The sequence below is a fragment of the Cibotium barometz genome, chromosome 9, assembly GCF_041138505.1.
Source record: "Cibotium barometz isolate CiBa-2024 chromosome 9, ASM4113850v1, whole genome shotgun sequence".
NCBI lineage: Eukaryota > Viridiplantae > Streptophyta > Polypodiopsida > Cyatheales > Cibotiaceae > Cibotium > Cibotium barometz.
This window is the reverse complement of record NC_141054.1, coordinates 53502693-53574781: the sequence shown is the minus strand read 5'-3', so window position 1 is coordinate 53574781 and position 72089 is coordinate 53502693. Positions and strand designations below refer to the sequence as shown.

Sequence of the window (72089 nt, the reverse complement as noted above, 5' to 3'; positions counted from 1 at the left end):
GCTTGGATAGTTGGCTTTGTTGGTGTTCTGGGTTATGGTGTGGTGCACCCACGTGTTGTGGAGTCATGGTGATATTTTTGAGCCCTCGGGTTGCTCAACGGGTTCCATGGGAAGTGTGCCACCTTCTAGACAATCACGGTGGCAACCAATAAGGCCTCCATGTGGCTATTCCAAAGCTGGCCATTGTATATATTTTATATATTTTTTCCAAAGCCTCACTAATGGCCATCATCCCAACCTTCATACCTTGCATCATCACAACCTTAATGCTTTGCTTCACTTTGATATACGGCGCCTACGACTTTCCAATACAAGAGCTGCCTACGGCCATAATCATCAACATCATGACTACCAAACACGACCATTCCAAACCTGAAAGACTCTCCAAACTCAAGCATAAGAGCAATTCATATTTTGCTGGCGTCCCTTGTAGATTTCAATATTTACAGTCTAAATTGGGCTCTCTCCACATAAACCAGCATATGTACATCCATTTCCACCAGAGGTTCATCAAAACCCCATCATTGACATCCTCATGCTCTTCCACCTCTTATTTACACACATCCTAGACACCCTCTTGACAAATAAAAAGCTCATACAATAAAAACTTCAAGTCTCCAGCAGCTGCTCCAAAGAAAAATGCATGCACTAACTCACTCCAAAGCCATTCAGTCTGTACATTTGCCAAGGCATTCAGGGCAAAGTTTTATTGCACACCATGCATCCCATATGTACACGGACTCAAAACACCTTTACAGAATTTTGCCTGACATACTTTGCCCAACCCCCAGCCTGCTGAATCATTCATGATCAGTAGTAAAAAGCATTTCAAGACCTAAATCCATATCCAAAAACTGCCCTTCATCTGAAATCATATCTTCAGACACTGCATCCTGCACAGTCACTATCAAACGCGCATAATACTTCTTCAGCCTGTATCCATTTACCCTGGAAGCATGTAAAGTCCCATCTAAATCTGCCAATTGATAGGTACCATTTGCAAATCCTTGCATCACCAAGAAAGGTCCTTCCCACTTAATTTGGAACTTCTTATGAAAGGAATTATCCAGCCTGCTATTATAACGTAATACCAAGTCATCCTTCATAATTCCTTTGCTTTTAATCTTCTTGTTGAACTTCTCCAACGTCCTTGCCTGCATATCTTCATAATGCTTCAAAGCATTATCCCTGTTCAGCTGTGCTTCTTGTAAATATAACAGCCGCTCTTTAAGGGCATCTTTAGGTTCTTCCAAAAGCTTTTCCAACATTTTAACAGCCGGTATCTCCACCTCAACAGGCAATAAGGCTTCCTTCCCATAAACAAGATGAAATGGAGTGAAACTCGTACCAGTATTAATTGCTGTCCTGTATGCCCAGGCAACTCCAGATCCCAATTCTTGACTTGTTGCTCTGTCACCTTAGATAAAATCTTGATCAATTCACCATTGAAACGCTCATTCAGGCCATTACACTGTGGATAGTAAGGTGTGGTAAAACTGCGAAGACTGATCTTCATCTTTGTACACAAATAGTCCATAAGCTCTGCTCTAAAACCTGGACCCTGATCAGAAAGCAATTCCAATGGCACACCAAATTTACAACAAATATCCTGATATACAAACTTTGCCACTTCCTTAGCAGTAATTTGTTTCACTGCCTTTGCTTCTGCCCATCTAGAAAGGTAATCAACTGCAGTCAAGATGTAGCACTTCCCTCGGCTAGTAATAGGCAATGGTCCCACAGCATCAATTCCCCATTTTTCAAAAACATCATAAGCAAGAATTGTCTTCCTCATTTTAGGCCTTAATATCCGTCTACTGTGAGCTTGGCATTGTTTGCATGACCTGCACCAATGATTAACATCCTTATGTACACTTGGCCATACATAACCTTCCTGCAATACCTTATGCAATGTAATCTTTGAGGCAAAATGTCCACCGCATGCTCCTTCATGGTTTTCCTTAAGAATTTTGTAGATTTCTTCTTTCCAAGATACCCGTCGCATTATCAAATCAATTCCCTTCAAATACAAAGCATCACCAACCATCACATACCTTGCAGCTTTCCTGATGAAACCATATTTTTTTGATCTTTCAATACCATTAGGAATCATCCCTGTTAACAAAAGCTCCTCAACATCCTGTAAATTCTCCGTGCCACAATAAAATGATGCATGAGCTTTAAGAACAAAAACTTCACCAATCATTCCCTGGGCTGCTTCATGAGCCTCCTCATTATGGCCTCGATCCACATGCTTTAAGACTCCAAGCTTTAAATTCCTTTAACAAGCCTTTAATCTTGAAACACATCTCTTTGAGTAACATATTCTTTGACTTCCAGACTCCCAATACCTGTTTTACCACAAGCAATGCATCTCCTCGAATGCGAATCCTGTGTACACCATGCTTCAAACATATTTGCAATCCAACTTCCAAAGTCAGATACTCCGCTTCATTGTTGCTATGTGCATCCACCTTAACACCCTTTTTAAAAACAAGGCAACCCTGTGGATCATAAATCACCAAACCTCCTGAGGCTGCATCATGGCTTTTCCTGCAAGAACCATCAAAATATAATAAGTGTGCATTCACCAATTCAGCCGCATCCTCAACTGGATTCTTGATGGTTTCCTCCTTTATAAGATGAGGACTTTCCTTATATGTCAGTAGATCAGCTAAGGTAGCCCTGGTACTCTCTTCCACCAAGAATGAGAAGGTAAACTCCTACAACTCAATCACCCACTTCATCATAGCCTTAGATAAATTTGTGCCATTTATCAACTAAGGCAAAAAAGTGTAGCTTGTCAAAAATGTTGAAATATACAAGTGAATAGGGTGTGTGTGGGAACAAGCTCTTGGATAGAGGCTGTAAAAGAGGAGATGTAATTGTGAAAGAACCTGTGAAAAGGTTAGGAGAATCTACTGGGAGAGAATAATGGGTAGCATGAGGGAATTTAGGAGTGTGGAGTTATTCTGGGAGATAATCAGGGAAAAGAGAAGAGGTGGAGAGAATCAGGCAAAAGGTGGAGATATTCAGGGAGTGAATCATGGAGAAATCAAGGGGATTTGATGCTTGATGTAAACTCTATAAATTGAGGCATAGCCCTAATGAGAATTTGCTGGTTTTTGAGTATCCATGCCTACATTAATCTATCTGCTAATTATTCACTAATTACGTGCTAATTATTTGCTAATCACTTTCTTAATCATGTTGATTCTAGTGTTTGATCCACCATAGCTCATCATTTTGCTCAAATTTCAACATGGTATCAGAGCCATGCCTAGAATCAACCAGATTTATGAGCCCATTAGTGAATTAATCAGGATTAGTAAAATAATTAGCAAAAAAATCAGTTTTTAGTAAGCTTTCACTCTTCCCCTTCACCCCCAGCCAGTGGAGGGTCTCTAGCATCTAGCACACATCAAATTAGGGCAAAAGCTTCTAGCCATAGCTAGCTAAGCTCCTTAGCTTCAAGCCTATCTACTCCACGCAGCAAACCGCCGGCGGAAGCACCAGATTTTCGCAGATTTCTAGGCGCCGTTTTTCTGAAGTAGAATAAAGATTGCTCTTTGCTCAGTTCAAATGTCTTCAATTCCTCTTAGCACAAAGGGTAATCAAGCATGCTCTACAAGCTGGTGAAGACAGAAATCAATTTCATGAAGTCTACAGAGAGATCAAAGCTCTTCATCAAATCTGCAGGTGACTTTGGTAAAACAGAGATTAAGCTTTCATTATTTGGTCAAATCTTGTGTTTCTTGGCTTAATCCTCTACTAGACTCATTGCTATTGATGCCTTTGAAAGCATTTGAGCTCATTTGAAGTGGAAGGCATCAGATCTGGGCTCCCCGCATACTCTGTTTTCTGCACACAAACCAGAGCATTAATTTGCTAATCAGTGATTAATCAGTGCTAATCACTGTACTTTGGTGCAATTGAGGGTTCAAATTAACCATTAGGTATCTGATACAGATCCCTATAACTTCAGATTGCAAATCGGAGTTGGTTTGATACTCCAACCATCCCGTACAAATTGGTTACTCTCAATTTAGTGTAATTTCTGGTAAAATTGTGCTGATAAAATTGTGAAAATCATCATTTTGCATTCAACCATTGGTTAATGCCTGTAAATCTCACTCAAATACAAGATTATTCACAGCCAGAGTTGCATTTGGAATGTGCATGAGAATGAATGCTATACGCATTATGTATTGGGCACATTTTATCAGTGTAAAAATGGGAACAGACACTGCCCTTGTCCAGATTAAGGCAAGAGGTAAGACCTCCCGCATAAATTTGGGTTTGCATTGCATAATGATACAAAATAAATATAAAAAGCCCAAAGGAACTGTCAGCAAAACATTGAAACATGTTGCTCACATGGAGCAAAAAGACCTGACGGACGAGCTCATGGCCCCAGCCATGAAAGAAGAAGAATATCTCTTCCCAAGAAGAGGATCCACACCGAGAAGAAGATCTGAAGGAAGACATGGACACGAGAAGAGAAGCTGCCACAAGAAGAGAAGCTGCCCCGAGAAGACTGAAAGAAGAGACGGACGCGTGGACAGATGCTGCCACGAGAAGAAGACTGAAGACAAGAGAAGATGTGAGGCTCCAAAGAGTGAGGAGCCATGTGAAAATCTCTGAGAGAGAGAGAGAGAGAGAACCCACAACCCAATGTAACCTGCCCCAATAAAGTAAAACCACCTCTGAGCCACCGATGATGTAGGCCACGTGGTAGATGTATGTGTGAGCACTTTAGTCAAGGTCGCGGGCAACTATAGTAAGCCTTGGACACATAGAGAGAGAGAGTGTCAAGGACTATGGGTTTAGGGACTTGAGGCACTGGTCGCGGACTGTCAAGTAAGAGAGAAACTTGATACAGGGTCCAGGTGTGCTGAGATAACTTGAGGGGAGGAGTAGACACTGGTCGCGGACTTCCAAGTAAAGGGAGGCAAACTTGGTATAGGGTCTAGGTGTACTAGGAGTATTCACTTGAGGGGAGGTGTTGAAATATACAAGTGAATAGGGTGTGTGTGGGAACAAGCTCTTGGATAGAGGCTGTAAAAGAGGAGATGTAATTGTGAAAGAACCTGTGAAAAGGTTAGAGAAATCTACTGGGAGAGAATAATGGGTAGCATGAGGGAATTTAGGAGTGTGGAGTTATTCTGGGAGATAATCAGGGAAAAGAGAAGAGGTGGAGAGAATCAGGCAAAAGGTGGAGATATTCAGGGAGTGAATCATGGAGAAATCAAGGGGATTTGATGCTTGATGTAAACTCTATAAATTGAGGCATAGCCCTAATGAGAATTTGCTGGTTTTTGAGTATCCATGCCTACATTAATCTATCTGCTAATTATTCACTAATTACGTGTTAATTATTTGCTAATCACTTTCTTAATCATGTTGATTCTAGTGTTTGATCCACCATAGCTCATTTCAACAAAAAACACAAAGGGGCGAGACAACAAGTAATGGCGGAACCGCCTACATGCATACATCACACTAACCATAACAAGTTCCACTTCTGATAACAACCTTTCTCTAGCAAGTTTTACTCTGCTAGCATAGTAGACTGGTTGCATATAATGTGATTCTTTTCCTTTCTGTAACAACATAGCTCCAATAGCATCTTCACCCACTGAAGGGTTGACATAAAATGCCTGTTCCCAGTTAGGCGCGTGCATTGTAGGAATAGCTCCCAACACCTCTTTCACTTTTTGGAAAACTACTTCACACTCCTCCGTCCAATGCAAAGGATCATGCCTTGCTGCTTGCTGCAAAGGATATAACAACTGTGAAGATAGAGAGATGAATCGAGCCATATACTTCACCTTTTGCACAAAAGTAGCCAGTTGCCTTGTATTCTTTGGTGTAGGAAGAAGAAGAAGAGACTTGACTTTATCAGGATCTGGATCAATACCATTCTCTGAAACAACATGGCCCAAGAGCTTCACACTCGATTGAGCCAAAAAAACACTTTTTTGGATTTAATTGACCACCACCACACTCATCATAACGCTGAAAAACTGTAGCCAGCTTATCACAATGCTCTTGCCTGGAGCTATATATACAAAAATCATCAATAAGATCCTAGACAAACTTGTTCAAAAAAGGAGATAATACCCAATTTGCCCTTTTCTGATAGTAGGCTGGTCCATTCATCAATCCAAAAGGAAGAACTTTGTAGCAGAAACACCCCCACGGTGTAATGAAAGTCGTCTTGCGCTGATCTTCTTCTGCAATCTTTAACTGGAAATAACCTGAAAACCCATCACAAACACTATACCTTTCATATCCAGCTACAGTATCCAAGATCTCATCCAAAAAAGGTAGGGGGTAAGAATCCTTCTTTGTAGCAGCATTCAAAGGCTTGAAATCCACACATATACGCCACCTGCCATCTTTTTTTGGACTCACCACTGTAGGACTTACCCACTCAGGTGTGTCCACTTGTGTAATAAAACCTGCACTCAACAGCTTATCAACTTCCTCTCTCACGGCCTGCATTTGTTCTCGTCCCATCCTGCGAAGCTTCTGCCTAACTGTTTTTACACCTTCTTTCAATTCAATCCTCAAATCTCGCCCTTTAAATCCTCGAATCTCCTTATAAGAGGTGATAAACAATTCTGGAAAATGAGACAACATATTAACATATCTAACCTTTTCTCCACTCGAGAGATCCGGACTCACCATTCCTTCAATCAGCTCCTGCTTCTTCTTCACTTCTATCTTTGGCTGCAGTAATTCCTCGATCACTTCATACGACCCCAAAGTGTCTTCTCCCTCAGCACCCACTTCATGCACTTCTTTATCTCCATTACCTTGTTGCTCTGATATTAGGAAAGCCACATCTGCCTCTTCTTCACTAGAAGCAGTGGTCGATGAATCCATCTCCGATTCAAAAGTACTGGTGGTAGTTTCCTCTTCACTCGAATCCTGTGGCCTCTCCCACACATCATTTAAAGATCTCCTACTATGCATCTCAAAAGATTTTTTATTACCCCGCTTATTATGCAAAGAAATGGTCCCATACCTCCAGTCTTGTACTGCACCCACCACTTGCAACCAGGGTCGTCCAAGAATAATTGGAAAAGCACCAAGACCCGCAGGCATCACATGAAAATCTACAGTAGCTTTGCCATTAAAAGCTTAAATTTCCAATTCCTTTACCATACCAAGACATTTTACCTAGCCATCCTGATTCGAAAACTAGAAACCCCAGACACCCTCAAGCCTGACTGCTCCACACATGATTGGGTACACACAGATTTGAGCTCCTCCATCTATATAGGCCTGACCAAGGTTCCTACCTTTACTCCACACCTCCACAATAGGGCAAATATGGAAGCTCTTCTAAAGAAAGTACTTTGACTGACCTCTTCTCTGACTCCTTTTCCATTGGATTCACAAGTCCCTTCCATTGCCTTCTCAATTTTGGCACCATCTCCACCAACTGCCCAAAGGTGATGTTGGCCTTCCTGTTCACCAAATCAGATTTCAAGTCATAGCTAGTTTGCCATCCCCCACCAGTGGGAAGTCTGACACCTAGAACCTTCTACGAGGCTTCCGTTTCCTTTTAGCTTTCACATCTTCTCCTTCCTGCTGCTTCCCCTTCTTACGGCTGGGTCCAGCCACCCCTTTTCCTTCTCTTTCATCCGTTGTGCGCTTCGGGCATCACATCCCCTTCTTCTCTCACCTGAACATTCTCCAGAGTAACAACATTCACGACCTTTGCCTTCCCCTTCTCCTCAACTGTGATTCCACCGAGGCCTGCTTGATCCCTGATATCAATACCATAGTCATTTGACCTGTCTGGTAACTTGAAGGCAGTGTGGGTACATATCACCACCCATTCGCTGAGGCTTATCACAATCTGTACTTAGATGACCAAGCTCACCACAATTCCAGCATGTAGGGATGAAACGACGGCCCCTACCGCGACCACGTCCATACCTTGCTTGTCCATCTCCCCCTTCATGATTATTGCCTCTACCTCTCCTCTACCTCTACCACGTCCACCACCTGTACTTCCCATTAAATTTAAGCTCAAATTCTTCATAAGATCAACCATCTGTTTCATATCCTATCGCAATCCCTCATCAGAACCTGCAGGAACCATGGGTACTCCTTGACTAGCTTGTGGCACCATCTGCATAGCTTGGGCTTCAGTGGGCTTCATCCTCTCAATCACTGCATTCATGGGTGTAGCCTCCACTCTACGAATCTCCGACTGTGCTACAACTGGAATCATCCCCAGCTGATTCATCCGTTGCAACTTCCAATCCTTTGATTTGGCAATTTCCACCGCATCCTCATAAGACTGGGCTTCTTCAATTCCACTTTCCAGCGAATACTCCTCTTAAGCCCGGCTACAAACTTGTTTTTCTTCATCATGTCAGGAGGTACCTAGTCTTCCCCTAAAGCCCTGCATAAAGTTCCCCACAGCAAAGAGAATTTCTTGACATAATCATCAATTGATTCCAACTCACCTTGTGTTAGAGCTTGCACCTCATGCCAAACCTTGTCGGGGTCTTCTACCTTTTTGAACCTGTTGCTAACTGCTGTCTTTAATCCATTCTCACTCATATCAATACGTGAAACAGCAACCCTCAATGAATCCTCATAAGCTCTGTACCAGGTCCTTGCATCCCCTTTCAAATAGATGCTCAGTAGCCGCAACACTTGTACCGACTCATTGATGTGGTTGCTTATGCATGCAACCTCCATCCTTTCCAGGAAATCTGCCACATCCTCATTAGGACCACCATAAAACTCTGGATAAGACATCATTTTAATCCCCAAACTTCACCTCAAAACCCGAGAAAAACACCTTCCCTGAAACTCTCAACTCCTAGGGCATACACCCTGGTAAACTGAAGAAAATAGCAGAGCTATCCTCAGTGGGGGCACCAGAAAACTGTCGAGAGGCTGAGAAAAGAAGAAATGCCTCTACAGCTACCTACCCAGCAGCCTTGGAAGACACAATAAACACAGGGGGCACCACCTTTCCAGCACGATGCTGGAAACAAAAAACTCTCAAAACACCACACAGAGATACCCAAAGAAAGGCAGTTTCAACAGCTCACATATCTCATTATCAAGCCTTTTATCTGTCAGCAGGGCTAAGCCACTCACATATCATCATCAACACAAACCCTATTGTCCATTTACAAGGGGTGATCCATCACACATAAATTTTATCAATTGACAAGCTTCAACCCACTCTTCCTCGCACTCTCCTTTTATCACACACTCACAGCAAACAACTCACACACACTGCCCAAAGCTTTCTCTTGGTTTCACACCAGAGGCCTCGAAACAAGGCAACTACCACACCTCTTCCTCTGCAGCTGTGCTATCCGCCAGTCACCACAAGGCTCTCCTCTGTCTGCTCTATACAGCCACCCAGATGAGAGTTCTCCACGCTCACCACCACTTCAAGAGCCGCCAGGCAGCTCTCTCTTGCTATCGGCACCAACCCACACGTTGGCCCTCCACTCAAAAGCCTTCACACACGCCAGTCCTTCCTCTGCAAACCTTCTCTGTCGCCAGCCAATCCCTCTGGTCTCTCATCACGCCTCTGCAAGGCGGCTTTTCTCAGCAGCCCGCCACACTACCATCAAGGGCTTCACCTCGCTGACATCGCTACACCAGCCCGGCTTCTCATCGCTATCGGCTCCAGCCTTCTCTCCTTTGCTCTAGTCACTACTACACACACTTCAAAGGTGGCTTTTACCCTCAACCTATCTCTGTCAGCAGCTGCGCCGGTGACTCTCACTTGCCATCCTTCGCACCGAGATGCCGTCACAAGTCACCAAAGCAGCTTCTCTCCTGAATGACCAGGGCACTCCCGGCTACGCTTAGCCACTCTGTGCAAGGCGGCCACCCAGCCACTCACCTCTACGCGGCTCCTTTACCTGCCACCCAGGCCCTCATACACCTTCACCTCGCTATTAGCTCTCTCTCTCTCTCTCTCTCTCTCTGTCTCCTCTCACCAGTGGCCACCTTCTCTGCTTTTTCCACACTGTCCTCTTCAGTATCCCCCTGGCGAGGCTCTTGTCTGCTGCAGCACCTACGCAAGGTGATCTTTTTTCCTCTGCACACGGCTCCCCAGCAAGGCGGTCAAAACTTTAAGGCGGCCATCTTCTCAATTTTTCACGCCTTCGCCACCTTCTAGAGAATCACAGTGGCAGCCAATAAGGCCTCCATGTGGCTATTCCAAAGCTGGCCACTATTTAATGTATATATTTTATATATTTTTTCCAAAGCCTCACTAATGGCCATCATCCCAACCTTCATACCTTGCATCATCACAACCTTAATGCTTTGCTTCACTTTGATATATGGCGCCTACGACTTTCCAATACAAGAGCTGCCTACGGCCATAATCATCAGCATCATGACTACCAAACACGACCATTCCAAACCTGAAAGACTCTCTAAACTCAAGCATAAGAGCAATTCATATTTTGCTGGCGTCCCTTGTAGATTTCAATATTTACAGTCTAAATTGGGCTCTCTCCACATAAACCAGCATATGTACATCATCAAAACCCCATCATTGACATCCTCATGCTCTTCCACCTCTTATTTACACACATCCCAGACACCCTCTTGACAAATAAAAAGCTCATACAATAAAAACTTCAAGTCTCCAGCAGCTGCTCCAAAGAAAAATGCATGCACTAACTCACTCCAAAGCCATTCAATCTGTATATTTGCCAGGGCATTCAGGGCAAAGTTTTATTGCACACCATGCATCCCATATATACACGGACTCAAAACACCTTTACAGAATTTTGCCTGACACCACCGTTCTTGACAAAGAATCGTGCATTTAGGTCTTCTTCTTCTAGACCTCTGGTTTAGGTTCATTAGTGTTTTTAGGGGCTTGGGGCTTGCACCTATGGTTCTTGGGCTACTAGAGTTGAGGTTGAAGCTTGATCTTTTTGCGCCTTTGTTGCCTTGGATATTTCCTTTTGGTACAACTACCCTTGACTTGGTTTAGAGACTTAGGAAGAGGGATTGTATGCATAATTCCACCTTGTACACTTAACACATTAAGGCTACCAAAGTGGTTGATGCTCTTGCCATTGGGATTGTCACTCTATTGGGATAATCAGGAAGATGGAGTTGGTTTACATGGTGTGACGGTGGCGCTAGATTAGGGGGGTTGTATTGGGCACTAGATTAGGGAATGGAGTTGGTTACATGGTACAACGATGGCTCTATGAGGACACTCAACAACAAAATGTAAACCCTTACAATGGAAACATTGAAGAGGCGGCCTACATACCATATTGTTGAGGTCTCTTGCTCTTTTGCATAATGGCTTAAGCATAGAGGTATAGGTTGCTCTAGATGTCCATATGAATTACATTGCTCATATGACTCATAGTTCTACTATTTTGGACTTTTGAAGTCTACTTACAATGTCATCAAGCACTGCTTTACTAGTGTGATTCTAAGAGAAACCAATTGAGGTGGGTATGGCATTGGTGGTGGTTTGTACATATATATCAACATAGGGTTTTTATAAATGGGCACTAGATTTTTTGTCGGTTGAGTCCATTTGGTATGGGTGGTAGGGCTAGTGGTTGCTCTGGGTGTGTTGGGACCATAAGTTGTGGTACCGGGTTTCCTTTAGTACCAACAATGGATTATATCATGGTTCCCATGGCAATGAGCAAAAAATTATTGTTTAAGTGGAAATATCTGACACTCCATACTTGTATGATTATGGTGGCGAATTGTGCATAAAACCATATCTCTTCGTGGGAATATATGTGGGTGTCCTACTTGAGGTGCTGGCTAGGGTTGGCCTCAAGGTTCTAGCCTTGGGGTTTCCCTTAGAGATTTCCCTACCATTTTATGGCCTACCATTTGCTAGCCTAAACGGTTGCATAGATTTCCTACCAAATTGTCCAAGCACATATCCTTGACTCTAGGACTTTAGCTAGTGTTGGTTGGGAACCCTTGGCTGTTGAGACTTTGGATGATGCATCCTTCATCTCTTAGTTTGGATGGGAGATTTCTACATCCTTCTTTTGTAGATCTTCTACTAGTTCTATTACCTCTCACGACAACACTCATCAAAGATGTAGTGCCTAGAGATGGTCGTGAAGCCTCTTGCTACCTTAAGATTAAAGTCACTAACATGATCTTCAAACACAAATTCGTAGTCATGGACTTTACGCAAGCTAGCTATGACAACATCTTGGGAAGGCCCTTCATGAGACTAACACGACTGGTCCATGACTGGGACAGAAATCATGTCTACCTCTACAAATGGGATCGCCCTCTTAAAGTGAACTTATATACATGGAAGGCACATCCCATGATGAGAGGTCCCTTTGTAGAAACTTCTGTGACCACATCCAGGACTAACGATATCTTTGTTTGCCAAGCTTGTCATCACATACTTGATAATGAGTGGGAGCTAGACACAGTCGCTTCTGTCATGGTGGATGATGAAGTCGACCAAAATTGGATGAAAATCCTAGCTACATTGATACACTTCCAAATCAAAAACTAGGAATGCAATTTGTGGTCCCAACCTCCTAGTACCTTCATGAACCCTATATGCCCTTTGCCTTTCTTAATACCATGAGTGTAGGTGTAGTTCCCCAACATGAAACCATAACCCTTCAGGGATGGTTAGATTTCCCTTTGGCAAAAATATGCAAAGAAATCATGCCTTGTTGTCTCCGATAGCTAGCCACAATATTTTTCCATGGGAAACATGGGTCTCCCTAGGCAAACCATCTCTTCATAGTTCTCATGCCAAAATTCACTTGCCTAGTAGAAAATGGATAGGAAGCCTTGGGTCTTTTACACAAATGGTACATATTGTCTCTAACCCATTGGATTGTAAGTTTTATGTGGTTCCCACTGGTGAGACCAAAGAAAGAAGTCATCCTTAGAGGGAATTGGATCCAAAATGCCTCATATACCATAAACTTAGCTGACAACATAGCTACCCTCGAGCTTCCCTTAAGAAAGGTAATGATGAACCTCTAGGAAGGGGAGGTCCCCCTATCTGATCCTATGCTAGCACCAAGTGCTTCCCACAAAGGATACTCTTTTACCCTCACAAACTAGTAAGTCTTCCATCACCCCCAAACTGCCACAAGAATCGAACCCACCAATAATATGGATTGGATTATTGATTTGTGAATGGTCTACAAAGGTGGAAAGCCCACATATATCCTATGGTCAACACCAATCTCATATTCTTGGAGGTGTGGAAAAACTCTTGGAAATCCCACACTTACACTTGAATGCACTTACTTTCAAATCTCACATGAAATGTGTTTAATGAGTGTTGGGTATTTTATTCCTAAAATATCCATTGAAAATAACTAGTTGGAGTGCAAGTTTTGTGTCATAGATGCATGAGCACTCCAAGGCCGGATTATAATAGGGAAATAATGACTTGATGCCACTCACTCTGCCAAATTAGTTAGCAAGAAGAAACAGCCACAATGGAAGTTAACAGAATAAAAGCCATAGTCCTCTTCTGTCCACAAGAGGCTTTAATCATACACACAACCTCACCCTCGACTTCCCTCCACATTCAAGTCCCATCCTCGTCACTGGCAGTGTCCCTTGTTACCACACCCTGTGCCTCACCAAAGCTAGTCAAAAGGGCATTGTTGACACCATCCACAAAATTGACTCAAGCCTCATCATTGTTGACACCATCCACAAAATTGACAATCCACCTTAACTCTACATACTCAACCATCCACACTGCAAGAACCCCAATCTCTTACCACTATCATGCCAATCAATGGTGGGTGCCCAAGAATTGTCATGTAGTTCAAGGATTCTATGATGGCTATATAGAACTCTAGATCCCAAAATGGCCATCTTGGAAACACAAGAGCAAAAAGGAAACCAAGCCAACAAAAACCAACCCTAAGCCAAACCTTCAACATTGGCTAGTCCCTGACTACTCGTTAAGAGCACAAGGCTACTATGAAGGCAACATTCACCTATCGCTACCTAAGAACGTGGCTTGTGCTCATCCACCACAATAAGTCCCCAAGGAGCTATGATAAAAGGCCCAATGACCAAAACTTAGGCAACCATAAGCACAGTGAATCCAACAACGATAGGTGCCTACCAACGTGCTCATAGCTCAAGGATTCCACATGAAGGAAACACACATCTGCGGCTCCCAAATCTGTAATCAAAATCTTGTCCTCAGCATCGACAACCTATGCATAGCTCAAAGCCTCATCAACAAACAACCAAGAAGCCTTGTCAACCACGGGCCCTTACCACTCAATGGTAGTGGGTGACAAAGCATCTCTTTGAAGCCCACCGCTTCAATGATGGCAACTCCATCATTTGGGTCCCATAGAATCACCCTTAAAAGTAGGCCTAATCCACAAAAACCGAGCTGATACCTATCCAATCCATGCAGCTGGTTTGGCAACCCAACGAGGAACCAATTCCCCTCTTCATCAATCACATCCCACAGACTTGCCCCTACATAAAGCATAGGCACTCATAAGCTCAATTTTCCTAGTCCTTTTAACGAAAAGAGCCTCATCCCCCACGATGCTCCAACCCACCTCCCCACTTCATCACCAAACCCAAGGGTAGTGTCACAAATGTCAAAGCTTATACAGCCACTCAAAGGCAACCTCAAGGGTAAGCTCAAAAATCTAGTCAAATGGGCCAATCAATACAAAACCCTCTTTTGGGGTGTTGCTTAATAAACAACCTTCAAGTCCTCACCCAGGAGGATTAAAAAAAGAGTCTCTAGGTGATTAGGCATGTCTAGGTGATTAGGATGATGCCTTTTGCCCTCGCCCATGTACGACACTTGTAATTCTCATTGGGCTCTGTCATTTGCGTACCCACTGCACAAAGCTTCATCATCGACATCCATCTAGGTACATCTTTGGATGGGGGGACCATGGAGGATGCAATCTTGGTCAATGGTATGACTCATCATCTGGACCTTCTTCATCACCCGCACTTCACCCAAATAACTGTGCTTCATTCCTCATCGATCCTACCCACACCTTCTTCTTATGCTACCTTAGCTTTGGAGATGCTAAATAATCCAAAGAAGCTTCTACTTCCATACTCAAAAGTTGAGACCCCCATGGATCCTCACTGCCACCATCAATTACACTCTCGTTTAATAAAGGATCCCAATCCCATGAGCTATAACAATAGAAGAAGACAAACAACTAAAATAGACAGAGAGAACACAGACCACCAAAAGATCAATCACCCAAGGGAGACAAGATGCCCATTAAGGTGTCTTGATGAAGATGCTACAGCTACATGTCCATCACCATTACCATAGAGAACCTTGGAACACATGTAGTTTCCCTCCGGAATCCTCACCTTGCCACTTGCTTATTACTATCATCGTTGTTTTACTTACCCCTCATCAACACCACCACCTACCACTTGGATACTGGTCATTAAGTATTATGTGCTAGTCTCATTCAAGTACTTTGATTCCTCCCATGAGAATGTTAAAGTCGACCAAAAACAAAACATCAAGTTTAGGAAGGGGAGCATGTTAAACACATGTGGTTAACTATGTCCGCACATTTATGTAATGGATGTAAAAAAGGGGAAACGCCTTAAAGACACTCCCAAGTATTGAGCTTCAAAGGACAAACAAGAGGATCTTGGTTAGTTGGCTAAACCATGAAGAAAATCCTTGTAACTATGCTTTGGGCACCTCAGGTCGCTTACACCCCAGGCAGCCTTGTGGGAAAAGGCTTGGAACTAGAAAAGCCATTTTCTCTTGTTTGTAACACATTCTCCCATATATATAAAATAGAAGTGAAGTGTTCTCTCTCCCTCTCTCTTGAAAACCTAATTTTGCATGTGTGGTATGCTTAGGGTTAGGGTTTGGGTGTGATTAATGCTAATCGTTCTTTCTTGCTTCCCTCTTACTTCTTCTCTTCCTCTTGCTTGAGTGATTAGGCTATCACTGTGATCGGCTTTTGCGGAGACCTCAAATGATCTTTGTGAGAGGGGGTGCACCACCCGTCGTACGATTAAGAACAGTCTCAGTGTGACAATGAGTGTGGGAGGATCATCGTGAGACGAGTGGCTATCCACACATGATGGTGGAGCTCTTGAGCATATCTCAAGCTTGGTGGATCGGCAACTTACCATGACACGTTAGGGTGACCTTAATAGATTGGATAGCAATAAATCATATAGTTTCTTAGATGGGTATTCGAGATATAACCAAATTTTCATTGTTGTAAAGGATCAAGCTAAAACTGCTTTTGTTATTGAACATAGAGGTTTTCTTATAGATTTATGCCATTTGGCTTGACAAATGCACTAGCCACATTCCAAAGGCTTATGAACATTACTTTTAAAGATTTTTTAAGGACATTTCCTCAAGATTTATTATATGATTTATACATTCATTCATCCATGGAAGGAGCATTTATCCTGCACGAAAGGTATTTGAACGATGTAGACTTTATTGCACACCTATCTTTAAACGCATTCAAATGCCAATTCTGGTTTGAACATGGAGTCATCTTAGGGCATATAGTGTCCAAAAATGGGATTTCCATTGATGAGAGTAAAATCAAAATTATCTTGGACCAACAAACTACAAGGGAGTCCAAAGGTTTATGGGATATATAGGCTATAGGAGATTTATCCTCTTCTATGCCGAGATCGTACATCCCTTGTACAAGCCTCTTATCATATTTGAGTGGACAGAAGAATGTTGACAAGCTTATGACATGTTAATGTAAGCTTTGGATAACGCTCGCATGCTACAAGTGCCAAACTGGGATGTTATCTTCCATGTGCATATTAATGCTTCTAACTTTGTAATTGGATACATCCTAGATCAGCTAGGTGAACATAAACTGGACTACCTTATAAGTTTTGTGAGTCAACGATTGTGTGAGACTAAGATAAATTATACCACCATAGAGCATGAAGGCTAAAAATGGTACATGCCATGAAGAAATTCTAGCATTACCTTTTAGCTAAGAAATTTGTTTTCTATGCTGATGACCATCAAGCCTTATTATAGCTTGTCAATAAACCTTTCTCCACAGGAAGAATCACTGGGTGGTTGTTGATTCTTATCGAGTTTGATTTCACAGTGGTGGTAAGACCTAGCAAGAAACATGTCATGGCTAATCATCTATCTCGTTTACGTAATGGTGAAGCACCAATTGGAATACATGATGATCTACTTCACACTACACTGTTTAAAGTTAAGGCTATACCAGAGTGGTGAGAAATTTTTTGGTGAGAAAATTTTTAACTTTCTAGCTTATGGTTTTCTAGAGGAAAAAAAGCTAAGGAAAGATCTAGAAAGGAAGTTGCTTAAAGAATTAGAACCTTAACAACAATTGATTGTTGCTGGAACTCTTTATGGAAGAGGTAAGGATGACATATTGAGACTCTGACCCAGGGAGGATGAATACTTATACATCATGCAACAAGCACACCAAGGGGTAGCTGGTGGGTAGTTTTCAATAGATATTACTTTGACCCAGGGAGGATGAATACTTATACATCATCGAACAAGCACACTAAGGGGTAAGCTGATGGGCACTTTTCAAAAGATATTATTACAAGAAAAATACTCGAATCAGGGTATTGGTGGCCCACACTCGTCAAATATTATGCACTATTTGCTAGAGGATGTGACGAGTGCCAATGATGTGCTAAACCACAAAAGAAGGCCATGATACCCTTGCATCCTATTAAAGTTCTAGAATACTTTATGAAATGGGGTATTAATTTTGTGGGATCCATCAGTCCGGTTGCACATAGTACCCAAGCAAGGTACATTTTAATAGCTAGGGATTATGCCACACAATGGGCTAAAGCAAGAGCTTCAAGAAAAGTGGATGTTGTGGGAACATCTAAGTTTCTCTATAAGAATATCATTACCAAAGCAAGGTACATTTTAATAGCTAGGGATTATACCCCACAATGGGCTAAAGCAAGAGCTTCAAGAAAAGTGGATGTTGTGGGAACATCTAAGTTTCTCTATGAGAATATCATTAAGGATTTGGTCCTAGTTCAATCCTAACTTAGATTGAACTTAAAGTATGCCAAGTACTCCACTTTCTTAGTGTTCCCTCTTTTATTAGAGCCTAGCCTTCTAGGTGAATTGTCAAGTGAAAGAAGTTAATAAAATAAAAAAAACAAACTAAATAAAATAAAAGAAAAGAAAAAGAAAAAAGGCCCAAGAAGATAACAATCGCCATGTGAGATCTTGGTAAGAATTTTGGCTCTTAGTGATAGAGGCTTGGGACTGTAGCCTTAGCCTTCATGGAATGGGAACGTGTGGCTAAAAACATACCAATAAAAGCGATAACAAACCTGAGGTACTTAGTCCCAAGCCTAAAGCGACATATCTCGAACGAGATACCAACTAATGCCGCCACGCTAGCAGATCCGGGTTTCCAGTCATCATCCATGTCACCCCACTACAAATCATCACCACCACATTATCTCGATCGAGATATCTATGCCACTCAGATCCACATCAGGGCCACGCTGTATCCCCTAGGCATATTTGACTAGCCCATCTCCACCGTCCACGTATCTCGAACGAGATATCAAAATAAAATCTCGACCATTCATTGTTCGAGGTGAAGGGATACAATCTCCACCGTCCACATATCTCGAACGAGATATTGAGATCAAATCTTGACCATTGAAATACCTCGTTCGAGATACAGAGATACAATCTCCACCGTCCAAATATCTCGTTCAAGATACAGAGATGTAATCTCCACCGTCCAAATATCTCGTTCGAGGTACAGAGACGCAATCTCCACCGTCCATTTAGGCACATTGGAAGATGCAATCTCAGCCGTTTAAATATCTCGATCGAGGTATATAATGAATCTCAACTGTCGACATATGTTGGTCGTGGTAATGACTTAAAATCTAAGCCGTCCATGTACCTCGAACGAGATACTAATATCAAATCTTAGCCGTCGTCGATCCTTTACCAACCCTAAAATTAAGTGTGTATCTTGGCCGTATGTTTCACTAACCCTAAAATCTAAAGCGTACATCTTGCAAACCCTAAAGTGCATGATGCCACCGAACCTCGATCAAGGTTATAAAACCGAAAAACTTTTTTTTTGCCTCATTGTCAGAAGTCATTTTCACTCTCTTTCCTCTCTTGATTTGGATTAGCATTAGTGGGCCCATTAACATTGTTTTATAGCTTCATTAGTGCTACGATGGGAACCAAACTTTGCAAACATGTGGGGGGAGCCCACCCCCACATGCATGTAAAGTTTAGTCATAATCGGAGCATGTTTGGATTGGTAATTAGCGCACAGTGCGGATTTTTCAAGTCTCTTGGTGCTTAAGAGGCCATGGAAAATCCGGGCCTTCCCCATACCATCATGCCCAAACATGCTCCGATGGGGACCAAACTTTGCAAACATGTGAGGGGGACCCACCCCCACGTGCTTGCAAAGTTTGGTCACAATAAGAGCATGTCTGGATTGGTAATTGGCACCCAGCGCGGATTTTTCAAGTCTCTTGGTGCTTAGGAGGCCATGGAAAATCCGAGCCTTCCCCATACCATCATACCCAAACATGCTCCGATGGGGACCAAACTTTGGAAACATGTGGGGGGACCCACCCCCACATGCTTGCAAAGTTTGGTCACAATCGGAGCATGTTTGGATTGGTAATTAGTGCCTAGTGCGGATTTTTCAAGTCTCTTGGTGCTTAAGAGGCCATGGAAAATCCGGGCCTTCCCCATACCATCGTACCCAAACATGCCCCGATGGGAACCAAACTTTGCAAGCATATGGGGGGAGCCCACCCCCACATGCATGCAAAGTTTGGTCACAAAATCAGAGCATGTTTGGATTGGTAATTAGCGCCCAGTGCGGATTTTTCAAGTCTCTTGGTGCTTAGGAGGACATGGAAAATCCGGGCTTTCCCCATACCATCATACCCAAACATGCTCCGATGGGGACCAAACTTTGCAAACATGTGGAGGGGACCCACCCCCACATGCTTGCAAAGTTTGGTCACAATCGGAGCATGTTTGGATTGGTATTTAGTATCCAGTGCGGATTTTTAAAGTCTCTTGGTGCTTAAGTGGCCATGGAAAATCCGGGCCTTCCCCATACCATCGTACCCAAATAGGCCCCGATGGAAACCAAACTTTGCAAGCATGTGGAAGGGACCCACCCCCACATGCTTTGCAAAGTTTGGTCACAATCGGAGCATGTTTGGATTGGTAATTAGCGTGGCCAGTGCAAATTTTTCAAGTCTCTTGGTGCTTAAGAGGCCATGGAAAATCCGGGCCTTCCCCATACCATCATACCCAAACATGCTCCGATGGGGACCAAACTTTGCAAACATGTGGGGGGGACCCACCCCCACATGCTTGCAAAGTTTGGTCACAATAGGAGCATGTTTGGATTGGTAATTAGCACCTAGTGCGGATTTTTCAAGTCTCTTGGTGCTTAAGTGGCCATGGAAAATCCAAGCCTTCCCCATACCATCGTATCCAAACATGCCCCAATAAGAACCAAACTTTGCAAGCATGTGGGGGAGAGTCACCCCCACATGCTTGCAAAGTTTGGTTCTTATTGGGGCATGTTTGGATACGATGGTATGGAAACAAATGCTTGAAAAGTTTGCTCACAATCGGAGCATGTTTGGATTGGTAATTAGCGTCCAGTGCGGATTTTTCAAGTCTCTGGGTGCTTAAGAGGCCATGGAAAATCCGGGCCTTCCCCATACCATCGTACCCAAACATGCTCCGATGGGGACCAAACTTTGCAAACATGTGGGGGGGACCCAACCCCACATGCTTGCAAAGTTTGGTCACAATCGGAACATGTTTGGATTGGTAATTAGCGCCCAGTGTGGATTTTTCATCAAGTCTCTTGGTGCGTAGGAGGCCATGGAAAATTCGGGCCTTTCCTATACCATCATACCCAAACATGCTCCGATGGGGACCAAACTTTGCAAACATGTGGGGGGGACCCACCCCCACATGCTTGCAAAGTTTGGTCACAATCGGAGTATGTTTGGATTGGTAATTAGCGTCGAGTGCGGATGTTTCAAGTCTCTTGGTGCTTAAGAGGCCATGGAAAATCCGGGCCTTCCCCATACCATCATACCCAAAACATGCCCCGATGGGGACCAAACTTTGTAAGCATGTGGGGGGAGCCCACCCCCACATGCATGCAAAGTTTGGTCACAATCGGAGCATGTTTTAATTAGTGCCTAGTGCGGATTTTTCAAGTCTCTTGGTGCTTAGGAGGCCATGGAAAATCCGGGACTTCCCCATACCATCATACCCAAACATGCTCCGATGGGAACCAAACTTTGCAAGCATGTGGGGGGACCACCCCCACATGCTTGCAAAGTTTGGTCACAATCCAAGCATGTTTGGATTGGTAATTAGCGCACCCAGTGCGGATTTTTCAAGTCTCTTGTGCTTAAGAGGCTATGGAAAATCCGGGCCTTCTCCATACCATCGTACCCAAACATGCTCCGATGGGGACCAAACTTTGCAAACATGTGGGAGGGACCCACCCCCACATGCTTGCAAAGTTTGGTCACAATCGGAGTATGTTTAGATTGGTAATTAGCGCCCAGTGCGGATTTTTCAAGTCTCTTGTGCTTAAGTGGCCATGGAAAATCTGGGCCTTCCCCATACCATCATACCCAAACATGCCCCGATGGGAACCAAACTTTGCAAGCATGTGGGGGTGACTCACCCCCACATGCTTGCAAAGTTTGGTTCCCATCGGAGCATGTTTGGATTGGTAATTAGCGCCCAATGCGGATTTTTCAAGTCTCTTTGGTGCTTAGGAGGCCATGGAAAATCCCAGCCTCCCCCATCATACCCAAACATGCTCCAATGGGAACCAAACTTTGCAAGCATATCGACCCCCACATGCTTGCAAAGTTTGGTCACAATCGGCACATGTTTGGATTGGCAATTAGCACCCAGTGCGGATTTTTCAAGTCTCTTGGTGCTTAAGAGGCCATGGAAAATCAGGACCTTCCCCATACCATCATACCCAAACATGCTCTGATTGTGACCAAAGTTTGCAAGCATGTGGGGGGGACCCAGCCTCCCCCATCATACCCAAACATGCTCCAATGGGAACCAAACTTTGCAAGCATATCGACCCCCACATGCTTGCAAAGTTTGGTCACAATCGGCACATGTTTGGATTGGCAATTAGCACCCAGTGCGGATTTTTCAAGTCTCTTGGTGCTTAAGAGGCCATGGAAAATCAGGACCTTCCCCATACCATCGTACCCAAACATGCTCTGATGGGGACCAAACTTTGCAAACATGTGGGGGGGACCCACCCCCACATGCTTGCAAACTTTGGTCACAATCCAAGTATGTTTGGATTGGTAATTAGTGCCCAGTGCGGATTTTTCAAGTCTCTTGGTGCTTAGGAGGCCATGGAAAATTTGGGCCTTCCCACCATCGTACCTAAACATGGCCAGATGGGAACCAAACTTTGCAAGCATGTGGGGGGGACCCATGCCCACATGCTTGCAAAGTTTGGTCACAATCGGAGCATGTTTGGATAGGTAATTAGCACCCAGTGCGGATTTTTCAAGTCTCTTGGTGCTTAAGTGGCCATGGAAAATCCGGGCCTTCCCCATACCATCATACCCAAACATGCCCCGATGGGAACCAAACTTTGCAAGCATGTGGGGGGGGACCCACCCCCACATGCTTGCAAAGTTTAGTCACAATCGGAGCATGTTTGGATTGGTAATTAGCACCCAGTGCGGATTTTTCAAGTCTCTTGGTGCTTAAGTGGCCATGGAAAATCCGGGCCTTCCCCATACCATCGTACCCAAACATGCCCCGATGGGAACCAAACTTTGCAAGCATGTGGGGGGACCCACCCCCACATGCTTGCAAAGTTTGGTCACAATCGGAGCATGTTGGGATTGGTAATTAGTGCCCAGTGCGGATTTTTCAAGTCTCTTGGTGCTTAAGAGGCTATGGAAAATCTGGGCCTTCCCCATACCATCGTACCCAAACATTCTCCGAAGGGGACCAAACTTTGCAAACATGTGGGGGGGGACCCACCCCCACGTGCTTGCAAAGTTTGGTTGCAATTGGAGCATGTTTGGATTCGTAATTAGCGCCTAGTGCGGATTTTTAAAGTCTCTTGGTGCTTAAGTGGCCATGGAAAATCCGGGCCTTCCCCATACCATCGTACCCAAACATGCCCCGATGGGAACTAAACTTTGCAAGCATGTGGAGGGGACCCACGTCCACATGCTTGCAAAGTTTGGTCACAATCGGAGCATGTTTGGATTGGTAATTAGCGCCCAGTGCGGATTTTTCCAGTCTCTTAGTTCTTAAGAGGCCATGGAAAATCCGGGCCTTCTCCATACCATCGTACCCAAACATGCTCCGATGGGGACCAAACTTTGCAAACATGTGGGGGGGACATGGTGATGGTGATTTTCAACAAACAATATGATAGCCAAAGTGTTAAAAAATCTAAAAACCATGAACATCAACTAAAATGCAATGATCCTCAATAATGAGAAAACTCATAATGATATAAACATCAACTAAGTACATCAGAATGTGAGCTAACACGGCCACTCTGGGTTTAGCCACTAACTCAAAAGATCAAGGTATTTTGAAAATGAGCTACCCCAGCTATTCTGAGATTAGTCACTTCCAAAAAATCTAAGTACAATGTAAGTGAGCTAACCCAGCTCGTTTGAGTTTAGTCACTATCAAGATAGAGATCTAGTCAGCAGCACCCTCTCTAGCTCTCAACTGCTCTAGAATGCTCTCATGGTCATCCACTCGAAGCCAAAAATGAGGGTGAGAACTGTGTTTTCAGCTCTGTACTCGATCAAGAGTGAGCCTCGTAGAGCAACCACTAGATGAGAGAACTGAAATGTCTCTAACTCCCACATCCACTGCTGGAACTCAATCCCCCGCGATGAAGTCAAATCTGCTGGTAGAACCGGCCTGCCACAATCATGCTATGGGCGTCATAAGAAAACCCATGATCATCCACTGTATCCTGGTCAAGGATGCACTTTGGCCTAGTGCAACTCATCAGAGAGTAGTCTACTCCCTCGCTATTTCCCTCACTGGCAATAACAGCAAATACATCACCCTCCTGTAGCAAATCTGTCAGGTCATCATAACTGACCATGAACACAGGACGTGTGTGCTCATCAAACAACACTAGATGTGAAGGATGCTCGGGGGAGAGGAATGTCTATATCCATGCATCTGCCCATCCTCTCGAGGCACAATGTGACCAATCACCATCCATACATGCTCCACAGAAGCATGCAAACCGTCGTGTGTAAATCGTGGGGGCCGCCATGCACGTGCTCCTGATGGAATGTAAGCCCAAGGTGCCAGGTACTGTGTCACAATCATGGGAGGCTCTATGGTCAATCATGCCACCATCCACATGCCAAAAAAATCTCCTGACAATCCGAGCATCACGTTTGGGATACGATGATGCTGCACTCCCACACAAATGTTGGGAGCACCACTCGACTACGTGGCCCGCATCTCTAAACCACTGAGCATCCTGCCATAGCTAATGACGCCTCAAGGCATGTTTCACACATGCGCCCACACCATCATGCTCTCCCTTCCCGTGACCAGTCTCAAAGAATGACCAAATCACTAGGATACTAGACTACACATGCCACCTATAAATCCATAAAAGATAGTCTTAGTTATTGTTTTCTTTAAGATGTTCTAGTGAATTTAGTTTAATTTCAAATATAAGAGAACCATAAGTACTACCTGTAGAGCCAATAGAATTGTTGTGATGAGTTGAAGTGTACGCCACAACCATCCGACCAAACCCATTTCTGGCCATGTATGATCCCACAATCTCCTAAAAAATCGTCATGGAGACGAAAACAATGTTGCACAAAATGTGCATCATGTGAACGATCATCACTGATATAGAAATGATACTCTTGAATAATGACACGGGTCTCGGGGGTACTCGCTATCCCATCTACATGAGCCTCTGCATATCGATAGCTAATGTGGACCATAATAGCAACCTGGTGAGGTAAGCAATACAGATGTTTAGGACACAAAAAATCAAATAAGTAATGTAGCTCAAACACGAAACAAATATTATGAAATATAACCATTACCTGCTCTGAGAAGTAATACTCAGATTGTATCTCCTGAAAAGGTGTGAAGGTGTAGTTCTCTACAAAATCAATCACAGAGATGACCACACCAATAGGAAATTCTGCCAGGCATGCTCAGAACTGACAATCTTGCCACTTGGCACAATGACTGTGCCGTATATAGGGGTAGATCTGCTCCCTAAATGTGGCTGCGAAGTGACAACGTGGTGTATGTTTGTCCACGAGCTGCAACTTCCTGGACTGTCCACCACTCTGGAGCTGGTGTGTCACATACTCATAACGTTGCCATGCCACTATCTCTTGGTCACTTGCATCGGTCACTTGCATCAAGATCTACCATCTGTAGATGTGCAAGTGAACCACATGATGTGCAATTTCTCTCCACACAAGGCATCCTATGGAACTGGGTATCCTCTGTGTGTGCCACAAAAGAGAGTGGATGAAATCACGAGGACTACGAGGCAACTCTCTATGCCCACTAAGAGAGCGGATTTGAACTCAACATGGTAGCGACAACAGCATGTGTCACGCTGACGTGGGTACCTCACAAACCAAGGCTTACACCCCTCAAATGACCTTTGCCCAATTTTAAGCTCTGGATACGAAGCCACAAACTGAGAATACAACTCAGTTTGGGTCATTTCAAGAAAGCAAGCACCGTGCTCAATGAACACTCCTCTTGTCACTCTTTTACGCAAAGCTTTCTTGAAAGCTGGCGAGGCACGACAATTCTCCTCCCAAAAACTTTCTATCAAGGTTCTAGTGGTTTTATCTAGTAGGCGATCATGCCTAGCTACACGACCACTACTAGTAGGCGATCATGCCTAGCTACACGACCACTACTCGCCCACAAAGCACCAACCTCATTGGCATCTAAACTTTGTCGTCTAATAGACCCAACTCTAAGTGCGTGTGGTGCTATGGAAAGGATGCGAGATGTGGCACTAACCTTACCCTTCATTTGGGAGCTACTTATGGCTGCCACAATAGCCCGTCGAGCAGCCAAAGCGTCCGCAGAGTTCCTCTTCTTGTTAACTATATAGGAATGACGAACACTTTGTAGCACCGCCATGCCAGCTCTCCTCTCTCTTTGACCTCCAATGTCGAAAAGCGCCCTGCAGTTGGCCATGTTGGGCAGATCAATCAAAGCATCAAGCACACATGCCTGTGATGAAGGCGTGAGGTCTTTGAAATAGGAATGGAAGATTGCATGGGCACGACGATGTGCCCCTGACTTTGACAATTCTTTTCTATCCACACGATGGGTGCCCAAAGGAGGGGGGTGGGTTCTTGTAGAAGAGAAGGAGACTAGGGAAGGGCGGGTTCATGTGGATTATCTAAACTAAGGGGTAGTGGGGGGGAAGAGGGCGGAGGGAGAGGAAGTGGAAGAGGAGGAGCAAGGCTTGGAGCATCGCCAAAACGGAAGGTGTTGCTCGTTGACGCGCTCTCCACTCTCTCTTTCTCTCATGAGCTACCCTTCTCCTCTCCTCCTCTTGAACTTGGTGGACGGGGGGAAGTCTAGTCCTATCACGTTTCCGACTCCTACGACTTTGAGAACCCATTCTCAAGGAAGCTAAGCACGCCGCTATACACGCTTCTTATTATATTAGACGCGCTTATACACGGGTGTATAGCCGCATCCTGTTCAGTTCCAATGTCCCAGACGCGTTTTTACTTGCGTCTATACACGCGTTTTGTTAATTTAGATGCGCTTATACACGCGTTATTGCCAGTTTTTACGCATTAATACATGCGCAAGTTCCAGGGTATCCGCGCAGATACACGCAAATTTTAGCAGTTTTGACGCGTTTATACACGCGAACAGAGAGCAAAAAAAAAATCCAGAGAGTGCTATTTGGTGCCTGAATACTGTTCCAGCATTCCAGCACCCAATAGCACTCTCTGGTTTAGGGTTTTTGGTGCATTAGACCATCCCATTAGACCATCTACGAAGAACATATGCACGAGGGAGATTAAGACAAGAACGACATGAATGCATACATTATCATTACACGATTCAAGACAGACATGAATGTAATACTATCGATCAATCAATTCAATATTACTATCAAAATTTCATACATGTATACAAGGGAGTCCATATCTCGAAGTAGCCCATGGCTTGAGTTTACAAAAAAATATATACAATCACATCCTAAATATGGAATGTGATACTACAAGTCTGAGTACTACTCAGACCCAGATGATGACTCGGTGCTCCCCCCATGCTCAGATGAGCTCGCATCGGTCGAAATGTCTGAGGAGTAGTGCTCACGTCCACCCTCTGCAGCGGCGGCCAGTGGATCATCAGCAGCTTGTGCCTGTTCAAGTAATATATAGTATATAAGTATATATATATGCAATTCAATAAACCAAAACCATTCGTTATGAATTTTCAAGTACCTGTCGACCGTATGGTCTCATGGCCAACTCAAACTGCGCGTCCGTAATACGTCCCTCGGCTCTGAAGATGGCCCACGTGTCACGTCTGCTATGCCGGCGAGCATACGCAGTATCGTGGGTTGTGGGCTTCCTCCCCGTAACCCGTCGTTGTATCATAATCAACACAATTTGTAAGATTAAAACAATTCATAGAATCAATGAATTAAGTAAACAATCAAATAAAGTGGCAGGATACTTACGAACTCTGCCTCCCATGACTCGACACCGCCAGATCCGAAATGCAAAGATCCAACGGTCTCCATCTGGATCCGTCGTGCCTCCACATGCTGCCTGCTCTTCACGCCACCCTCTGCTCGTTTCTTTGCCTCCTTCCACTCGCGTTTGTGCGCAGTGGCAGGTTTCTCGGCAGGATAGCCACCCGCAGCTACATTTAGCCGGTCATCATACGCGAGTTTTTTAAGGTGAGATCTTTTATTACTTAAGATCTCCCTTATTCGCGTCCTTCCCCATACATCCGAAAATGTAGCATGTGGGGGATTGGGGTACCGACTATGTACAGCCTCTATCACCTCCCCAACTAATCGGCTATTTTGATCTTTAAATTTAATAAAACAATTTCTATATGAGTTTGATACTACCCCACGCATGTACTCCATTACCTCCCTCCCCCTCGCATCCATCACTATCCCGCCCCTATCCGTCACATCATAGCAAACCACTCTCTCCATCTCTCTCATCTCCTCCTCTTCCGAACTGTCTCCTCTAACTCTTCTCCCTCTATCTCCTCTCTCACCGCGTGCCCTACTACCTCCCCCACCTCCCCCACCAAAGCACCCGCCGCATCCTCCACTCCCACTCTTCCTACTGCTGCGGGTGGAGTCACGACTGGGGGATTGTCTACGTGACGGTGGCTGTGAGCCCTGACGTGACGGTGGCTCTGAGGGAGCATGTGATGGTGGCTGTGAGGGTGTACGTGAGTGTGTCTGGGACGAGGTATGTCTCCTCGGTGGACGTGGAAGAGGAGAAGCTGCATGCCGTCTCGTCGGACTCGGAGGAATAGAGTGCCCTGGATACTCGCGGTAGGGGTATAGACACCAGGCAGGGAAGGAGGGGGATGGGCATACATATACTCTGTAAGCTCAACCGGACCAGGTTGGCGCCCAAAGTGATTCATCATCTCCATCAACCAATTGCTGTACGCAAATGGATCGGATGAAGAACCTGGAATATCCATAAAGAACCTGCAACAAACATCTTCATGTACATCATGGGCTGTCTCTTGACTCACACAAATTAAATCATTCAAGTCAGTTGCTTGCAAATCATGAAATCTGAAACGCCGCAGTTTTCTGTCTGCAGAAACGCGTGTATACACCCGTCATAAAACGCGTGTATACACCCGTCCAGAAACGCGTGTATAGGCGCGTGAACATACTCTGCAGACAGGTTACACGCGTTCTTACACGCAACCTGCGAAAAAACTTTCTCGAAAAGACCGACCCCCCGACAAAGACAGAATGTCCTTATAAAAGGACCAGCCATTGTCGCCCCTGTCAGGATGCAGTAACCCACGAGTGTGCAAAAAGACAAACCCAAAGAGCAAAGAGCAAAGTAAACAAATCTGACAAAAGAGACAAGGCACAGGACAAAGTGACTCACCTCTGAAAAAGTGAGTCTTCTCTGCTCCTTCTCTGCTCCCTCCTTCTCCCGTGTGTGTGCTCCTTTCTCTGCTCCCTCCTTGCTGTTGGAAGAGGCGAAAACAGGCGAAAACGCATGCACTGTGGATTTCTCAGTTCAAAATCTATATTTGGGGAAGGCGGGCTGTTTTTAGTTTAAACATACCGCCGCGTTTATATTCGCGTTTATAAGCGCAGGTATGTTCGCGTGTATGTGATTTTAGCTGCGTTGATACACGCGTTTTGCAGAAATTAGCCGCGTGAATACACGCAATTTTTAGGAATTAGCCGCGTTAATACACGCAATTTTTAGGAGATAGCCGCGTCAATACACGCGATTTTGTGCTTTCATTAAAAACATATAATGATTTTGTGTTTTCTGATTTGTACACAGGATGTCATCAACCTCTTCAAGCAGTTCTGGGGAAGATGAGACAATGCGTCATCGTAATCGCGATGTGTGGTTGGGACAACGGATCAAATGTATGTGTAATCGATGTCAAGGATGCATTGTACGAGCACGTCGAATTACCTTGAATCACATCTCCATGTATGGAGAATGGAATCAAACAGGTTTAGAGGTGAGTAGATGTAAATTGATGGTATTCAAATGACTCACATCGATCCAAATTAAATTAATAGAGTTGTAACATATAATTTGATAAATTGAAGCAGGATGCAGTACCACACCCTAACATGGTACCCTACGTGCGACGAGAGCGCGTAAAGCGTCGACGAGATGATGCTGGAGCTTCGGGATCTATTGTCAGAGATGAGTGGGAAAGGGACGACAATAGCCCTGCACCCCACGAAGTTGTGGAAGAGGAGGTGCTTGATGATATGGTGCGGAATCTTTTTAAGGATGATCCCAAAGGTATGGACGACGATGATATGGAACAAGAGCATCTTTATAAGGCTTCATCGACACCGGTGTTTGAAGGGTGCACATTCTCAGTTTTACGTGCTTCACTTGAACTACTTAATATACAAACAGTTTATGGATGGAGCAATGCAAGTCTTGACGCATTGTTGAAGTAAGCATTGTAACTTACAAATTTGAATTAGTGGTTTAAGGTTTAGGATTTAAGACTAATTATAATTGATGATATTGGATGTAGGCTATTATCAAACATGCTTCCAAAGGAAAATAGACTACCCACCTCAAGAGACATAGCGAGGCGCTATGTGACATCTCTTGGAGGACTGGATTATGATAAAATACATGCATGCGTCAATGATTGCATTCTCTTTCGTGGGACGCATAAGGAGGCTCTACATTGTCCCACTTGTGGTGAAGCAAGGTACAGAACAGATATGAAGAGTTTTGATGTACCTCGTAAAGTCTTGCGACACTTTCCTATAATTTCTCGCATCAAACACATGTTCAAGTGCAAATCCATAGCAGAGCTCATGTCATGGCATTCCTCACATCGATCGGATGATGGCATGTGGAGAATTCCCGCAGACACTCCTGCTTGGTGGAAGCATATTGAAGATGAGTGGCCCAGCTTTAAAACAGAGCCCAGAAACTTGAGACTTGGCCTGGGTATGGATGGAGTGAATCCATTTGGTTTCAAAAGCACCGCATACAGCGTGTGGCCAATTGTGTTGGTGAATTACAACCTTCCACCATCAATGGCGATCAAGAAGGGACATCTTATGTTATCCCTTCTAATTCCAGGGAAACATAAAGTCAAGCATATGGATGTTTATCTTGAACCACTGATTGATGAGTTGGAGGAACTATGGAGAGGTGTTGCGGTGGTGGACATTAGTAGGCCTCCCTCCTCTCGACACTTCGACTTAAAAGCAGTGTTGATGTGGACAATGCATGACTTTCCAGGATACAGCGATTGTTCTGGTAAGAATTCTAATTACCTTCCTACTCTATTACTATTGGCTATATATATTAATTAGACGGTTTGACTTTATTATTCTAACTTTTATTTATATTTTAACAGGTTTGAAAACATCGGGTAAACATGCATGTCATGTTTGTGGCCCTTCATTAGTACATGAGTATGCTGATGGTTTGTGTAAGACTATATTCGATAATCATCATCGATTTCTCCCCTCAGATCATCCTAAATATGTTGCTAGTAAGAGTAACATTCCTCCACAAACACTTCGTGCAAAAGATTGGAAGCGTATTTGGGAGTCTACAACTATTCTTCCTCCAGATGGCATGAACAGGTATAGTGATGTTTTTTCAATCTTGTTTTGTGTAGTCTCTAATTGGATTAAAGGTCACATAGAGCAATCCCTTGTGCAGGTACTCCATTTTTTTCCGGCTGCCATATTGAACCCATCTTAAGATCAACCATCTTCTTGATCCCATGCACATCTTCAAGAATGTGGGATCTGGTATTTGGGAACATATTACTGGTAAACGAGACAATGTTAGCGTACGTGAGGACTTGCGGGTCGCAGGACGTATGCGTCAAGCTTGGCCACGAGAGGTGGGTGGGCACGTTCGTCTTCCGCCTGCACCATGGATTATATCAAAGAAAGAGGAGAAGCAGGTAAAGCAGGCCATCACCACTTTGCGTACTCCCACTGGATGCATGAGATCATTGAAGGAAGCCTTTACAACCACTAAGAAAAGAGGCGTTGAGCAACTATATGGGTTGAAGTCCCACGATTGGCACAAGATGCTTCAAGTAAGTGTTTTCCAAGTCTTGTACGTACGTTGAAATTAAATTTTGTAATGCCATAAACCATAAATGTGCTCTTATGTGCGCAGTTCATACTACCTACTAGCATCGACCATTGTGCGAATAAGAGTTTGAAAAAATGTATTTATAAGATGGGCGAGCTTGTGAGGTATGTAAAACCCATGCTCAGATCACCCTTCATTATACCTTGCAAAATGAACGTGCATGAGGTATAACGTACTATTTATTTATTTTTCAGATATGTTAGTTCCAAAGTAATTGATCCAGCCACGTTGGATGATGTGCATGTTATGGCAGTGGAGGTGGTTTGTTTGGTAGAGGAGACTTTTCCGCGAACCATTCTCACAAGTCAACTACATCTCATTGTGCATTTAGTGGACGAAATTGCTTTATGTGGTACTGTGCATGCACGTTGGATGTTCTTCCTAGAGCGCTTCATGAAGACCTTAAAAGACTTTGTGAGGCAAAGTGCAAGGCCTGAAGGAAGCATGGCCGAGGGTTGGTTGATACAAGAGTCTCTTGTATATATTTCAGAATTTCTTGGTCAGGTGGACAGCTCTTTGCCACGACTATGGAGCAATGAAGAGGACTTGAGGATGACCTCTATTGTGCCTCAAGGAAAAGGACAGAGTAAAGTAATTGACAGAACATTGATTGATGATCTCAATTTCACTTGTATCCTTAATAGTGATGTGATGAGCAGATGGGTTACAAGATATGAGGATGCAAAGACAAAAAGGCAAGCAGAAAGAGCTCTCTTTCGGAGGCAACATGGCTCTCGGAAGGCGTACCCTAAGCATCTAGCAACACTTCCGAATGATATCCATGTTGATTGGTTGCATGAGGAAATGGAGAAAGCAGAGAGCGACGAGGGGCTGCATATCACGGCGGAAGAATGGGAGTATGCACGAGGATGCATGTCAAAGGTACATAGAACTAATGTTTTGCATTAGTTGTAAGTGATTTGCTTTTAATATTTATTCACATTGCTTACACAAATATTGCTTCTATTTTGGTCCAGTGCACTATGTTCAATGCTATATGGTGTGAAGGCAAGCATTTTCGAACACAAAGAATTGATGAAAAGAGAAATACACAAGATTGCGGTGTCATTAGTAGCTTTGAGGGAGCTAATGGAAAAATGGATGATTATTGTGGCATAATCCAAGACATATTTAGGCTTGACTTTCGTCGCTTCTTTGTATATGTTTTGGATGTCAAATGGCAAATGAACGTGGTAGAAAAAGGGCCTGATGCAACGATAAAACGCCATGCAAGTGGATATGTAACTATTGACTCTACAAAGTTCTGGCAAACAAAGAAAGATAGGCTCGTATTGCCACAACAATGTGAGCAGGTATGCATTTTTTTACTAATGTGTTTCATGTACATATATATCTAAGCTCGCGTACCCCTTGACTTTTGATATGCTAATTAATTACTGTACTGTGTGTATTTGAGTAGGTTATCTATCTACCAATGGTGCATGACATCAAATGGTGGTACGTCATCCCTATTGCACCACGTTCCAAAGTGATGTATAATACATTCACTGATATGGAGCCTATGGAGGATGTAACAAGCCGCAATGAAGATGACGTCGAACATGCCATTGAAGATGTTGTGATCGATGATCAAGAAATAAGAGATGATCGTGATAATGAGGATGAGCATGCCATTTCTCATGATCATGAGAATGACCCTACCATTGAGGATGATGGTGATGTTGATGAGGATGATCAGGACATCGATACCATTATCAATGGAGTACAGAATATCGATAGTGGAATAAATTTAATCGTAGCCTTACCAATTGATCAAATGGATATTGATGTTGATCGTTTGGCAAGGATGGATCTTATTGAAGATGAGATCGAACCCTAACCAATCCGTCACTGTATGTTCTAAATTGATGACATTTCTATCATCTCATATGCATGATTTATTTTTGAATATATTTCATTGTTGTAAATGCATGTAGTGGGATTGTGTAATGATGTATACTGTAATGTACTATGAGATGGTTTAAGGAAAATAGTTTTTAATTTTGTTAAGGAATTCAGTTTTTCTTCAGTTTTTCTCTGCCATGCGTGTATTAATCCGTGTATAGTGGCGTGTATTTATCCGTGTATAATAGCGAGTATTACCCCGTGAATATTATCGTGTATTTATGCGTGTATTACTGCGTGTATATAAACGCGTTTATACATGCGTTGATAAATGCAAATATACACGCGAACTTAAATGCTAAAATACACGTGCCCGATTCTATTCAAATACAAGCGCGACCATACACGCGTTCGTAATTTATCGCGTGTATGAAACGCGTGTATAGCAGCATTGTCTTGTAGTGCACACTATTAAACTACAATATGGACATAACAAAATAGATACAACTACCAAACTATAGTTAGCACTCACAAATATTATAGAGAATTTGTTGATACATACAAGGGCCTTAAGTGTTATTTCTTCAATTCCTATTTGGTGTTGCTGATAGAGGTTCCATGGTGTTACAGTAGTCTAAATCCTACCCTTCACTTGATAGAGGTTCCATGGTGTTGGGGTCTGCATAGTACCGGCCTTCACTTGAGTGCCTCCTCGTCTATTGTACATGATGGTGTTTTTCCTTGCATCTTGGCCTTCAAATGGGTTGGTACCTAGTCTACTTGCACAACTCTCTTCAGCACCCTCTTATCAATTTGGAACCTTCAACTTTTGTCTTTTGTATGTCTTCCAATCATGGAAATAAACTACGGTAGTTATTGTCCTGGTTGTAACACTTCGCTAATCTAGCATCATATCATATATAATAACTCTAGTTATTGCCCTAGTTATAACACTCAGTTAATCTAGCAACATATCATATATGATAACTCGTTCTCTTTTTTTGAAAAGAGGGTACATTTGTCCCCAAGGAAGTAGCCTAGTGGATAAGACTTTAGACTTCCTACAGGAGGTCCTGGGTTCAAATTCTCTTGGGGACACCGTTATGCTAAGGGTATGCTCACATGCAGGTGGGCATGTAGGTTTCCATATGCACACCTTAGGCCCTCATCGTTCAAACATCATGGTTCTTACTTCCACCCTTCCCTTCACGATCCTACAGGCGACATCAATGTGCAATTCATGCCCTTCAAGCTCACGCTCTGGGATCAAGAACGATAGTTGTCATGGACATCGAAGATCATGACTCAACTTGCGATACCCAGTTCTACCAAAGCAATGCAAGTTGTTCACTCCAATTGGCCAAGCGACTAACTTGTAAGGTTCGTCCCGTTGCTTGTCCCCCACTGCCTTCAAAGTGACCAATATCTAGAAGGGTGGTACCCCTTGTGGTACTCGAGTATGTGTGTGGTGAGTAATATGGTGTGTGTAGCTAAGTGCCACCACCACAAATGGAATAAGACCTCATGTATGAAGAAAAAAAAAAGGTTACATGGTGTGAATCAAGGTTCCCGTGGGCAGGTATTTTTTGGCACTACAAGTTTCAATTATGACGCCGCGGGTGATGCCATCGAGTCGAGATGACCCTTCCCGTTGGTTCCGCTCCTGCTAATGAAAGACATGTACTGCTTAAATGTCCTGGCATTGTAGGCTAGGAGCTTGTTCCCCTGTACAAGCTCCGGCAATGGCGCCACCACGGTCTCGTTATCAGGATTGAGGAAGCACGCCAGAGACAGCAGCCTTGCGCACGTGTTGTTCACCACCGTCCTGTGCTCCACGCTCTTGTACTGGCCGTTTGTGAGGACCTGCACGTTGCAAACACATTAATGTACGGAGTGCATAATCAATGAAGTTTCAAGTAGCAAATGGAATGAAAGGCAAGGAGCTATCGGGGGATGCTGAATCAAGCTGACCTAGATTTGATCGCCCAGGTTCACCACAAGAGCTTTTGGTAGGGGTTGGACAGTCACCCAACCCCCATTTTGTGCCTTCACTTGAAGGCCTGACACTCGATCGTCTTGGAGGAGAATTGTTAAGCCGCCCGAATCAGAGTGCGATGACAAGCCCAGAGTGAGATCGACGGGCTGGGGGCACGCCGGATAGTAGTTGATGCGCATGCCCATGTCCAGCTGCTCGCCAATTAACGCTTGCTCAAGGCTCGAAGATGAGTGCAAGCAGAGGCTCGTAGATAAGGCAGCAAGCAGCTTGGTGGAAAGAGAGACTACGTGTTTAGAGTACTCCTCTATGACGGTCCTGCAAGCACGTCGGAAATCCAAAAGACGTAATTGATTAGCATCCTAATGCTATTATACAGGGGTTAGAATCTGTTTATGGCATAATTAATGGTTGTTACTTAGTGTACCTCCATTCAGCTGGGTGGTCCTCATGTCTCTCTCAGAGCGTGGAAGCACTTTCAAGAAGTAATAGTCCCCCCAGTCTAGGACTGCCCCTTTGTTTATGCAGAGTCGGCTGCCGTAGCCTTCATACGTGACTGGGTTGTTGGCGTACGCCTGCTTCTTGGCCATAGGTAGGCTGAAGAACTCGTACGCAATGCCTTTCACACTCTCCAGCACATCAAGTGGAACACCATGGTTTACCACCTGGAAGAACCCCCACTCCTGGCAAGCCCACTGCAGCTCATCCAAGCAAGCCTGTCTCCCCTCTTCTTTATGCAGGTCGGACAAGTCTAGGATGGGTATATCGTTGTTGCTTTCCTTTGTCACTCACCGAGGGCCTCTCTAGTTGCGGCCTGACGTACTAAGAAGGGACACTATTCAGGCCGCTCTCTACAAGCAACTGCACTCTTTGCACTGGCTCAGGCCAATTCATACTCATTTCGAGGGTGAGCTGGGCCGTCGACATGGCTAGTTATACTTTGTATAATTGAAATATACTACTACACATGCAGTGGACACTGCAGCTATTTCTGTCAATGATAGTTCGATGAGACGATTCCTGATGGTGGTGGTGGTGCTGCTGCTGCTGGGGCTTCTCCAACATTGCACCCTTTATATAGAAAAGACGGGCTGATCAGCATGTTCTTGATTACCTGGAGAAATGGACTCTTCGGCACGTGGAGAAATCTACCCTCAATTTATGTGGAGAATTCTACCTTAGCTGCATGTAGGGCGCAGCATTGAAAACGTGCGAGATCAACATCCATGTCTACACGCATGCAGGTTTTGAGATCTAGGTTGCTTTGACAAGAAAGGTCTTGAGGGTTGAGCCATAAGGGCAGGGAGGGCTATCATTTGTCAAAAATAAGTAGCTGCCGTTGTAGGCATGCATGCATTACTTCCCGCACAAGCCACGGCGCACCCCATCGATGACTTTGCGAGTCCCAAAAGGCCCAACGTTGGACTTTCTTCCTCCAAGCTGTACCGACCGGCCTTACGCGTGGCGTTCTTATGCAGGACTTTTGACATTGTGGACATTTTCTACTTCCATGATCTCTCACAACACCTCTAATGTGTCAAACTCTTTCCTAATTGTTAAACTTGAGGTTAGCTCAATTAGACATATTCAAAATGAGGTTAACTCAATTAGAAAAATCTCTCTCTTATCTCTTAAATACTATGTAAGGTTTAGGAGAAATTTATGATGAGTTGAGATCATTTTTTTCCTTGTATATAGGAACCTACTTTGTAAATTCGTAGTACGTGTGGATTATAGCATTGGATATACCTCTATTTATAGTGATATATCGATTATGTTTAAGGTTATTTTTATCATTTTAATTCTAAGGTTTGCCACATTAATTATGAAGAAATGTATTAGAAGAGAAATGCTAAAATATCACTCCTATTCACAAGATATGATTTTTTAAGCAAACCCCTGAAAAGATATATTTATGTCCTACTAAGGTACCAAAATAGTGTTAACACATGTTGAAATTTCCTTCCCTTTTCTTTCACACATGTTAACACAAACTTAGTTACTCTCCTAGATTCATACGTATATCTATATTACATTTTTCACTTGAGAAAGATAAAACTTTAAATCTCAATTCTTTTAATACATTACAAGAGAATGAGATCATAGCTGCGCAACATATTTTTTATTTTTTGAGCCAAGGTCAGAGACGAGCATGCTCATCTCTGAGACTCGAGCAGAGAAACGCTTCCACGCAACATAGCCACGCAAACTAGAGAGAGATGGAAGTGAGAGAGGGGCCATGGGAGAATTTGCGATCTAGCAAGATTCACACGGCTATATGCGTGGATATATGCGCATCTATAAGCGCAGACGCGCATATAGACGCACTCTGTTAAAAAAATTTCAAATAATCCCGCGTCGACGCCGCAACTATTTTCACTTCCCCTCTGCTCCCTCTGTTGTACCTCTTCCTCATGATGGCTACACCTTAGCCTTCGTCCTCTCCTCACAAAGTCTCCGCTCAAGTCAGAGCTTAATCTATAAATAGAGCTCTAATCATAGATCTTATCTATGCATTAAGCTCTATTCGTAGAGCTTAATGCATAGATTAAGCTCTATGCATGCATTCATAATGCATAGAGATCTATACATAGATTAAGCTCTATGCATGCATTAAGCTCATAGAGCTTAATCTTTTTGATTTTTGATTTTGTATGTATGAATTAAGTTCTTAGGGCTTTTGTATGTATGAATTACTAATCCTTTCCTCACCTTTTTGTTGGTTTTATAGGTCTTCTAATCTTCTCTTTCAACATCACCAAAAAGAGATAAGTTCTTTCCTATCTTTTTATCCTCTCTTCCCTCTATTTTTTTTACTGAAAAGAGGGGTTTTGTTTTGTAGGTCCTCTATGCATAGATCTTAATCTATGAATAGAGCTCTAATCATAGAGCTCAATCCATGCATTAAGCTCTATTTGTAGAGCTTAATGCATAGATTAAGCTCTATGCATGCATTCATAATGCATAGAGATCTATGCATAGATTAAGCTCTATGCATAGACCTCTATGCATGCATTAAGCTCTATGCATAAAGCTTTACACATGCATAGATCTTAATCTATGCATGCATACTTAATGCATAGTGCCGGGGTACGGTTTAGTTTAGGCTAGCGTGGCTTGCATAGTGCTTTATGCATAAGCCTCATGCATAGCTTTATGCATAAGGCCTAGCATAGCTTGCATAGCGGCATAGTTTGCATAAGGCTTGCATAGCGGCATAGCTTGCATAAGCTTTTGTATGTATGCATTACTAATCCTTTCCTCACCTTTTTGTTGGTTTTGCAGGTCCTCTAATCCTCTCTTTCAACATCACGAAAAAGAGGTAAGTGCTTTTCTATCTTTCCTCTCTTTCCTCTATTACTATTGCACCCTTGAGTGCTGGAGATTTGTTTTGTAGGTTTGCACATAAGCTTTATGCATAGTGTTTTATGTATAAGCTTTATGCATGCTTTATGATAATGCCCATGCATGCTTTATGCATAAGCCTCATGCATAATAGCTTTATGCAGAAGGCCTCATGCATAGCTTTATGCTTAAGGCCTCATACATGCTTTATGCATAAGCTTTATGCATAAGGCCTCATGCATAGTTTTATGCTTAAGGCCTCATGCATATGCATGAGGCCTTATGCATAAATCTTTAAGCATAATGCTTCATGCATGAGGCCTTATGCATAATAAATCTTTAAGCATAATGCTTTATACATGAGGCCTTATGCATAAGCTTTATGCATAAGGCCTCATGCATAAAGCATTATGCTTAAAGCTTTAAGCATAAAGCTTATGCATAAGGCCTCATGCATAAAGCATTATTCTTAAAGCTTTATTATGCATAAGGCCTCATGCATAAAGAATTATGCTTAAAGATTTATGCATAAGGCCTCATGCATGCTTTATACATAAGCTTTAGCATAGCTTGCATAAGGCTTGCATAGCGGTGTAATTTCCATAAGGCTTGCATAGCACCATAGCTTGCATAAGCTTTTGTATGTATGCATTACTGATCCTTTCCTCACCCTTTTATTGGTTTTGTAGGTCCTCTAATCCTCTGTTTCAACATCACGAAAAAGAGGTAAGTGCTTTTCTATCTTTCCTCTATTATTATTGCACCCTTAGGTGCTGGGGATTTGCTTTGTAGGTTGGCGCATAAGCTTTATGCATAAGATTTATGCATAATGCTCATGCATGCTTTATGCATAATTCTTTATGCATAAGCCTCATGCATAGCTTTATGCATAGGATTTATGCATAAGGCCTCATGATGAATGCTTTATGCATAAGGCCTCCTGCATAGTTTTATGCTTAAGGCCTTATGCACAATGCTTTATGCATAAGCCTTATGTATAATTCTTTATGCATAAGGCCTCATGCATAAAGCATTATACTTAAAGCTTTATGCATAAGGCCTCATGCATGCTTTATGCGCATAAGCTTTAGCATAGCTTGCATAAGGCTTAGGGCTTGCAAGGGACTTGCATAGCGGCATAGCTTGCATAAGCTTCTGTATGTATGCATTACTAATCTTTTCCTCATTCTTTTGTTGGTTTTGTAGGTCCTCTAATCCTCTCTTTGAATATCACGAAAAAGAGATAAGTGCTTTCATTTCTTTCCTCTATTATTATTACACCCTTGGTGCTGGGGATTTGTTTTGTAGGTTTGTGCATATGCTTTATGCATAATGCTTTATGAATAATGCTCATGCATGCTTTATGCATAAGGCCTCATGCATAGCTTTATGCAAAAGGCCTCATGCATAGCTTTCTGCTGCATAAGCCCTATGCATAAGCTTTATGCATAAGGCCTCATGCATAGCTTTATGCTTAAGGCCTCATTTTTAAGGCCTTATGCATAGTGCTTTATGCATAAGGCCTCATGCATAGCTTTATGCTTTTTAAGGCCTCATGATTAAGGCCTTATGCATAGTGCTTTATGCATAAGCCTTATGTATAAGGTCTCATGCATAGTTTTATGCTTAAGGCCTTATGCATAGTGCTTTATGCATAAGCTTTATGCTTAAGGCCTCATGCATAGTGTTATGCATAAGACCTGATGCATGCTTTATGCGCATAAGGCAACTTGATGCATAATGCTTTATGCAAGGCTTGCGTAATAGCTTGCATAAGGTTTGCATAATGCATAGTGCTTTAAACATACTGCATAGTGTTTTAATATTATGCATATTACTTTAATGCTTGCATAAGGCTTCTCTAGCTTGCATAATATTTTTTTAATATTCTCTTTGTTTGTATAGATGTGGCATGGGTCCTTGTCCTTTTGTCCCACAGACCCATAGGTTGAGGCTCTCAACGACGGTTTGCTAGTGTAAGATTCCTCCCCAACCTCTTAGGATGTCCAATATCTTCCCCTGTAGAGTGAAATCCCTCTTTAGAAAAGATACTTATTGATAAATTTTTTATTATGAAAGTGTTACTTTCTTCATTATGGATTTTTATGCATAAAAGTATAATTTTTATTACAAAAAGAGTTACTTTCATCATATTGATTTTTATGCAAAAAAGTATGCATAAAAGAATATATTTTTTATTATAAAAGTGTTACTTTTATCATTATTGATTTCTATGCATAAAAGCATGCATAAAAGAATAATTTTTTTATATTAAAAGTGTGATTTTCATCATAAATGATTTTTATGCATAAATATATGCATAAAAGATATATTTTTTTATATTAAAAGTGTGATTTTTATCATAAATGTTTTTATGCATAAATTAGATGCATAAAAGAAATTCTTTTATATTAAAAGAGTGATTTTTATCATAAATCATTTTTATGCATAAACATATGCATAAAAGATATTTTTTTTATATTAAAAGTGTGATTTTTATCATAAATGATTTTATGCATAAAAGAAATTCTTTTATATTAAAAGAGTGATTTTCATCATAAATGATTTGTATGCATAAACATATGCATAAAAGATATTGTTTTTACATTAAAAGTGTGATTTTTATCATAAATGATTTTATGCATAAATTAGATGCATAAAAGAAATTCTTTTATATTAAAAGAGTGATTTTCATCATAAATGATTTGTATACATAAACATATGCATAAAAGATATTTTTTTATATTAAAAGTGTCATTTTCATCATAAATGATTTTATGCATAAATTAGATGCATAAGAGAAATTCTTTTATTCTAAAAGTGTAATTCCTACTAAATTGGATTTATGTATGGAAAGATGCATAAAGAAATTATTTTAATCCAAAAGTGTTATTCTCATCAATTTTGATTTTATGCATAGAAAGATGCATAAAGAAATCTATTTTTATTTCAAAAGAGTTATTTTCATCAATTTTAATTTTATGCCTAGAAAGATGCATAAAGAAATCTATTTTTAGTTCAAAAGAGTTATTTTCATCAATTTTGATTTTATGCATAGGAAGACACATAAAAGATTGATTTTTAATTCAAAAGTGTCATCCTCATTTAAAATAAATTTATGCATAGGAAGATGCATAAAAGATTGATTTTTATTTCGAAAGTGTTATTCTCCTTAAAATGGAATTTATGCATAAATAGATGCGTAAAGAAATCTTATATCAAAAATAAAAATTCTCTTGTATTCTATAAATAGATATGAGGATGTGAAACGAATCAGATAGATGAAAATGAACGAGGAATAGATGGAGATGTATGTATGTGAAGGATGTATGGATGTGGATGTATGAATGTGGATGTGAAAATGGATGTATGGATGTAGATATGGAATGTGGATATAGATGTCTGAATGTGAATGTGGATATGTGAATGTGGATATGGATGTAGATATGGAATGGGGATGTGGATGTCTAAATGTGAATGTGGATGTATAAATGTGGATATGGATGTAAGAATGTGGATGTATGTGAATGTGAATGTGGATGTGTAAATGTGGATATGGATGTAGATATGGAATGTGGATGTGGATGTATGTGAATGTGAATGTGGATATGGATGTAGATATGGAATGTGGATGTGGATGTCTAAATGTGAATGTGGATGTGTGAATATGGATATGGATGTAGATATGGAATGGGGATGTGGATGTCTAAATGTGAATGTGGATGTGTAAATGTGGATATGGATGTAAGAATGTGGATGTATGTGAATGTGAATGTGGATGTGTAAATGTGGATACGGATGTGGATATGGATGTAAGAATGTGGATGTATGTGAATGTGAATGTGGATGTGTGAATGTGGATATGGATGTATGGATGTGGATGTATGAATGTGGACGCATATGTGAATGTATGATATGGATGTATGGATGTAAATGTGAATGTGGATGTGGATGTATGAATGTGGATGTGGATGTGGATGTATGAATGTGGATGTGAAAATGGATGTATGGATGTAGATGTGAATGTGGATGTACGAATGTGGATGTGTATGTGGAATAATGAATGCAAATATGAATGTGAATGGATATGAAGTCGATATGAGCGAATGGATGAGATGAGATGTCATGTGAATCAGAATATGAATGAATAATATAAGATCTGAACGAATAAGATGTAATGAGAAATGGATGTGATGAGACGTAATGTAAATTAAGAAAGATAGGAATGGATGTTATGTGAAGTGAATGAATCTAATGTGATGGGATGGAAAATGATGTATCTGGTCAAGAATGGATACACATATGATTTGGATTTAGATTAAGTAATATGGATTGATGTGGAACAATCTGGAAAGATGTGAGTTCATTATAGAAACTGTATTTGTGAACTGTTTATAAATGACTGTTTTATGTCAAGAATGTTGGGGAAGCATTTTGACTATCTTGAGAATGTGGTCATGGAGACCTACCTGATAAAGTTGCAACAAATGACGGAGAGACAACGGAGGACGTCTCGCGTAGCAAGGTCAGCCGAGGTCTTGACTAGCCTTGGTTCGATTTAAATGGTGAGCTTCCAGTACGGTGGATGAGGGACCGATGAGGGACCAAGGAAGCGGCCTATGAGTGAAGCGCTAGGTGACCTGCGAAGGATCCTAGAGGGTGCTGACCATATGATGCTCGGGCTCTGGATCGCCAAAGATACCCACACGTGCATCGTGGAAGATATTTAGAACAAGGAGTAAGAGTTGTTTTCTGAAACCGGGCATGGATCTGGTTGATTAACCTTGCTGGTCCTCAACGGATGAATCCATGGCTCTTTTATATGGATCTGTTGTGGTTGATCTTGCTGATCTTCAACGAAGATTTCATCTTGATTTTTATAAGTGATTATATTGCCGGGTACTATGAGCTAGGAACTATTGAAAAGACCCCTGAGTAAACAGGTGGTGAGCGTTCTGGTTGCCAATGATGCCATAAGTACACCGATCAAGGAATGATTGGAAATAAGGATTCAACCAGAGATTTTGAGGATTGTGATCAGTGACACAATGGTTTCATTAAAGGATTGTTTTAAAGATAGCTGATGCTGAGAAAAAGGCAATTTCATATTGGGTGTGTAAGTGGTGTGACTAGTTTTATGTTTGCATGAACATCCGGCTAAGGGGCCTGGGAACTCTTTTTCCTAGTACCCGGGACAAAACCTAACCAAATTCCTAATTGGATCCCATCACTACAGTGGTTGGGCAGTTGGCTAACCCATGGGACTAGATGGGATTAGGCTGGACTGATGGATCCGTAAATCGAGACTCAATTTCTGTTTAGTTCGATAGATGAAGTAAATCCCAGACAAAAATTGTTCTATGGAAAAAGAATCAACGGCTATGCCTCTCAATGAGGAAAAGAGCGTTGGTCTCTATGATCCAAGTGCAATCTGCCCCTTGATCTAACTATGGAACTTACGAGTTCGGTCAGATCAATTCAGTTAGTTAAGGCTTTTGACTACGTTAGGGAAAAGTTATCCTAGTGGAATTGCCCGTGCTTTCCGGGCAAAGGAAGTTTTTTCGCGTTCGGTTTCGAAAAAACCGATGGATTAGTCTCTTGTCTGGATATCCATGGGCAAGGCCCTGAGTGTGGGATGCTGCCCCACGCAAGAAGTGCTACTTCCACTGCTAGCACCCCAGAATTCGTTGCGCAATGGGGTCAGGGATCTTATAGCTAGGGAGGTAGAGGGCATCTTTGGCTATACTCCCACCTCAAGCAGTTTTGGCAGCCTATGCAAGCAGGCACCCCTTTACCATCAGGTCTGTCGCCCAGAGCCCAACAGAGTCCCTTGCCAGGCACTTCACCTTCCTTTACATTCACCCCTCATCGATCAGCCCCAGTTAGTGCTACAACATCTCATACACCTCCACCTTCAGGAGATGCGACACCTCACAGTTATCATGGCTCTCATGAGAGTGGCAGTCATCGTCGTTGTTGGAAGGGTAGTCATGGAGATAGTTGTGGTCGTTGTTGTTGGGAGGGTAGTCGTGGAGATAGTGGCGGTCGTACCTCACACCGCACTAGCACTGACAGTGGAGGTAGAGGAGATAAAGGAGATAGAGGATGCCTAGGGAAGTGCTTTGGGGGTGGGGATAGTTCTTCAGAGTCATCACCACATCATGGTGATATATCATATTATGATATCACAGATGTGGGTGGCATAGTTGATGACTCTCAGAAGGAGGTGGTAAACTACTTGCTCCAAGTAGTTTTTGCACACTATAAAGACTACTTTATACATTTTAAGAAGCAATGGGAGAGCTTAGTGGATGATTGCATTAAAGCTTTCCACAAGAAGTATCCTAATCCTCACCACACGACTAAAGGTTTAACAGTAGATGGGCATGACACAAAATCAAAGACATACTTAAGAATAGGAGGTCTCTAGTAATAAGGAGACATGCAAAGGAGGAGAAAGCCTGAATAGATGCTGGTCAAAATGGACACGGTAAGCCATATACTACTCATAAGGGCAAGTGGAAGAAAGCCAAGAAGGATCTCTTAGAAGAAATAGTGAACCAGCAACAAAGAGTAGCGCGGCGAATACAAATGGAGTGATACGGATCGTCGCACTTTGGATCTGGAGGTCATGCATCATGGGAGGCCGAGTTTGTATGTATAGTTCAACTTCATGTCTTTTCTTTGTATTCTCTCTATTCGAGTTGTGTTATAATGTTTGTCTTATGATGTAGCATGACATTGTGGGTAGAGATCCTACCCCAACAGAGACTCGCTACCATCGTTGCTGCCCACAACAGAGGAGATACATGGGATTACCTTTACGAGATGAAGGGATCATCTCCGACGAACAATACAATCGAGCAAGGAGAACACCAATGTACATAATACTTTTTATTTTTATTTACAAAACATGTTTTGATCTCTATAATACTTTCTATTTTTATTTATATATATCTTCACTTTGTGTAGGCACAAGGTGGACAAGAAGGAGGATAAGATGACTCGGAGAGTGATGACTCCTCTAAGTAGTCGCCCACCAGTTTTTCTTCATGTATAGTTTTGGTTTATGCAACTATGTTTCTTTTTTAAGCCTCATGTGGCTACCTACCATCATGTATGGATAACTTCTTGGATATAAGATGAAATTTTTCATCTTCCTTATGTATCTATGTTTTTATTCAAGCCTTATGTGGCTACGATCATGTATGGACAAATTTTTGGATATTAAATGTAATTTCTCATCTTCTTTAATCAATATTCAAAGTGTGTTCACAAATATTTTTATACATATCTATCTTTAATTTGAGTTTTTATGTTTATATCTTTGGTGATCTTGATTCGTCTATGTACAAGTAAGCAAAACCTTAAACCAAAGAGCTGCCTGTGTAGAAAATGTAGCTGCATGTGCAAAAAATGCAGCTGTACATTTGCACACAGGTAGCTCTCTGGAAATTTTTTTTAATTCGGGAGCACATCTATATGCGCATCTATAATGGAGGCTATAAGCACGTCTATACTAATATAGATGCACTTATAGACGCACATATAGATGCATGTATAGACGCTTGTTCGGTAGATGCAATTTTAGATGCGCTTATAAATGTGCCCGTAATATTTTAAACCACGTTGTCAAAACGCGTCTATAAACACGCCTACGATTGCTTTTCCTTGTAGTGATAAGTGGTAGGTTTTTCATTCTTGTCTCCATAAATTTTTCAATGTTTTTAATCCTACATGATACTCTTGCAAATTCTTACATGCTACTAGACACTTCTCACTTAAGAATTATTGAAATTAAAACTCTCAATTTAGAACATGAGAAAGTTCACAAGTAGTAAGTTTCCAACATAGAAATCCAAGTACTCGACAATTGTTTGAGAGAATCCCACAAGTAAAGTATCAGGATTTTGGGCTTCCTCTTCTCATATATCGTGATTTGGTATATTTGGTGCTCCCTAATGATTGGTAGCACATGGAAAATTATTTCACAAGTAACAAGTTTCTAATGATTCTCCCTCATGTTGATTAGCCTAAATTTCCACAAGTAGTAAAAAATTCCCATGTGTTGATACACTCATCTGCATATAGGAATCAAAGAAAAATGAACAAGAGCATTTAATGCTTCTTAGACATAAATATTTCCCATCATTTTCACACATATCAAATAATTAAAGTTTTTTGTATAATAAAACTCATATTCCTATGTGTTGAATCCACATTGTCATGTGTCAATTTATGTAATAAAAATAAAATATGATACCACATCTTCATCTTAGAACTTTATAATTTTATTAAAATACAAAAATCCTTCCTATATTTCTCGAAACTTTTAAGAAGAATTGTAATTGACATAAAATAGAGAATGGTTTTTTTTCATGAGGTCTTATTCCATTCCTAGTCCCACACATGAATTTCACATGGGAAATTCACCTGGCTACACACACCATACTTCTCACCACACACACAACCGAATACCACAAGGGGGTATCACCCTTCCAAATATTGGCAACTTTGTAGAGGTAGTGGACAAGCCGCAAGGTGAACGCCTTCACAAACGATGTTAGAAACAACCTATCTTCTTACGTGGAAAAACCATTAACGCCACCTTTCACAATATTCCATTCACATGAAACCCCTTATAAAAGTGCTTTCCTATGCCACACATTGCTAAACCTACTCATTTCCATATAATAAATCACAACCATATATACATATACATTTCCAATGCTCTCATGGAGCCCAATACCACCAAGTTATTGGCTACATCGATGTACAAAATCAGGGAAATAAAAAACCATACGTTAGCGTAACGAAGTGATGATCATGGAATACGAAACAAAATTGAACTCGAAAGTAAATATATTAATCTGTCTACAATATTTCATCTTAAAAATGAAAAAAAGGTGGTATCAATATTGTTTATTATACTGGCTAAGTAAACTTAATCCAATCATATATGTTCTCAAAAATACCAAGTACAAAAGTTTTGATACTTTACCAAAAGTTTGAGTGCAAGCTTATAGCATTTTTATACCAAACTCTACTACAACTCAACATCATCTTCAGTAATTTCCTTACTCTTGTTGTTCTTCAATTAAACTTTGCAATTAGCAAGTGTCCACTTGATCAATACATCTAAAATCTCTTCTTCCTCACTTAATTTACTAAATCAAAAAAGCCTTTTATGTTTTTCTTTTGTAAGTTGCTACTAACATAACCTGCTAAGCTATTATACATGTAGTCAATATCATGCTCACCCATCAACTTCAAAGTTGTTTCCTCCTTCTCACATATACTTGTGCATGCTCAACCTACAAAAAGGCACCAAAATAAGTCTTTAAGTAATTCTATTAATTTATCATTACTAATCTCATAAAAACTTTCAATTTTTCTAGCATTACAAGAATGCTAAAGTCCTTGGAAAAAAAAAGTAAAAAACCTGGAATTTATTAGATGTAGCCATCATTTGTTTTCTTGGTATCTATATAAATATTTGTGTATATATACCTGAATGCCAACATTATCCTTGCACCTAGTAGGTATTTTAACAAGTCTCCTTGACTTTGATTCTCCTTTGATTTTAGTTTTACTTCCTTATCAATATCCATGAAAATATATTTTCTTTCATGAAAGAAAGATATTTATGGTTGGGCCACTATCTAGAAGAGTACCTTGCCTAGTTTGTGCCATGAAAGAATGGTCCACCACTAGGTGTGCACAGTCCTTATTAAAACTCTAGAGCCACTTATTAACAAGAAAATAATATTTCATGGATATTATAACTATTTGCTTTTTTTATGTACATAAGAAATTCGTGTAGCTCAAACTCTACACACGCATCCCACTCTTAACCAAACCATTTAGTTTAAGGAAAATTTCCACTATAGTACCCATCACACTTAACCAATCCACTTGGTTCAAGGTAGCTTTCCACTACACTTGGATTCACTTTCTAAGGGTATGGCTAGATTCGTGGAGGCACACCCAGTCTTTGGTGAACAACATCCCAACTTTTTTACCTAAGGAATCATCCTAAGGATTCACTTCCTAAGAGTATTGCTAGATTGGTGGAGGCACACCTAGTCTTTGGTGAACAACTTCTCGACTTGTTTACCTAGGGAACCATCCCATTATTATATTATTTAAAAAATTATTCGATGCCATATTACTTCAATAGACTAGCTTATCGGAGTTGGAAAATTCTCGTGTCTTGTGGTGGGTGCACCTGAGTTGCAGTATCGCCACTCTCAGCCAAGACTTCATTTCATGCAACCTATCTGGTTGCATCTACATAGATAATGCGAGATAATTATTCTTCAGCCAGACACAACCACACTAGATGCACTGTCAAGGGTGAGTTCATCATGTCACCAAGGATACTTGTTTATTAGATTAGTCTGAACCCCCCCAAGCATCATGGATATTTCTAATATAGGTCTAGGTAATAATATTTATTTTGTCTTTATTTCCAAGGAAAAAAGAAGGTGAGCCTAAAAAATATTCATACCTTCAAACCATTTTCACTTTGAGTAGATGTCTTGATTATAGTTATTTGTGGGGTAGATGTAAGGTTAGGGTACACACTTTTGTTTACTCTCTCTGAAAATAGGACATCAACGCAAGGAGAAAAAAATCTTAGGCAGGGTATCTCGACGATCAAGATATAAACATCAATAATAACTTGACATGTGCCCCCCAAGCCAAAATCCCAATATCTCGATCAAGATACCAAAACAACCACCATGCCAGCGGGCTTGGAAGGTTTGTCACATGAACCATGCCACTAAAACACATCACCACCATTAGGGGAAGGTTGAGGTCTATAGGGGCCCTTTAAGATGCCATGTGCTTAAAAGGTTATTAAGGAAAAGAGCCAATCGTGTGATGCCATGTATACAAAAATGTTGGGTGATTAAAGGTGGTCAAAAGATTCTCTAGAAGATGCCTTTTTGTACTTTTCATTTCCAAAAAGTGGAGGGGGAAGTTTTTGAAATTTCGGACGTCCATAACTTCTACATATGAGCTCAAAATTTGTCGGAGATTACAGATCCAGAATCTACTCGTCGAGCTCTTTTCATAGATATGTCACATGATATAGTTTTGCTCGCTCGATTTCAAATTCAATTTTGGCGGGAAACTTTGAAATTCAAACTTCTAGCCGTTTAAAGAACAAGAAGGTATCTAAAGTCAAAGAAACTTAATGTTTTAACAAAAGTTCATTAAAATCATAATATGGCAGCTGAAAGGGCCCCTATAGACCTCAACCTTTCCCTAATGCTTGATCTATTGATTAAGGAATGTAGGCCACTGGGATCCACATCAATGCCATAAGGGATCTCAATCCACATGCCCACTTGAATGTACGTTAAGCATAAACAGTGATGCCATCTCGATCGATCTGTCCAACATGGGCAACTGTAGGGTGCTTTTTGACATTGGAGTTTGAAGAGAGAGGAGAGCTAGCATGGCAGTGCTACAAAGTGTTCAGCGTTCTTATATAGTTAACAAGAAGAGGAACTCTGCGACGCTTTGGCTGCTCAATGGGCTATTGTGGCAGCCATAAGTAGCTCCCAAATGAAGGGTAAGGCGAGTGCCACATCTTGCATCCTTTCCATAGCACCACATGCACGTAGAGTTGGGTCTATTAAATGGCAAAGTTTAGATGCCAATGAGGATGGTGCTTTGTGGGCGAGTAGTGGTCGTGTAGCTAGGCATGATCGTCTACTAGATGAAACTACTAGAGCCTTGATAGAAAGTTTTAGGGATGAAAATTATCGTGCCTCGCCAATTTCTAAGAACTCTTTGCATAATAAGAGAGTGACAAGAGCAGTGTTCATTGAGCACGGTGCTTTATTTCTTGAAATGACCCAAACAATGTTGTATTCTCAGTTTGTGGCATCATATCTAGAGCTTAAAATTGGGCCAAGGTCATTTGAGGGGTGTAAGCCTTGGTTTGTGAGGTGCTCATGACAACGTGACACATGTTGTTGTCGCTACCATGTTGAGTTCTAACTTTTTTATGATGTGTTTTGTTCTCTTAGTGGGCATAGAGAGTTGCCTTGTAGTCCTTGTGATTTCATCCACTCTCTTTTGTGTGCACACATGGAGGATGCCTAGTTCCATAGGATGCCTTGTGTGGAGAGCAATTGCACATCATGTGTTTCACTTGCACATCTATAGATGGTAGATCTTAATGCAAGTGACCAAGAGATAGTGCCATGGCGATGCTATGAGTATGTGACCGACTAGCTCCAGAGTGGTGGCAATCCAAGAAGTTGCAGCTCGTGGGCAAACATACACCACATTGTCACTTCACAACCACATTTAGGGAGAAGATCTACCCCTATATACGGCATAGTCATTGTGGTGGCAAGTGGTAGGATCGTCAGTTCTCCGAGCATGCCTGGAAGAGTTTCCTATTGGTGTGGTCGCCTTTGTGGTTGATTTTGCAGAGAACAACAACTTCACACCTTTTCAAGAGATATAATCTGAGTATTACTCCTCGGAGCAGGTAATGGTTATATTTCATAATATTATTTTTGTGTTTGAGCTATATTACTTATTTGATTTTTTGTGTCCTAATCATCTCTCTTGCTTACCTCACCAGGTTGCTATTAGGGTCCACATTAGCTATTGACATGCAGAGGCCCATGTAAATGGGATAGCGAGTACCCTCGATGCCTGTGTGATTATTCGAGAGTATCATTTCTATATCAGTGTGATGATCGTTCACATGATGCACATTTTATGCAACACTATTTTCGTCTCCATGATGATTTTTTACGAGATTGTGGGATCACATGTGGCTAGTGATGGGTTTGGTCAAATGGCTGTGGTGCACAATTCAAGTCGTCACTCATGACAGTTCTATTGACTCTACAAATAGTACTTACAGTTCTCTTATATTCGTAAATTAAACTAAATTCACTAGAACATCTTAAAGAAAACAATAACTAAGACTTTGTTTCATGGGTTTATAGGAGGCATGTGCAATCTAGTATCCCAATAATTTGGTCATTCTTTGAGACTGGTCTCACGGGAAGGGAGAGCATGATGGTGTGGGCGCATGTGTAAAGTGTCCTGAGACGTCATCAACTACGGCATGATGCTAAGCAATTAGGAGATGTAGGCCACGTGGTTGAGTGGTGCTCCCAACATTTGTGTGGGAGTGTAGCATCATCGTATCATCCCAAACGTGATGCTTGGATTGTTAGGAGATTTTTTTAGCATGTGGATGGTGGCATGATTGATTGTAGAGCCTCCCATGATTGTGACACAGTACCTGGTACCTTGGTCTTACATTCCATCAGGAGCACGTGCATGGCAGCCCCCACGACTTACACACTACGGTTTGCATGATTTTGTGGAGCACGTATGGATGGCGATTGGTCACATTGTGCCTCGAGAGGATGGGCAAATGCATGGATACAGACAGTTATCTCCCCCAAGCATCCTTCACATCCAGTGTTGTCTGATAAGCACACAGGTCCTGTGTTTATGGCCAGCTATGATTACCTCATACATTTGCTACAGGAGGGTGATGTATTTGCTATTATTTCCGGTGAGGGTAATAGCGAGGGAGTAGACTACTATATGATGAGTTGCACTAGGCCAAAGTGCATCCTTAACCAAGATACAGTGGATGATCATGGGTTTTCTTTTGATGCCTATAGCATGATTATGGTAGGCCGGTTCTACTAGCAGATTCAACTTCATCAGGGAACTCTTAAGTTCCATCAGTGGAAGTGGGAGTTAGAGGCATTTCAGTTCTCTCATCTAGTGGTTGCTACTAGGCTCGCTCTTGATCGAGTATAGAGCCAAAAATAGAGTTCTCACTCTCGTTTTTGGCTTCCAGTGGATGACCATGAGAGAGCATTCTAGAGCATTTGAGAGCTAGAGAGGGTGCTGCTGAGACTAGATCTCTATCTTGATAAGTGACTAAACTCAGACTAGCTTTGGGTTGATTCACTTACATTGTACTTAGATTTATTGGCAATGACTAACCTCAGAATAGCTGGGGTAGCTCATTTTCATTATGCCTTGATCTTTAGAGTTAGTGGCTAAACCCAGAGTGGTGGGGTTAGCTCACATTCTAATCTACTTAGTTGATGTTTTTATCATTGATTTTTTTCATTATTGAGGATCATTGCATTTTAGTTGATGTTCATGGTTTTTTTATTTTTTTAACACTTTGGCTATCATATTGTTTGTTGAAAATCCCCATGCCATCATACCCAAACATGCTCCATTGTTGGGAAGCAAACTTTGCAAGCATATGGGGGGGACCCACATCAGAGCAAGTTTGGTCCCCATCAGAGCAGGTTTGGACCCACCCCCACATCAGAGCAGGTTTGGTCCCCATCGGAGCCTGTTTGGGTATGATGGTATGGGGAAGAGGGGGAATTTTCCATGGCCTCTTAAGCACCAAGAGACTTGAAAACTCTGCAACACTCGGCGCTAATTTTGCTAACCCAAACATGCTCCGTTGGTGACCAAACTTTGCAAGCATGTGGGGGTGGGTCCCCCTACACGCTTGCAAAGCTTGGTCACCATCGGAGCATGTTTGGTTATGATGGTATGGGGAAGAGAAGGATTTTCCATGGCCTCTTAAGAACCAAGAGACTTGAAAAATCTGCACTAGGTGCTAATTACTAACCTAAACATGCTCTGATGGTGACCAAACTTTGCAAGCATGTGGAGTTGGGTCCTAGAACCATGCATACATTCGGCTATTCATCTTGCGAATCCTAAAATGTATGCCATGTGACCTCGATCAAGATTATAAAACCCCAAAGTTTTTTTCCCCTCGTTCTCTCACGTCGTTTTCACTATTTCACTCTCGCTTCTCTCTTGGATTGAAGCTCAATTAGTGGGCTTTGAATCCAATGTTAGTGGTATTTTAGAGCTTCATTACTACTAGATTAGTATTTTTTTAACACTAGGCATTAGACCTTTCACATTGGCCCACCCGTCTATGTTAGGCTTAGGGTCTAGCATAGAGTCACGCAAGAAGGGCAACTCTTCTATATTGTGGACCTCACAGATAGACTGTGAGTTTGCAGAGCGGCTATCCATAGGAGTGCTAGAGATCACACCATCGACTTTACATATCGTGTCATACTTGGAGGCGATTCTATCATCACTTATTAGCCTTCATGATGTTTTTAATGTAGATGACACTACAACAAACAAAGAGTACATCTACATGAAGAGCCGTAAAAATTTCAAAGGATCTAAAAATGAAAAAAAAGCATTCACGCAACTATATGTGTGGCTACCAGTACGCGGCTATAGCCTTGCAAATAACTGCACTAATAACCTTGCTTATAGCCAAGATTACAATAGCACTTATAGCTTGCACATAAACTAGCTTACAGCAACATGTATAGCCGCGTACTATCTGTGAAAAAAATGGGAAAAGAATGGGTGAGAAATGTGAGGACATTTGTCTCCACAAATCTCACCCATTATTTCTTCATTTTAAAAACAATCACATAATTTAAGCTTTTTTTACAAACACTTAACACAATTTTTTTTTGCAAAACAACAATGTCATGGTTTTTATTGCTTGCAAATTATATACAAAGTTGCAAAATACATAAAGTGTTGATGTCCCAAAAATGAATAAAGATGAAGGCACTAATTAAATTAATTTATTGTGGTGCATATTGTGTTTATCTTCATCTTCATCTTTTCCCACAAGGGGGTATCACCCTTCTCCAAATATTGGCCACTTTTTAGGGTAGTGGAAAAGCTGCAGGACGAACCCCACAAGTTAGTTGCTCGATCGATTGGATTGAACAACCTTACGCAACTTTGGTAGAACTGGGCCTTGCAACAAGTAGAGTCAAGATCTTTGATATCCATGGCAGCCATCGTCCCTAATCTAGAGTGTGAATTTGAAATATAACCATTGCACACTTTTGTCGCTATGCAAGATCACCTAAGAGGAGTGTGAAAGAAAACATTGCACACTGTTGTCGCTATGCAAGATCACCTAAGAAGAGTGTGGAAGAAAGTGCCATGATGATCGAACGATGATGGCCTAAGAAGGTGTGTGGATGGGAGCCCTCAATGCCCACTTGCACGTGAACACACCCTTAGTATAAGGTGTCCCCAAGAGGATTTGAACTCAGAAACTCCTGTGGGAAGTCTAAAGTCTTATCCACTAGGCTACCACCTTCGAGATAGAACGGTGCCTAATTAATTTCTAGTATACATCACACTTGAATCAATGTTTGATGTGGATACATGTTCGCCTAGTGTGTGAGCATAAAAATACAACATTCATCCATCTATATATCTAACCTCCATTTCCACCTCTTGCATTGTTTTCTTAAACTAGTTGAGAACACTCGTGAGAACATCATATCAAGAGCATAAAAGAACTTATGCAAGACAATAGAATTGAGATGAGGCATTGAGAGTGGCTTCAAGAAAATAGGTATATAACTATCCAGTGTTGGTTTAGGGTAAAATCTAAGTAAGAGGTTATAATCCAAAATACTAACACACAAACTACTCCCAATCCATGTAATCTACTAGAGGTACAATCCATCACTATGAACATCATCTCATTTTTCCAATAAAACCAAAACCCTCAACTATCATTATATACATGTGTAAAGTGGTTATGACAAATCATATCATCTACTCTGTATGAAGAGAGAACTTAATAATATACATATCTTACAACTACATAGAGTAGATACCTTTAACAAAGCATTTCCTACATGAAGCCTGACCTCAATGAATATGGAAGTGCACTCTTTTACAAAGATTCTTCACCCCTAGTAACACTTGACATCCATAATTGGAAGCTCTGAAACTAGCTTAGGTAGCTTGCCTCACCATTAATACATCAGGATGCCTCAATGACATTGTAATTACATCAAGATCAATGATCCATCCACATAGTTTATTTCAACCAAGTTCCCTTGAAGCTTCCTCTTAGTTCACTATTCTTAATAGTCCTCTTTAATAAATACTCGTGACTATGGCATCCTCTTGGTGCCGCTTTTAGGATGTCTCTTAAATGATTCCAACTTGGTGCATCCTTTCTTTATGTAAATCATCTTGAGACCAATAATAATCCAAACTTTCTAAAGGACTCCTTCACAAACAAAGTAGTTTCTTAAGGGTCCTTACCCATTAACCCTCTGTAATCAATAGGTAGATCCTCCTAACAATTTGATTCCTTCAAGTCTGGCATTTCCTAGTGATCAACTTAACAATAATCTCCACTTGGCCTTCATCACAATCCCAACCGGTCTAGGCACCCACTAGCAACATTGCTTTATCTCTTAATTAAACCTTCTTTTTGGAGGTTGTGTAGCCCTTCTTCTTCAAGGGTCCTTTGATGGTGACCTCAAACATGCGTCCAGTATCTTCCCCTGTAGTCAAATCCCTCTTCAGAAATATAAAAGATCTTGTTTCTACTAGTTTTGGCCTAGAGAGAAAAAATCTTCTAGAGAGTGGTAATTCAATTTTTAAATATTTTTGGATGGAAAAATATCTCTTCTTATTAAAATAAATTTCCCCGAAATAGAAGTTCAAAAAGATTTTCAGAAGGTAAGTATAATCTGTTCAAGATGCCTTATCCTGAGGTCAAGATTTTTTCAAAATTTTAAATTAAGGTTTCTATGGGCCAATAAGATTCATCCAAATGTGTGGAGGAGATAAATGGAAGAAATAAAAAAAATTCCCCCAAAAATGAGTAAATACTCACATAAGATGAAGAGTTGACTAAGAACAAGGTTATTAGTTAAAAAAGAGAGATATTTAGAAGAAATGATGCATTTTTGATACCTCAGTATGGGGGAATTCCCCTCATGAAGGAGGCACCTATTTCACATGTGGGGGAGAGTTTTAAACTCCCAAATAATGAGATATTTTTATCTCTCCTCTCTCTTGTTTTAACTAGATCCAAAAAGTGAGCTAAACTGACCTAAAAATGGTCAAAAATTGACCAAACTGATCTAGAAAATTCTAAAATTAGTTTGCTTGGTTAGAGGCTCACTTTTCCCTATAAATAGAAGCCTCCCCCTTTGTTGAAGCTTAATAATGTTTTTTGCACTATTACCCTGCTTCTCCCAAGAGCCAAAAACTGTGAATTTACTCATAATTCATTAGTTTTTGACCTTCCTTCTTCTAAAGATTGGTGGCCACTCTTGTTTCAAACAAGAGTAGATCCCTCAAACCATCAAGCCAAAGGAAAGCTCTCAAATTCTCCTTGTAAGTTGGAGATTCTTCTCTTTTCTATTTCATTTTATGGTTTTTATGATTTTTGTCTTCTCTAAAATGATTATGATGTTATGCCTCATTGAAAAAAGGCATTCCCCTCTCTTCTTTAGTAAATCCAACCATTCTTTATCCTAGATGAATGATTAATGGATAAAATCAAGTTTTTCATAATGTTTCGCTTTGATAAGTAGAAAATGTTTACATTAGAATGATTTAAATACTCTTGGTGAACTTCCAATTAGTTTTAGAGAATTAAAAATTGAAAAATGGTCAGCCATACAAAGGAGGTTATGGCGAAATTTTCTAAAATTATGAAAAATAAGTGTTAATTTTTTTTATTCAAAAAGAGTAATTCCCATCGTATATGTAATCTTAAAGTGTTAATTTTCATCCTAGGTATAAGAAAATGCATACTAAAAATATTTTATTAAAAAAGTGTTACTTTCTTTAGAATTAAATTCCATGCATAGAAGGAAGTATATTGAAATTATTATTTTGATTATAAAAGTGTGATTTTCATCATAAATGATTTGTATGCACAAACATATGCATAAAAGATATTTTTTTATATTAAAAGTGTGATTTTTAAAATAAATAATTTTTATGCATAAATAGATGCATAAAAGAAATTCTTTTATATTAAAAGAGTGATTTTCATCATAAATGATTTGTATGCATAAAAGATATTTTTTTATATTAAAAGTGTGATTTTTATCATAAATAATTTTTATGCATAAAAGAAATTTTGTTATATTAAAAGAGTGATTTTTATCATAAATGATTTATATGCATAAACATATGCATAAAAGATATTTTTTTATATTAAAAGTGTGATTTTCATCATAAATAATTTTTATGCATAAATAGATGCATAAAAGAAATTCTTTTATATTAAAAGAGTGATTTTTATCATAAATGATTTGTATGCATAAAAGATATTTTTTATATTTAAAGTGTGATTTTCATCATAAATGATTTTTATGCATAAATAGATGCATAAAAGAAATTCTTTTATATTAAAAGAGTGATTTTTATCATAAATGATTTGTATGCATAAACATATGCATAAAAGATATTTTTTATATTAAAAGTGTGATTTTCATGAAATGATTTTTATGCATAAATAGATGCATAAAAGAAGATCTTTTATATTAAAAGAGTGAATTTCATCATAAATGATTTGTATGCATAAAAGATATTTTTTTATATTAAAAGTGTGATTTTCATCATAAATGGATTTTATGCATAAATTAGATGCATAAGAGAAATTCTTTTATTCTAAAAGTGTAATTCTTACTAAATTGGATTTATGCATGGCAAGATGCATAAAGAATTTATTTTAATCCAAAAATGTTATTCTCATCAATTTTGATTTTATGCATAAATAGATGCATAAAGAATTTTATTTTTAATTCAAAAGAGTTATTCTCATCAATTTTGATTTTACGCATCAATAGATACATAAATAATTTTATTTTTAATTCAAAAGAGTTATTTTTATCAATTTTGATTTTATGCATAGAAAGATGCATAAAGAATTTTATTTTTGATTCAAAAGAGTTATTTTTATCAATTTTGATTTTTTGCATAGAAAGATGCATAAAGAATTTTATTTTTAATTCAAAAGAGTTATTCTTATCAATATTGATTTTTTGCATAGAAAGATGCATAAACGATTTACTTTTATTTCGAAAGTATTATTTTCATTGATATTAAATTTATGAATAGTTAGATGCATAAAAGATTTATTTTTATTTTGAAAGTGTTATTCTCATTAAAATGGAATTTATGCATATTAAAATGCATAAAAGAATTATTTTTATTTTAAAAGTGTTATTCTCATTAAAATGGAATTTATGCATAGTAAAATGCATTGTCTTGAGAGAGATTGGAGGAGTGAGAGAGATTGGAGGAGAGAGCATTCTAGCATTGTGCCTCTTTTATGCTTGTGTGATTCATGCTTGTGTGAGAGTGAGAGAGAGAGTGATTGCCCTATGCAAAGGTGTGAGCGACTCCACGGTGACAGTGTGGAGGTGGAGCTTGGAGTTTGGAGCATAAGAGCAAGCTTGGAGGCCTCAAGGGACTCAAGATCGAAGCATTGGTAAGTACCCTATGAAAGTTGTGATCTATTACTCATCCATTAGTAGGTGGATGTGTAGAGTTCCCTCTTGGAGGTGTGGTAGCCCATAACATTTCTGGCACCACTGCCAGGGAACCACCTTTGTTTCTTCCATCCTCTTGGAGTTTCAGCTTCCATTGCATAGGATTCATTATTGCCCTTGCATTCGAGTAGTGCATTGTGTGAAAAATAAATGGATAAGATGTGTGTGGTAGGAAAAAATTGTGAGAAATTAGTTGTGATTATGTGTGTGTTTGTGGTTTTAAGATAAGGCTTCACTGTTTGTTCTTGTTAATTTTGATATTCGCACCATTAAAACCACCAACCGTGAATGAGCAAGTTGGTGTGTTGTTTTCTTTCTTTTTCAAAAATTCATAAAAATGAAAAACATAAGGGACCATTGACACAATCGATTTGGTATCAATTGGATAAGTATTACGCACCCAAAATCACAAAATTCAACCGTGGGAAGTTCCACGTGAAAGTGCAAAAAAGTCGTTCACGCCGTGAACCATTTATTGCTCTTTCATGCCACGAATCGTTCACGAAATCAGTGCCGTAATTAACGCCAAAAATCACGAGATTGCCTTTTCAAAAATAGAAAACCTTATCCTGACACTTCTACCATCACGCAATCTGCTGAAATTTTTGAGCGCGTGAAAGTTCAAGAAAGCGTAACAACATGAAACATTCTGAAGCAATTCACGGCATGAAATCCTTACTGTTTCATGACGTGAACCCCCTTGGAAATCATTCACGACGTGAAACTCTTACTGTTTCACGACGTGAAACATTCTCTGCAGATTCACGGGTTGGCCAAATCCAACGATTAGACAGACCAAGGCCACAAGTGTCAGTTAAGGAGAGCGTCCTATACTAAAAAGAGGGAATCTAACTTGAAAGGTAAAAAATTTTGAGCACGTGAAAGTTCAGGATACCGTTCACGCCATGAACCATTTCAAGCAGTTTCACGACTTCTGAAACAAAGCGATAGAATCAAAAGCAAAATAAAATTGGGTTGACAAATAGCATATCGAATCGTACATACATGCACTTAAGATCCAAAAAACTCATCAAAGATGATCTTATGCCTGACGATAGTGCATCGAATCACCTAGAATCTTCCTACCAAAGAAGTGTGGGATCAGGACATTCCGCAAGCACACACCTGAGTGTTTTAAGAACCTTGACAACTGCTGAAACTAGTAGCGAAGAGTCCATGGAAGAAGGGCTGAGGTACGCTGGGTTTGGGGAAGAGGAGAAACCACCCTCTCCCAACCAGGTCTAGTGGTATTATATATATCACCCGGGGATTTTTTGGTGTTCAAACTAGCCATGATGAAGAAGCGCAATCTGCGGGCGGGCATGGGTCTGTCAACCAGCATTGGACTCGATCCACGACAAGAAGTGCCATTCCAAACGTCAAATTCTAGGCTGTCGAATATTGGCACCCCCCTCGAATAAGACGAGACATAGAAAGTGTGGCTAGGATGGGTCAAATATTCTTCCCCACCACCGAGGAAGTAGAGTTAGACCTCAAACAGAGTGAGGTGGAACGACAACTACGAGAATTGAGCTTGAGGAAACAAGAGCTCGATACTCGTAGGACGAGAGCTGAGACGAAGCAAACGAGAAGTTTTAACCCACTCCAGTCACGAGGGAAGGAACCAGAAATAGTTATGGGTAGAAGTGAGGGAGAAATCCCAAACTTGGAACCCATAAATGAGGAATCCACAGAACGGAGGAAGGGTTTACAACCATAGAAGAAGAGGGTAACCTTGCTAGCATGCCAAGTGAAGTAGAGGACCGACTCTACACCAAAAAGGATATTGAGCAGATGATCAATAATCCTACGTTCCTACAAGACATGGAACTCCTAATTCTGCAAAGACGTATGGAGGCGACTAATGGGGAGTCACTCCAAGGTACCGCACCGCTGGACCATCCCATGGACCCGAAATACCTAGAAGAGTCAATACAGGTAGGGGACGAGGTCTAGGAAGGGGGAGCAATTTTCCAAAGGCCTAGGATAGATCCAACCATGGATCTTAATGTAGCCACAAGGATAGACTTGCTAAATATGGCAATAGAGATGGACCGAGGGATCGTCAGAGAATTAGGCAGCACTGCTCTAGAATCCCGACCTTCCAGATGAAACTCCATATCATTTCAAAACTTGTCCAAAAGTTCTCTGGGGAGGACAGGGATCCTATCCAACATGTATAGATTTTTGAATCCACATGTGAAACCTGCGGACCACTCAGTGATGTGATAATGATACATGCCTTCTCACTGACCTTGGAGGGAAAAGCTCATCAGTGGTTCCAAACCCTTAAGCCTGAGGGGATAAGGTTAACTTCACTAGGCTAAAGAATGTATTTGTGCCCATTTTTGCCCGAAGTGGTGACAGATGGAGCCCTGTGGCACAATTACATAATATTAAACAAAAGGAAGATGAGTCAACGAGAGACTATGTTTCTCGTCTAAAGCACTTAAATTCAAGGTGCAAACTTCGAGAAAGGTTAACTGATGATGATCAATTGTTCCTTGTTTTCGGAGGGGGGTTAGAGACCATAAAATGCATGATTACCTAGTACTAGCTGACCTGCTACTCTTGATGCATGCTGCAAACTGGCAATCGAATATGAAGACGATATGTTAGAATTGCCACAACTAGAAGATGTTGAAATATCTATAGCAACTACGTGTCTCGAGCCACCAAGAAATTGGAACCCAAAGCAAGCAAGTCGGAAACATGACGGTGGATGAGCTCAGTAATGCCATATTAGAAAAATTAAAAGTCAAAGAGGGAAGAGAAACATCTAGGCATGGGCATAATCACCTTTACCCCCACAGGGAATTGGTGTGGTGCTCTATGTGCAGATTTAATCACACCACCACTAAGTGTCCATAGTTAAGAGCAAGGCCATTACTCTATTGTGCAGATTAAATCACACCACCACCAAGTGTCCACAGTTAAGAGCAAGGCCATTACTCTATTGTGCTCAGTGTGTAAAATTAGGAAATCATGACACTTTAATGTGTAGATATCCAAGGTTTCAAAATGTTGCACAGCTATCAGCACTTAGAGCCCCATTGGCCTTACCACAGCGCCACCTGTACAGATCACCGCACTACTGGACAACCCAACTCTTCCTAAGACGATTCACACTTGCTGCCACCAATTCTACCACCACAACCGCCAAAGGCTAAGATCAATCAAGTATTAATTGAAGAGTTGTAAGAAAATGTTGATACAGTGTGGAAAATAGAATTTAGCGCGGATTATTATGAGGAAACGGCTGAGGTTACGCCAGAATACTGCGTCCTACTACAGAATAACACGCCAATACCTGTGTTTCAAACCACAGTACAATGGAAGGGCAAGGACATGAACTTGAATCTGAGGAGAGAACTGCTACAATGCTTTGGCTAGGGCCACATCAAGTAGCTGAGTGCCCAAACAAGAATATGAGTCATACACATCAACCACAACAAGCAACGGCTTCGCCCAATGACATGCCAATGCTCACCTGTACTAAATGTGGAATTGATCATTTGATCAAGGATTGTGCATACCAAGCAAGTAGCTCTGCTTTTACTACCAATCAAGCCACCATCTCGACCATTAGTGTACAACGTGGGAAGATCACACCACTCAATGTCCTAACAAGAGCTCAAGCTCAACTAGGAGACAAGGGAAGAAATCGAGCGGATGTGACTATTTCCAGAACTGGTCGTAGCAGGAGAAGAGTGAAAAAAGTAGGTAAGGGTGACACATGTCACAATCCACCGAAGAAGATACAATTGATACCGAATCCAGCCAATTGAAGGAAGAGGGGTGTCAAGGAATCAATCCATAGAGGATCAAACTAGGGAAAGCAAGGAGAGCAACCAACAACTCCTAAGAGGGTCGGTGAATATCCCAATGCCGACAAAGAAATAAGAAAGCTTGAAGATGTCAAGGCCTTAGTCAAAGAGTACCAATGGCTTTATGAAGCCAAGCGGAGGGCCAATCAGGTAAGGGAGTTTATCCACAAAACGAGCCAACAACCCGAGATAGGGTATTGGACATGCCAACCCCAATTCCGGAAGGAACAGAAGAGGAGTCTCAAGCAAACACAATGTCCAGAATGTTTGAAGAAAATCCATCCATTCCTTCACTATGGAAGAATACGAGATACCTACATGGGAAGAACCCTCTATCTCCAAAGAACCCAGAGACATAGGAAGTCTCGCGACCGTGCTATCCACACCTGTCCAAATGCCATTGGGGTAACCAACCCTATAGGCAGATGTAAAAGAATGGGTAGAGGGTGGTCTAAAGCCATCCGATACTATAGATGAGACTCTGTCACCCCTGGCAAAAAGAACCTTGAAGCATACAAGGAAAACCTGAGTCGTTATTAAGATACCAATTAACCAACTGGGATGCTACTACAAAAGCGATGACACAAATGCTACCGTTCTGATTCATCATAATGGGTACCAGGTATTGGCTATCCTGGATGGTGGGACAAGGGTTAGCATCATTACAAAATGTTGTTGGGAAAACTAGGGGAAACCCGATCTAAAAAAAGCAGATCTGATTGTTAAAATGGCTGATGGAACATCTTCAATGCCCATTGGGCTTTTGGAGAATCTTAAATTCAAACTTTTTACGTTTCGCTATCATCATACATTTGTGGTCATGGACTTCCTACGCCAACCTGATACATATGACATAATATTGGGTAAACCCTTCATGAGGGAATCCAAATTGGTGCATCATTGGGCCTTGGATCGCATGTAAGTACGTAGGGATTCACAAATCTTAAAGATTGATCTAAGAACATGGAAAGAACACCCCATGGAGGGGTAGTTGTTTGGTAACGATTCGGTCATAACGGAACGAACCACTTCCATATAGATATGCCAACCTGTGGAGGGAGATTCCAAGGATGAAGAGGAAATGAAAATGTATGTGTCACTACCTCCTCCAGACTTCAGTGAAAATTAGATGCATATGTTGGCTACCATTGAGATGTAATGCAACCCAGGGAAACGAAATCTGGAACCCTCCCTACTATGACCTCTATCTGCATGGTTAATTGGCAGACCATGGATGAGGAATTAGGAGGGGAGACATCAAGTACAGAAGGTACTGTAGCACGAAATCATGCCCAGTGCTCTTCGCCTCAGATGATGGCGGAAACAGAAACAGTATATAGCCCGATAAAATGCCCTACAAAGAAAACCTATGGACGCCCAGTGGTGGCTGAGATACCTTGAGGCCACTAAGGTACACGATGAGTTCTCAAAGGATTGAGGCAAGGAATTGATCAAGATATCGTTGGAGGGAAGGCACAAAGAGAAAGTCGTCCTTCAAGAGCCAGACACACCCAAGCTTACAAAAGCAGGGGGCCGAAAACGTAATAAAATCTTAGCAAAGGCAGAACGTGAGGCAAAAAAGATCATGGCTAAAGCCAAAAGTGACAATGAGAAGCCAGACTTGCTTTTAGTACCCGACCATTTCAAGAACTACATTGTTGATGAACGGAGGGTGGTCCGACTCTCACAGCTACTAGGGTGAAAGAGGATGGGTTGTCCGCATCGTACGATGGCCTGAAAGTCAAAGAGTGGATATTGTGGGACCGAGGGAAGAAGCTCGACCCGTATACATTGCTAAAGACTTGGCTTTGGTTGAAGAAGAAGAGATCATTGCTCTCCTCAAAGAATTTAAGGATTGTTTTGCCTGGAATTACAAGGAGATGAAAGGGGTACCACCTAAGGTGGTACAGCATACGATTCCTATCATGGAAGGTTCGAGACCAACCAGATAGAAACCATACTAGATGAATCCTAAGTATGTGGGGCAATTGTAAAGGAGGAAATTAACAAGCTCATTGCTACGGATTTCATCTATGAAATCAAACATACGGATTGGTTGTCACCAATCATGATAGTGCCTAAAAAGAATGGAAAACTTAGGGTATGTGTTGATCTTAAAAAGGTTAATGTATCCACCAGAAAAGACCATTACCCATTGCCTTATACAGAACACGTTTTGGAAAGAGTGGCTGGGAGAGAAGCATACAGCTTGTTAGATGGATTCTCCAGCTACAATCAGGTATCCATAGCACCAGAGGACCAACACAAGAAAGCTTTCAACACAATGTGGGGGACATTTACATATAAGGTTATGTCGTTCGACCTCACAAATGCCCTAGCAACCTTTTAAACGGTTGATGTGCACAGCCTTCAAAGACTACTTACAAAAGTGGTTGGAGGTATTCAATGACAATCTATGTGCACACTCTCGATGGGTAGACCATCTGGCGTGCTTAAGGAAAGTGTTCGAGCGGTCGATTATATCGTATATCACTAAACCCCTTGAAGTGTCAGTTTTGGGTCAAGCATGGTGTGATATTGGGACACATTGTCTCAACAAAGAATGGTATATCCACTAACGATAGTAAGTTCAAACTGATATTGGAGATACCACCGCCTACCAACTCTACAAAGGAGTGCAAAGGTTTATGGGTCATGTGGGGTATTATCGACACTTCATAATTTTTTATGCTGAGATAGCCAGACCTTTGTATAAGCTTCTCATTGTCTTTGTAGACTGAGGAGTGTCAAGAAGCATATGATCTTATGATGCAAGCATTGGCAAGCGCGCCAAAATTCTACAACCCCCCACTTGGGATCTCATATTTCACGTGCACATTGATGCATGAAATTTTGCTATTGGTTGCGTGCTGGCCCAGCCTGGTGAGTTCAAATTGGACTATCCAGTTTGCTTAGTCGTTCAGTTGAACGATGCAAAGGTGAATTACACCACCACAGAGAGAAGGATTTGGCCATGGTTTACGCCATCAAGAAATATTGACATTACCTCTTGGCCAACAAATTCATATTTTTTGTGGACCATCAAGCTTTACTATACCTTGTAAATAAACCTTGCACCACGGGGAGAATCACACGATGGTTACTATTGTTGTTGGAATTCGACCTTACAGTCAAGGGAACACAGCATGTGTTGGCCGACCACTTGTCTAGAATTCCAAATGGGGAACCAACAACAACTGGTGTTGATGATGACCTTCCTAATGCTTATTTATTTAAGTTGGACATGGTACCCGAATGGAGCGAAGAAATCTCAGAGTATCTAGCCTATGGTTTCCCACAGGAAATATCTTCAAACAAAGATAAAATGCGGCGGTTTATTAAGCTGGCTGCAACTTATCAATTGATTGCGGGAGAATTGTATAGACTGGGAAAAGATAATGTGTTAGAATGGTACGTTAGAGAGGATGAGTTCGTCACCATATTGAAAGAGGCTCATTCAAGAATAGCAGGCAGGCATTTTGCCAGAGAAATCATAGCTTGAAAAGTGCTTCAAGCAGGACTATGGTGACCTACGTTATTTGGGGATGCCATAGAATTTGTCAAAAGATGTGAAGAATGCCAACGCTTTGCTATCCCATAGCAAAAAGACAAGATGCTGCTCACCCCCATTATTGTAAGACAACCGTTTGAGAAATGGGGGATAGATTTTCTGGGACTGATTAGTCTAGCGGCACATCCATCCCAAGCCCGATACATAACGTGGCCACGTACTATTTCACAAAGTGGGCAGAAGCCAGAGCCTCAAAGAGAGCTGATGCATGAACAACTGCAAAATTCTTATATGAGCAAAGCATCTCGAGGTTTGGCTCCCATTAGAATTAGTGACTCCTGCAGCTCACATTTTATCAATGAGGTATTTGATTATTTACTTGCAGGATTCTTAGTGATCCATCGAAAATCATCCCCTTATTATCCACAGGCCAATGGTCAAGTAGAGAGTACAAACAAGATTTTGTGTACTATCTTGACACAAATCTTGGAAGCGAATCGAACAGACTGGGAACACAAGCTAACAGCAACCCTATGGGCCTATCGAACATCATATAAGATAGCGATGGGTTACACTGCCTTCTGTGTAGCTTATGGTGTGGAAGCAGTTATGCCTATAGAACACCTAGTCCCAAGCTTCAGGATCGCCATACAAGAGCAGCTAATGGAGAATGCATTAGCTGAAAGGCTAAAAGATTTAGAAAAGCTTGATAAGACCTGACTGATAGCATCACATGGACTCATGGTTGAAAAATTACGAAGGAAACACTGGTTTGACAAAAACCTTAAGCAAAAAGAACTTGAAACGGGAAACCTTGTCCTCACGTATGGTGTAGGTAGCGCCAGAAAAAAGAAACTTAAATACCGAGGCCTGGGATCTTTTCGAGTATCAAAAATCACACCTCAGGGGTCTGTCCGAATTGAGACAATTGACAGCGTCCAAATGGAGGGTTATGTCAATGAAAGTAAATTTAAAAAATATTTTGGACCACTGACCCAAGAGATGCTCCTATAAAGAACATCTTTTGAAACAACAGAAACAGCTTGCAAAAGAGAAGATACAGCAAGCACAAGAAGAGGCTAAGGCTAGAGAGATCAAAGCCAAACAATTACTGCACTAAAGACTGCTACATGTCAACATGGCTCTTCTGTGACCCTTTTGGACGAAGGGGAACTAAACATCAAACTAGCACGACTCAAGGTGGGACTTACTTCAGCTAAAAGCCATGCAACAAGCATTGCATTAATAGATACAGGGTCAAGTCATAACTTGATCTCATATAAAACCTGGGTAGCATTAGGTAAACCACACCTTGAAACCACTGATGTGCAAATTCGTAGCATTCACTTGGTAGCCACAAAAGTCGAGGGATTTTTAAGTGTTAACATTTCCATCAAAAATAATTCCTTGGTCAGGAAGTTGTTTGTCATACCTGTAGGTTCCGTGGAGGAAGAGATGATTCTTAGAAGATCTTAGATCTGTGTTAGTAAATGCAACATCCAATGGGAAGAACGAATAGCATTAATAAGCACAGGCGAGAAAGCCATGTCCATACCCCTATGGAGCTCGACAAACAGAGGAAAGCACATCATAACTGATGAACAAACAATGGGTGCCACGGGAACATCTCTCAGAGGACAGGACTAGCAACTGTTCCGCGACAATTACCCACATAATACCCTACATCTAAGGGTACACAGAAATGGGTGCCCAAGAATCAACTAACAGATCAACCAAACAAGATGGACACCATAAATTATATAAGGAATCCAAGAAGAGCCTACAAACAATTCAAGAGTCAGAATTTGGGGACTCAAACCAAATGGGACTCCAAAAATCCAAAGAGACCTCAAGGAGCATGTGAGCAATGGGTCCGAAAGGATCTACTATAAGCACAAGGGTACTACCAAGGCAATGCAACAATATGGGTACCCAAAACAAACTTAGTGGCCAATACCGCAAACAGATCAAGTCATCAAAAAGAGGGTGGTAAAAGTGTGCAACATCTACTCCCAATCCATGCTAGCCCCACACCAACCCTTGTGTGGAGGAAAAAACAACCTCAGTCAAATGGGTTGGGAACTCCCAAAGCCACGAAAGTACCCACTTTGGCTACAAAACTGAGTAGGGAACTTAAGGGTAAAAACAAAGGAATCCAACAAGGTGATGCAGATGGAAGTCCTCCACAACCAGACACAGTAACAAAATTGTTTAGTTGGGTGGAAGGAACAATAAAAAAACTCCCACATGGAACTAAAAAACGAGTCTATCAGCAAATGCCCAAAAGTGCCCAAGTGACCCCTTGGATCTCATGGGCGATAAACAAAAGGTATCCACTGAGTGCACAAATGGGTACAAGGTGAGCAATGCATCATTCACTCATCATGTGCATGTTTGACTGCTTCAGCACAAAGAAAAAATGAGAAAATTTTGAGACCCATCTTTTTTCTTCACCAATTAAATGGTGATTCCCATGGTGAATTACTAGGCCTATGGAAGCCCCTGGCAAGGTAGTCAGTAAGCTGATGCTCTACCTCACTCGCTTCACTAATGCTAATCCAATACAGAGGCTCGCAGACTGGTTTAGCACCCTTGAGCACTTCAATGGCATGCTGGACATTGTGCTCAGGGGGCAAAATTAAATGGCAAGTCTCTTGGAAATACATCATGAAATTCAAGCAAAAGACTTTGCAAAGAATTAGAAACTTATTGAGTGATCATAGGAAAAATTTGAGCTTGTTCATTACTAGGCATATCACTAACATGTTCTTCACAAATAACAGAATTGAGAGATTTAATACTCAAACTGGAATTAATATCACCCACCACTAGCATCATCATGAGACAAAACTGAAGGAGGCATGTGACACAAGGCGGTCCACTTTAGCAGAACAAATGAGTGGAGATGGGGGCACATCGCGCTCACCTTACAAACGAACTGGTTTACCATTGACCTCAAAATCAAAAGTATTATCTAGATAACTCTACGAGAAAGAGATGGTCCTAAATGAAACAACCATTCACGATCCAAAATAACGTTAGCTCTATAACCTGAAAATCTAAGTGCATTTTATGTCCTTGAATAGTGAGTGTACTTGCTTATCATGCCCATTAATAAGAGATACCATATATTTATGATCACTAGGGCTTTTTGGTAGTTTTAATTTTTTAACCAAGTGATAATTCAAAAAGTTATGTGTAGCCCCATCGTCAATCATGACATGAACTCTTTGTTCGTTGATATGTCCATGCATCCGAACCAAATCATAAGGCCCAAAAGAGGGTACCCACATCATAGAGGTTACACAACACTCATGCGTGGCATCGGTATGGCGGACTAGAACTTCAGAAAACCTTTAAGAAGCTTTAAGTGGCAAGACTTGCACCATGTGCACTACCTTACTACCGCCCTTATCAATATCCTTCCCACGGTTCTTAGGACAATTTTGTTTATCATGATCAACCAACCATGCAAATAAAACATATTTTTTTCCTTTTTAGCTCGCTCATAATCTTGCGGAGACAAGGGACCCCTTGGCCCCTTAGCCTTCTTAACTGCATCACTACCTTGTTTGGCCCCCTTCCATTTGTTCCCCTTAGAACTATGGAAGTCGGATGCTCCAACCCAAGGTTTCTTTGCCGTGCGTTTCTTCTCAGTGTTATCATCCAAGATCTGTGCACTTTTCATGGCCTGTTCTAAAGTTTTAGGGTATTGACTTTTAGCCTTAGTTTTATATTCATTATCTAGACCACACAGAAAACCTCATACTTTTTGAATATCATCCAAACCCTCAAGCTTGAGAATTATCTCACGATACTTAGAAATATATTGGGTCAACGTAAGACCTTCCATCTTACAGTTATCCCAAGCATCCCAGTTGCGATCCTTCTCATTCTCAAGTAAGAATTCTTTCCGAAAAAGTTTCTCAAAGCAACCCAACGTAAGACCTTCCATCTTACAGTTATCCCAAGCATCCCAGTTGCGATCCTTCTCATTCTCAAGTAAGAATTCTTTCCGAAAAAGTTTCTCAAAGCAACCCATGTCGTGGGTTGATCACTCTCACTGAGGCTCATCCACCACTTGTAGGCATTGCCCTCAAGCATAAGACTTGCCTCGATAGCTTGAACAACATCAGGAGAACGCTTCAAAAGGTGCAAGTCTATCCACTTTTGTAAAAAAGTATTCACTACATCTTTATTACGCTCCTTCTCTTCCCCGCAAAACGCAGGAGGCTTCATGCTCTTGAGCATAGCTAATTCCCGGGCGTTTCGATGTCTTGAGTTGGCCCTCAAGCGTGAGACTTGCCTCGATAGCTTGAACAACATCAGGAGAACGCTTCAAAAGGTGCAAGTCTATCCACTTTTGTAAAAAAGTATTCACTACATCTTTATTACGTTCCTTCTCTTCCCCGCAAAACGCAGGAGGCTTCATGCTCTTGAGCATAGCTGATTCCCGGGCGTTTCGGTGTCTTGAGTTGGCCCCCCAGGAGTAGATACCCCTAGAATATCAATCGGGACATGCCGAAACCATGAATTAGCACGACCAATTGATGGAGAGTCGCTTGCATGGTCTGTAAACTTTGAGAAAGAATAAGTAAATTCTGTTCAATACGTTGTGTGCATGATTCTAATAAAGTATGTGCATGTAAATCCACAAATTCGTGATCACCCACATCTAAATCAGCCATATTGGTATCCAAAGATAGATGACCGTCATGCTGCTGACCCTCGGGGTTCTCAGAGACTTCAGAGGTCATGGTAACAAATCAAATTCATATGCAAGATGAAGACTAATACTTGACCAAAATCAGCTCATCGAAAATCAAACTTTTGCTGCTATCTCTCAAGTGATGCGGCTCATCGATACATGCTCCTTGTTGTTGTCTGGAGCCACCTTGCTATTGTGCCGTTCTGCAGCGCCACTATGTGTGGGGCTTGGCCACTCTCGTCCCCTTGCTATATGTGGGCTGCAGAGAAATAGAGAGAAAAAGCCTCCTCAAAAGCGAGAGAGAAATCCTCCTTTCTGAAAGCCTCCTCTCTGACTTGACTATGCGTGAATTGGCAAAAAGCCTCCTCAAAAGCGAGAGAGAAATCCTCCTTTCTGAAAGCCTCCTCTCTGACTTGACTATGCGTGAATTGGCACAGCTGCTGTTGCGTGTCCCGTGCGGACAAGTAAGAAAGAGAGAGAGACTATTGATCGC

At 41.3% G+C, this 72089-nt stretch overlaps 1 pseudogene across 1 annotated transcript; it reads right to left on the bottom strand.

Annotated features, from left to right (window-relative positions):
• Positions 1 to 34945: 34945 nt before the first annotated feature.
• Positions 34946 to 36724, bottom strand: LOC147635706 (jasmonate-induced oxygenase 2 pseudogene; annotated as a pseudogene). The gene is made up of 3 exons (XR_015266604.1): positions 36225 to 36724; positions 35776 to 36115; positions 34946 to 35667 (listed from the first exon to the last, which is right to left on the bottom strand). The product of XR_015266604.1 is annotated as a jasmonate-induced oxygenase 2 pseudogene (transcript).
• Positions 36725 to 72089: the final 35365 nt, after the last annotated feature.